The 72,089-nt window shown below is 37.2% G+C and overlaps 2 protein-coding genes across 2 annotated transcripts; both read left to right on the forward strand.

Annotated features, from left to right (window-relative positions):
- The first annotated feature begins 7,648 nt into the window (after positions 1-7,648).
- GTPBP10 (GTP binding protein 10) lies at positions 7,649-42,821 on the forward strand. Its single transcript, XM_057504490.1, has 11 exons — positions 7,649-7,771; positions 10,343-10,536; positions 14,517-14,608; positions 15,012-15,156; positions 18,300-18,373; positions 19,906-19,958; positions 22,020-22,127; positions 22,690-22,767; positions 38,736-38,859; positions 40,337-40,952; positions 41,022-42,821. Exons 1-10 carry the CDS (start codon positions 7,739-7,741, stop codon positions 40,585-40,587), a joined length of 1,152 nt encoding a protein of 383 aa, XP_057360473.1. The 5' UTR covers positions 7,649-7,738; the 3' UTR covers positions 40,588-40,952; positions 41,022-42,821.
- A 6,321-nt stretch (positions 42,822-49,142) lies between these two features.
- Positions 49,143-59,911, forward strand: CLDN12 (claudin 12). The gene is made up of 3 exons (XM_036911784.2): positions 49,143-49,296; positions 51,073-51,158; positions 56,646-59,911. Exon 3 carries the CDS (start codon positions 56,679-56,681, stop codon positions 57,411-57,413), a length of 735 nt encoding a protein of 244 aa, XP_036767679.1. The 5' UTR covers positions 49,143-49,296; positions 51,073-51,158; positions 56,646-56,678; the 3' UTR covers positions 57,414-59,911.
- The last annotated feature ends 12,178 nt before the right edge of the window (positions 59,912-72,089 follow it).

Below are 72,089 nucleotides of genomic sequence, written 5' to 3' on the forward strand. Positions count from 1 at the left end.
GATGTTCTCTAGTTCGTTGAAGAATGCTGTTGGTATTTTGATAGGAATTGCATTGAATCTATAGATTGCTTTAGGCAGGATGGCCATTTTGACAATATTAATTCTTGCTATCCATGAGCATGGGATGTGTTTCCATTTATTGGTATCTTCTTTAATTTCTCTCATGAGTGTCTTGTAGTTTCAGAGTATAGGTCTTTCACTTCCTTGGTTAGGTTTATTCCTAGGTATTTTATTCTTTTTGATGCAAATGTGAATGGAATTGTTTTTCTGATTTCTCTCTCTGTTAGTTCATTGTTAGTGTATAGGAAAGCCACAGATTTCTGTGTATTAATTTTGTATCTTGCAACTTTGCTGAATTCAGGTATTAGATATAGTAGTTTTGGAGTGGATTATTTAGGGTTTCTTATGTACAATATCATGTCATCTGCAAACAGGGACAGTTTACCTTCTTCCTTACCAATCTGGGTGCCTTTTATTTCTTTGTGTTGTCTGAATGATATGGTTAGGACCTCCAGTACTATGTTGAATAGAAGTGGGGAGAGTGGGCACCCTTGTCTTGTTCCCAATCTTAAAGAAAAAGCTTTCAGCTTCTCACTGTTAAATACAATGTTGACTGTGTGTTTATCATATATGGTCTTTATAATGTTCAGGTACTTGCCCTCTATACCCATTTTGTTGAGAGTTTTTATCATGAATGGATGTTGAATTTTGTCGAATGCTTTTTCAGCATCTATGGAGATGATTATGTGGTTGTTGTCCTTCTTTTTGTTGATGTGGTGGATGATGTTGATGGATTTTCGAATGTTGTATCATCCTTGCATCCCTGGCATAAATCCAACTTGGTCACAATGAATGATCTTTTTGATGTATTTTTGAATTTTGTTCACTAATATTTTGTTGAGTATTTTGCATCTATCTTCATCAGGGATATTGGTCTGTAATTATCTTTTTTCATGGGGTCTTTGCCTGGTTTTGGTATTAGAGTAATGCTGGCCTCATAGAATGAGTTTGGAAGTATTCCCTCCTCTTCTATTTTTTGGAAAACTTAAAGGAGTATGGGTGTTAGGTCTTCACTAAATGTTTGATAAAATTCAGCGGTGAAGCCATCTGGTCCAGGTGTTTTGTTCTTAGGTAGGTTTTTATTACCAGTTCAATTTCGTTGCTGGTAATTAGTTTGTTCAGATTTTCTGTTTCTTCCTTGGTCAGCCTTGGAAGGTTGTATTTTTCTAGAAAGTTGTCCATTTCTTCTAGGTTATCTAGTTTGTTAGCATATAATTTTTCATAGTATTCTATAATAGTTCTTTGTATTTCTGTGGTGTTGGTAGTGACTTTTCTTTTCTCATTTCTGATTCTGTTTATGTGTATAGACTCTCTTTTTTTCTTGATTAGTCTGACTAGGGGGGTATCTATTTTGTTTATTTTCTCAAAGAACCAGCTCTTGCTTTCATTGATTCTTTCTATGGTTTTATTTTTCTCAATTTTATTTATTTCTGCTCTAATCTTTATTATGTCCCTCCTTCTACTGACTTTGGGCCTCATTTGTTGTTCTTTTTCTAGTTTCATTAATTGTGAGTTTAGACTGCTTATATGGGATTGTTCTTCTTTCTTGAGGTAGGCCCATATTGCAATATACTTCCCTCTTAGCACAGCCTTGGCTGCGTCCTACAGATTTTGCAGAATTGAATTATTGTTGTCATTTGTCTCCATATATTGCTTGATCTCTGTTTTTATTTGGTCATTGATCCATTGGTTATTTAGGAGCATCTTGTGAAGCCTTCATGTGTTTGTGTGGTTTTTCATTTTATTTGCATAATTTATTTCTAGTTTCATACCTTTGTGGTCTGAGAAAGTGGTTGGTACAATTTCAATATTTTTGTATTTACTGAAGCTCTTTTTGTGGCCTAGTATATGATCTATTCTTGAAAATATTCCATGTGCACTTGAGAAGAATGTGTATTTTGTTGTTTTTGGGTGTAGAGTTCTGTAGATGTCTTTTAGGTCCGTCTGTTCTATTGTGTTGTCCATTGCCTCTGTCTCCTTACTTATCTTCTGTCTGGTTGATCTGTCCTTCAGAGTGAGTGGAGTGTTGAAGTCTCCAAGAATGAATGCATTGCATTCTATTTCCCCTTTTAATTCTGGTAGTATTTGTTTCACATATGTGGGTGCTCCTGTGTTGAGAGCATAGATATTTATAATGGTTATATCTTCTTGTTGGATTGACACCTTTATCATTATGTAATGTCCTTCTTTGTCTCTTGTTACTTTCTGTGTTTTGAAGTCTATTTTGTCTGATACAAGTATTGCAACTCCTGCTTTTTTCTCTCTTTTAGTTGCATGAAATATCTTTTTCCATCCCTTCACTTTTAGTCTGTGTATGTCTTTGGGTTAAATGTGAATCTTTTGCAGGCAGCATATAGATAGGTCTTGTTTTTTTATCCATTCAGTGACTCTATGTCTTTTGATTGGTGCTTTCAGTCCATTTACATTTAGGGTGATCATCGATAGGTATGTACGTATTACCATTGCAGGATTTAGATTCATGGTTACCAAAGGTTCGAGCTTAATTTCTTTACTATCTAAGAGTCTAACTTAACTCACTTAATATGCTGTTACAAATGCAATCTAAAGGTTCTTTTCTTTTTCTCCTCCTTTTTCCTCCTCCTCCATTCTTTATATATTAGGTATGATATTCTGTATTATTTGTCTATCCCTTGATTGACTTTGGGGATAGTTAATTTAATTTTGCATTTGCTTAGTAATTAGCTGTTCTAGTTTCTTTACTGTGGTTTTTTTCCCTCTCATGACAGCTATTAAACCTTAGGAACACTTCCATCTATAGCAGTCCCTCCAAAATAGACTGTAGAGATGATTTGTGGGAGGTAAATTCTCTCAGCTTTTGCTTATCTGGAAATTGTTTAATCCCTCCTTCAAATTTAAAAGATAATCTTGCCAGATAAAGTAATCTTGGTTCCAGGCCCTTCTGCTTCACTGCATTAAACAGGTCATGCCACTCCCTTCTGGCCTGTAAGGTTTCTGCTGAGAAGTCTGATGTTAGCCTGATGGACTTTTCTTTGTATGTGATCTTGTTTCTTTCTCTGGCTGCTTTTAATAATCTGTCCTTGTCCTTGTTCTTTGCCAATTTTATTACTATATGTCTTGGTGTTGTCTTCCTTGGGTCCTTTTTTTTGGGAGATCTGTGGATCTCCATGGCCTGAGAGACTATCTCCTTCCCCAGACTAGGGAAGTTTTCAGCAACTACCTCCACAAAGACACTTTCTATCCCTTTCTCTTTCTCTTCTTCTGGTATCCCTATAATGTGAATATTGTTCCACCTGGATTGGTCACACAGTTCTCTCAAAATTCTTTCATTCTTAGAGATCCTTTTTTCTCTCTGTGCCTCAGCTTCTTTGTATTCCGCTTCTCTCGTTTCTATTTCACTTATCGTCTCCTCCACTGTATCCAACCTGCTTTTAATACCCTCCATCGTGCACTTCAGCGATTGGTTCTCCAACCTGAATTCATTCCTGAGTTCTTGGATATCTTTCTGTATCTCCATTAGCATTTGATGATTTTTATTTTGAAATCCCTTTCAGGAAGAGTTATAAGGTCCATGTCATTTAAATCTTTCTCCAGAGTTATATTAATTTTACTCTGGTCCAGGTTCCTTTGGCATTTCATATTTGTATATGGCTCCCTCTAGTGCCCAGAAGCTCTACTCTGGAGCTTCTCAGCACCTGAAGCAATGTTGGCGTTCTCAGGGGAGTGGTATCGGTGCCTCGGTGGATGAAAGAGCTGTTCCCGGCTTTCCGGCTGCTGTGCCTGTCTCCACTGCCTGAACCAGTGGGCCAAGCACACAGGTATAAGCTTTTGTCCCTGAGCAGCTGGATATGGATACCTGCTTTCCACAAGTGGCTGGAATCTCAGTCTCTCCAGGAATTCTCCCTGTATTAACTTTCCAACCCAGTAGTCATGTGAGTATCATGCAAGCATCATGAAATGTATGTTTGTGCTCCCAGAGCAGATCTCTGAATCTAATTATTCAGCAGTCCTGGGCCTTCCACTCCCTCCCTCCTCTGTTTCTCTTTCTCCTGCCAGTAAGCTGGGGTGGGGGAAGGGCTTGGGTCCTGCCTGGCCACAGCTTGGTACATTACCCTGTTCCATGAGGTCTGCTCTTTTCTCCAGGTATATGCAGTCTGGCACCGTCCTCTTTCCTGTTGCTCTCTCAGGATTAGTTGCGCCAACTGTATTTTCTAATTGTATCCAGTTTTAGAAGGAAACCTCTGTCTCTCCTCTCATGCCACCATCTTTAATCCAATCAAGGTAATAAATGTAACTTTTATATGCATTGGGAAACCAAAAAATTGTTTGACCCACTTGATGTTAATATTCACATTACTGCAGCCTGGCACTGTACCTATAACATCACTGAGATATGCCTATAAATACCCTAAGAAAACTAACACACTGACTTAAAATCATGTCAGGTTTTTAAAATGACGGTATCATATCCCTGCCTGAGATCCAGTTCTGATGGTCATTGTGAGAATAAAGCAGAAAAGTACTTAGTACCTGTAGCAAGAATTAATTAAAAGGCATGGAGTGGAGGATACAGAAAAAGGAGGGTTGCAAACATTACAAAATATTATTTTAATGTTTTGTCTTTGGGCTGGCTCTGGAAGAGGAAATGTAGAGAGAAGCATTTTTTTAATAAGTACTACTAATCCAATTTAATAACTACTTCTTGCTAACCTACAATATTTGTAACAAAAATTGTAGGTGCTAAAGAGTATTGGAATGTTAATCTCATAACAAATACTGAGGTAAACTACATTAACTGTATTAATAGAAGTGGGATGCATAATATAAAACAAAACCATGTTTATGGTTCTAATTGTAGGGCTGTACTTAAACATTATATATGAATCTTCATGGGAATTTGAGTACAGTTTTTATCTCGAACACTCTTGTATACAGGCTTATTTATACACACTCTTAATCTCCTTCTAAACACCTGGTTCCAGCTCTATCTTGGTTTAGGCCTATGGTTGATATTACAGGAAAAATCTGCCCTAAGTGGATCCGAAAGTCCTGCCTGTCCACAAAATAACTCTTCCACTAACTTGCAATGGCACCTGAAAATTTCAGCAATAAAGTTATTTCTCCTCAATGAAGTAATCAGAAGCTATTTAGTAGGCATTTTTACTGGGAGTATCTTTATGCCAATTTCATCTAGAAATATCTTGACACAATTTATTTGTCACAATGGTTGGCCAATCCTTGGTAAGGCACTCAGGAAATAAGATATGGGCTGGATACATTTTGATATGAGAGAAAAGAAGAGGGAAGGAAAGATGCCTACTAAGGAAGAAAAGGCCACATTAGGACTACCCTTATGGGCCCTGGGAAATTAGTCTTGGTGTGGAGAATGGGAAGGCATTTCCAGGACATTAATGAATCCTAGAGCAAGTGATGTGAAATTGATGACAGATTCTACCTTTGCATTTTCACATACAGACCCTCTAACCTGGTTATGCTGACTTTTCTTGGACAGTAGAACCAAATATGTAATAGACAAAAGGTAGAAATCTAATTAAAAGAAGGTGAGAAGACAAAAGATCAATTGAGATAATCTACAGAGAATCAAGTTAAAGAATTTTCATTTTAATCTGTTGACAGAATTAAATAGTACATTATTAAATATTAGATTCTTGAATTACATATGTTTGTTTTGCCCTTAAAATAATAGCTACACTAATATATCTATTAGATTAAATGTAATGTGGTGTCCAGGATTGGACCTTGGAACAGGAAAAGGTTGTAGTTGAAAAAGTAGTGAGATAAGTAAAGTCTGTGGTTTAGTTAACAATATTGTACCAATATTAACTTCCTAGTTTTGATAAATAGTTATGTAAGATGTTAACAGTAAGGCAAGCTGAGAAAAAGGTATATGGGACCACCTGGGTCTATCTGTAATTTTTCTGTAAATTTAAAGTTATTCCAAGATAAAATGGTTATTAAATTTTTTTATTAGAAAAACTCTACATGAGAAATTTTTTGAAACCAAATTGTGAATGATGCCAATTACTCCTTTGGGAATATCATGCCTATTTTGCAAAATTCTCTAGAGCCACTGAGTTCAATGGTTTGCCCATATTTTAATATTCTGAGCAACCATGGGAAGTCACTCTGGCTTCTCAATGACAAAAGTGGTGATATTTTCTTCCAATAATGACTTCTGCATTAGGTCTGGATAATGCCTTGGGTCATTTACCTCATGTTCATATTAGCTGCACATCTTAATTAAGGTGGACAATTTCCAGTTCCATGTTTCTTTCACTATCTGGAAGCCAGAGCTGTAATAACTATCTTAAGCTCTGACCATGTTTTGTTGAATGAAACTACGCTTTCTCCTTCTTTTATAGTACATAATGTTCCTTAATATTTTAAGATGTTTTTATATCATTTTCTTGTTTATTTTTTATTTGCTATTATTTTCCCATGTGTATATTACGGGAAAGAAAAAAATTTGGGCTTGTGTTCACTAATAAGAAGTAAACCTTAGAAAATAAATTGGCTCAACACTATTATGACACAACAGACTTAGTAAAGATAGTAATCCAAATGACGGCACATATTAACAAGATTAAACATCTATGCAGTAGCAGCCTAATGTCCTGATTAATCATCACAGGTTAAATGATAATTACAGCTTTACCGACCCGTAGCAAAGAGGAAGGTTCAGTAGCAGCAAAAGAGTCAAGGCAGAGAGGGACAATTTTCACATCTTGTACTTCATTGTAATCACTGTCATAAGTAAAGGGTAGAAATGTGAAAGGGATTCCAGCAATTAAGTCTCGGTGGTTAAGAAATATTTTAATACTGGTAGTGTAAGTGCAGAGCCGCCTCGTACGGCTGTGAAAGGTTTTCACGGGGCGGAGGAGGCGGGTGGGCTGAGATCCAGTCACTTTGCTGGTCCTGCCCATGCGAAACATCTTTTTTCTACTTCTCACAAAGGCGCTTCAAACGAAGTGAATGAAGACCCTGGTCTACCCGACGCCAAGAAGCTACAGACTGACTGAGTTTCCTTCTCCACTGAATACAATGAAATTCTTACAGACCACGGGTCCAGGCATTTCTGTCACAAGTTTTAAATTCATTGTCTCCTGGACGCTTCTGCTAGAGATTACTCAACTTGTCACGGAACCAACACCTTTTCGGGCATTTCTTCCCGAGTTGAATTTCCGGGTCTTTCACCTGTTTGTTTTTATTGTCTGTTGGGGGTTTTTCGTTTGTTTTTGTTTTTTCACTCTGCTTCACCAAAAGGTCTCAAGACTCTGGTACCTTTGGTTTCCTCAGTTAAGGTTAAAAAATCCTACAAGGCAGCTCAGTCTCCAGGGCCATCCCACTCAAAATGTTACATCCTGAGGTACCCACTCTGCACCCGCTTGTCCTTTACCACAGCGTCTCTCAACACTTCCTCAGTATTTCTTGCTGTTTTATCCCCAGGTTGAGAGAGCCCACTTTCTTCCAGCGCACGAAGGGCGCTTCGCACAGCGCCTGCGCTGGTCCCCGGGGCGGAAGGGTGGAGGGCGGAGAGGGTAACGCACCGTACGGCGCAAGCGGCAGTCCCCGACGGAGCTTGCGGAAGAAAAAGAACGTTGGCGGCCGGCGGTGACGTAAAAATACTGCGCGGTACTTCAGCACGTACACCTTCCGCGGGAGTGAAGGCTGGCCTGTCATGGTGCATTGCAGTTGCGTGTTTTTCAGAAAGGTCCGTTACTGATCCCCTCAGTCTGATGCCGAAGAGCCTGGACTTTCTAGACCCACTTGAAGGCTCTGGTTTTCCTTCCCTTTCCTCCGCGTCTTTATCTTCTGGGGTCCTCTTTCCTGTCTGGTTTTGCTATAGTCCTCTCATCTCCGCACCTCCAGGAGTCGGTCTTGGCCCGTGGGGCGTGAAAAGAGTGTGTCTTCCTGGCGCGGTTAGGACTGAGTTGGGGGCCCAGGGCTGGAGGTTCTTCATGGGAATTGTGTGCACCTGAGATGAGCTAGGGAAATCTGCCTGCTGATTAGACGTGCACTATGTGGTATACGTAGTAGGGTTGACTTTTTCTTTCGGCTCAAATAGTGTATCCATAGCCTGTTCTTAGCATATGTTTTCCTCGAGTGCATTGCTTTTAAGAGCTTTCTAAAGAAGTCTTTTTGTCAATAAACGAAAATACGTAACTGGCTTGACTCCTTGCAAGAAATTTAGGTCGGTTTTTGTACGGTGTCGGTTTCTGAGTCGTTTATGTAAAAATAAACAGTTGCTTCAAATTCAGAACCTCTTCAAGAGCCTTACTAGTGATGTTTTTTAAAACTTGGCAGCATCATTAAAAATGATGAGAGTGAGATACTCAATTTGGGTTTCTAAACCTCTGCACCTGATGCATCTAGAGCAACAAAAAAAAAGTGTCAAACATTGAATGGAACTTTAAACAGGAGTTTTCTTTTTATTGGAGAGAGAGGCATGCCTAGTAATATATCTGAATGAAATTATAGTTTGTTCCATCCTCTATTTTCTAGAAAATATATAGTCAAAAGAAAAGAGATTTGTGAAAGATGGTAGTACTTGGGCATAGGAGTAATTCTTCAACAAAAAAAGAAAATACGGTGTGTGTGTGTGTGTGTGTGTTAAAGGCACTTATGTAGCCTTACTGCTATGAACAGTCACTTCCATTCATGTCTTTTTCGAAGGGAATCACTCACTTATATGTGATGCATTTCTGACCCAGCCTTGCAGAATCATAGTATAAACTCTTCATGCACAGAAAAATAATCAGGCTAGCCCTCAAGTACATCTTTTACATATTCCTTCCACCCTATTTCCTTACAACATTCCATTTCATAACTATATTTGCATACTCAAATGAAAACCTACGCTTTGAATCTTTGCTATGTTTCTATCCACTGCAGCCTCAGATCTAAACTGCATCAGACTCACAAAGGGAGCTTGTGCTAAATGTGCTGCTTTGACCTATCCTCATCCCCTCTTCTAGAGTATATCAGAATGTTCAGTGGTCTTCATGTGTTTTGAAAGAAGTTCCCAGGTATTTTCCCAGACCATCGTAAATAACTAAAAAACTAAAAACAGAGAATTAAAAAAATTACTCTGCAAGTAATTTTGATAGTCTAGGAGGTTAATGCATAGGATCTTTATCTGTAAGAAGTTCATACCTTAATGAGGGAAACAAGTAAACACTAAATGCAGTATAAGATTTCAAAAAGTGTAATAATAGAGATAGAATTCATTTGCTAAGAGAACCCAGCAAAGTCAGTGTTAAATGAAAATAAATCAGAAAATAAGTCATTCAGGTGGGTTTGTGATAGAAAAGAACAAATGACATTGTAAGTAGAGGAAGAGCATGTGCAGAGTTACATGGAGATGTGACAGTATATCATGTACTACAGAGCAGAGAGAAATGAATGAATATGAAACTGAAAGGGTAGGTCGACAGCGTTGGTACTGAGAATTTTAGACTTACTTCATAATCAAAACAACCACATGTGATTTTTTGAGAAGGGATAAACATGATTAGAGATCAGATCCATTTTCAGAAAAATAGCTCAGGCAGCAAGATGAAGTATGTGTGTAAGAGGGATGGACTAGACACTAAAAGACCAGTTAGGAGCTAATGTAATGGTCAAAGTACTAAAGCAATTGTAACAGAAACAAGAGATAGATAGTAGGTCTTTGGGAAAAGAAGCAGGTACAGTCAAAGATTCCCTTATTAAATGAATAGGTAAACTATGGTTTCATTATTTGAGAGAACACTGGAGGAACACAGTTTACCTGGGGAGAGTTTGGGCTTGTCATGTTAAAACGATTGTATTTGAGTTGGCTATTATACTTTCAACTAATATTGAAGAACAGGTTGCATATGTGAGGGGTTGCAAATATAAGTTAAATACACAACTTGCTCTTAGTTGCTTTAGACTATTAAGCTACATTCTGGTGGAGATGTTCAACAGACTGGACATAGAGAGTATCTCAGGTGGTAGTTACTGGTAGAGGCCAAGGTCACCCAAGGGAGAAAATATGTATTGAAAAATGGACCAGTGTCAGAAACCTTGAGACAAAAAGTAGAACAACAATTAATAATTGGCAAAAAGGGTCTTCAGAGAATTAATCAAATGGGAAAGCGAGATGAGACAGGAGGCAAACTAAGAAAAAAGTATATAGATTTGACATACAGCCAATAATGATTTTTTCAAAGGAATTTTAGTGGTAACAAAGGACTAGAAAAGAGTTCTGAATTGATAAGCACATTTGGTATACAAATATTCTCTTTTTCTCTTTTTTAAGTATGGAAACTTCATTGATAACCTAAGACTCTTCACCAGGGGAGGAAGTGGTGGAATGGGTTACCCTCGTTTAGGTGGAGAAGGTGGAAAAGGTGGTGATGTCTGGGTTGTAGCCCATAACAGAATGACTTTAAAACAACTTAAAGACAAATATCCTCAGAAAAGGTTTGTGGCTGGAGAAGGAGCAAACAGTCAGTAAGTATTTACCAAATGACTTTGCTTTTTAGACAATTTTGATTTTAGACTTTGATTTTTAATTATTTAAAAAAGAAAGATAAAAGTTTAATTTGAAGTAAATTATATCCTGTATTTGCAACTGAGCAGAAGCCTACAGTATTTGTCTCAACTCTAGTGAAGATAAAAGGTAGGTGCTAAGGAATGTTTTGGACCTTATAAACTTCTTATTATTTTCTTCTCTCAGTGTCTGTTTATATTCCTTTGTACTTCTCTGTAGAAATATAAAATGATCTGAATCCCCCCTGTTTTCTTTTAAAATTATCTTGGACAATTTTAAGGAAACCTCTCTCAAATCTCAACTGTGCTATTCCACCCCATCCCTCCCAGTAGTTTCAGGATCTGTAGGCAGTACTTAAAATTTAGAGCCTGTTTCACTGATGCATCCATTGTATGTTTTCCTTTGACTTCTATTTTGCTTTTCTTTGTTTGACAACAAAACACCCTTTATTATTTGTTAATAGTTACTTTCTATGGAACATATAATGTTGGCCTCAAAATATGAGAACTGTTTTTCATTATGAAGAAAATGAAGAAAAATCTTACTCAGTTAACCTGTATTTTGGAAATAGAATAGCACTTTGCCGGATAACCAAGGTAGAAAAGCGTGTGCTGGCAAGTGAACATCATATATAAAGGCACTGGATTAGGAGGGAACAAGCTGTTTGGTGAAATAATAGTTATTTCTTCCGTAATCATGGTACACAGGTAGTGGCTTGTTTTAAAATAAAGATACTGTAGTTCAGATCATGAAGAGCCCAATATGCTGTTAAAGAGTTTGAATATTATCTTAGAGTGATGAGGAGCCATTGAAGGATTTTAAATAGGCAAGTGACATTAATAAATTTGTGTTTTAGGAAAAATCACCTTGTGGGTAATTGGATGAAGAATGGATTTGAGGTGATGATCCTGACTAGAGACAGACCAGTTTGGAGAACATTGTGGTATTTCAGAAATGATGGCGGTCTGAGTTAAAAGTCCTGTACCTGTCTGTCTAGTCTCATCTCCCTCTACATTCTGTGTTTTCTGCATTCCAGCCACACTGGTCTTCTTTTATCTCTTAAACTGGTATTTGTCTTCCGTTACTGGGACTTTGTTCACATTATCTTTCCTATAATAATGCTTTTTCTTCCATTCACCCAGCAGGCTCCTATCAATCCTTTAGATTTAAGTTTAAGTCTTTCCTAATCTCCATGATTAGGTCGCAATTCCCATACCCACCCACCTCGGTAGCCTGCCCTTCATAAGACTTGTCACAGTCATAATTTTCCATTTTTCCTGTATTTGATGAATGTCAGCTATCCTACCAGAGTACTGTAAGGTCCATGAGAGCAGAGAACAGACCAGTTGAGATCATCATTTTGTACCAGACAGCTAGTACAGTGATTGGCACGTAATAGATGCACAATTGACATTAGTTCAATGAATGAATTTAATTGACAAAAAATGGATGGATTAAAAATATGTTAAAGAAATAGAATAAATTAGTGATTGATGGAGTATTGAAGAAGAATGGAAAATCAAGAATGGCTTCCTGGCTTTGTGGTATTTCAGAAATGATGATGATCTGAGTTAAAAGTCCTGTACCTATCTGTCTAGTCTCATCTCCCTCTACATTCTGTGTTTTCTGCATTCCAGCCACACTGGTCTTCTTTTAATGTCTTAAACTGGTATTGGTCTTCCGTTACTGGGACTTTGTTCACATTATCTTTCCTATAATAATGCTTTTTCTTCCATTCACCCAGCTTTGACTTGAGTAGTGGGTAGATGATAGCACTATTCTTGAAGGACTGTAGTTGAAACCTGCAATTGGGATGTGAAGGAAAGAAGTTTGAGGGTCCTATGGAGATGTCCAGCAGAGCATTTGAAATACAGGTTTGTGATTGAAGAGTATGGTCTGGTCTAGAGATAAATTTGTTGATCATAAGCATAGACCAGGAAAGGTGGATTACAGAAGAGAAAAGGGTTGAAGTTCAAATTTTGTTACTTACAAATATTTAAGGGAAGGGAACAGAAGGTGTCCAAAATGTAGAGCCGGGGGAGACTTAGTGTCATGGAGGTTGGAGGAGGAAGAATTTGAAAGAGTAGGAGGTCTCTTATCTTTGTATTATACAGTCTCACTTATCTTTGTATTATACAGTTTTATGAATAACATCTTCCTGTGTGTTCATTTGGGTCCTACAAGAATGGGATTAGATGAATGAGAGATTTATTGGGGGAAAAACACCTGTAAAGGCAAATGGAGAGGGAGCTGAGGCAGGTAGGGAAAGCTGTCTGACTGCTGTGCATGTCTAAGTGTTATGAAGGAGAGAGGGAAGGGGAAAGTTGTAGGCTGTTGTGTGTGTCTAAGAGAGTTCAGGCTGATGGGGACTCTCTAAGCAAATGTTGCCCATCAGAGAAATCCTTGTCTTCTATAAAGGGGCCTGCCTGAGTAACCCTGCTGTACCCAGTTACTGGCTGGAAGTAGGATGTGGAAAGCATCACCTCCTCAAGATTTCAGAGCTCAGCAGCTGAGACCAAGCTTAGTTATGAATAAAAAATAGAATAGGAAACATTAGCATGTATCACATAATATTACTTTATAAAACTTTAAATTTGTATATATATATCTATGGGAATGTACTAGGTCCAGATGTATTATTTCTTAGTGAGTTGCCATTGAAAATTGAAAACTACTGCTCTGAAGAAACCAATGCCTTCAACATGTAAATTCCTTGAAAGTGCTCAGGATCTGTATAAAAGTGTCTCTGTTTCCTCACTGTAAAATAGGGATAATAATAGTACCTGTTTCACAGTATTGTCATGAGTCTTTAAAGCTTTTAACAGTGCCTGGTACATAGTATAAGTGAATAAGTAGTATATGATTATACAATAGCCTTAATAATGTGGTTGTTACTGTTTAATTATATAGTCTAATCTCTTTTTCGTTTGCATATTTTTCTCTATATAAAAGTAATTTTTATCTCCATATAAAAGTTGTATCTCTATATAAAAGTAATTCAAGTTCATTATAAAAATATTAGATAAAATAAAAAGATTTGGAGAAAAAGTCAATTACTTGTATTTCTTCTACCGTGAGATAACCACTATTAATCTTTTCTTGACTTTTCTAAGACTTTTCTGTGTGTTTAAGTAAATGTAATTATGTGGATGTATACACAATTTGGGGTACAAAGTGAGAGCACAGAATTTTGCAACCTCCTCTTTTCACTTTACATTTCTTTCAATGCCAGAAAGTTGTTCAGAATGGCTGCACAGTATTATACTATTGTTCATAACATGACTTTTTTTTGTCATTCATCTATTTAGGTACTTACTGATTTTTTTTTACTGTTGAAGTCACAATGCAGCATATACATCTTTGTGTATATAGTAGTTTACATGGCTGTTCAGGTTTTTTTTTTTTTGGATAAATTTCCAGAAGTGAAATTACTAGTTAGAAGTTTGTATCAATTTATTCTCTCATGAGCAGTTTGAGAGTAGCCAGATGAGCTTCCTATAATCAAAGTACTCTCACTTGAGGTTAGTTTTTTAAAAAGCTTTGTGAATCAATGGATTTTCCAATTTTTTTCTAGCTTATTTGTATTGTAGCAATGATCTCTTCATTTCAGGTGTACAATATTTTACTTCCTTATGGGTTAAAATAACTTTTGGTGGTTAGCTTGGTAACTTAAATCATTACTCAACATTATTTTTATTGGGATATGATAGTCTAAGCATAGTTTAAATTAAGATAGTCTAAAATATTTTACTTTATTTAAATTTTATCTATTTAGATAATTAGGTATAATTTTATTTTCCATTATCATTTGACTATATAACATCTGCCTTAGGAAAGAGTCAGTTGCTGGTCTTCTTTGTAAACCACTATATTTTCTTGAAGCATAAACTGTTTAACCTAGTGGGTTTCCTTATTTTAATTTAGCTTTATTTTTCTGTAGAGTTAGTGCACTGAAAGGCTTCAAAGGAAAAGACTGTGAAATTCCTGTACCTGTCGGTATTTCAATAACTGATGAAAATGGTAAAATTATAGGTAAGTGTACTATAGCTCTAAGGTTGTGAAATGTGCACATTTTCCAAAATTGGGAGCTGTGCAGAATAGCTCCTTTGACTTTCAGAACTTTTTTTAACATTAACTAATACAGCTGCTAATTTATAAAAAGCTTTTTAAAACTATATAAAAGTTGTTCAAAATTAACTGCTAGATTTAAGATTATTTTAAAGATATTTACTTGGTTTTAAAACATATAACTAGTCTCCTCAAATGCTTACAAAGTATTTTTCAGGATCATACTTTTAATAGAAACTTCATCCTATTGTTTAGCCCTTTAGATTTTTAAGTTGGAATTTCTGGCATCTATTTCTAAAGGAAAAATGTCATTAGTGGTTAGCTCCATTTAATCTTTGTTCTAAGTATCTTTCTTTCTCTTTTTAAGGAGAACTCAATAAAGAGAAAGACAGAATTTTGGTAGCCGAGGGAGGTCTTGGAGGTAAACTACTGACAAATTTCTTACCACTGAAAGGCCAGAAGCGAATCATTCACCTCGATCTAAAACTTATAGCTGATGTAGGACTAGTGGGGTAAGTATCACTCATATTTTTGTTTTTACAGTTTCAGAGACATAGGTAGGAAATAGCCAGCATTTTTTATGGAATACTTTTATGGAATTTGTGCATTGTCTATATACTTTGATAAAATGCTGCTAAATACAGTTATTTTCTTATTGCCAACATAATTATTGGAATTATTATTCCTTTGTTAAAAAAAGATCAAGATCATAACAATTGAGTAGGCTACTGGGAATGTTAGAGAATGACTAAAGGGAGAAAAATCAATCAAATGTAGTAGTATAAGAAAGTAAAAGGATGTTACCAGATACTAAGGAATAAAACTAAAAATCTAAACAAACCATATTTTTAATAGTGCATGGAAGGAAATGAAAAGAGGGGGAAAATAATTGAAGTATTCTTACAAGTCTTAACAGAGGTATTGAGGTATTAATCAGATGGCTAACAGCCAATACAGACAATCTTAATCATCACACTTACGCACTGTTGAACTCTTAAGTTGTTCTTTGCTATGACTGTTTCCCTGTCCTTCATGGTCTGCTCAGTATCTGTCTGTTCTCAGTACTGCAGACCTCACAATGTTGTCCTCTTCTACCAGCCTCCATTCTTTCATCAAACAATGCTGTTTAGCTGTAAGGTTTGCAGTTCTGGCCTGACTGGAGGGAGATAGGTAGCAAGATAGAGAGTAGAGAAAGGAAGGAAACTTCAACTTTGCATTTCTCTTCTCTTGCTTTCTCTCCCTGGCCTCACTTACAGCACTACATAGTCAGAGATGGAAGGCCTCAGGAAAAGATAGGGAAAACTGCCAGTTCCATCTCTTGCTTTGCATAGTTTCTTTCTAAGCTTTTTTTCCTCTTCCTTGCCAGCCATCTCACTGCTTATTTACCAGACTCTTCAGTCGGAGTCCCTCACCTCTTAACCATGCCTGTCTTACCAGTAGGTCTTACCAGCAATGGTTTAGAGTTCACAGAGGCCCCATTCCTGCTGATGTAACAGGGAAAGGTGGGATCCTGGTGTTCAAGCTTGCTATTCGCATTCTGTTATAACCATAGTTATAAGGGTTATAAAGCGTAAGTTCTGTAATACTCTGTATTCTTTAGGAACATTATGGGTTCAATAGGGTTTTGAAGACGAGGCTGAGAATCTAGCCGTTTCCAATCTCATTTGGTACAAAATGTGTTTCAAGTTCCATAGAGACACCTTTACAGAATATGAAGAGCCTACAAGGTTGAATAGTAAAGGCTAGGTGAGGATAGGGGACTCAAGTGAGACTATTTAGATTAGAAGCTCAAATCTTCTGGAGTCTGCCTAGATGATCTTGAATAAGTTATACAGTCTAAGCCATGTTTTCCTCATTTTTAATAGCAGATGGAGATAGTTCTTACCTTAAAATATTGGTGAGTAAGGTAACGCATTTGCTGCACAGCACATGCCTTGGATTTGTGAGTGCTCTGTAAATGAATGGTAGCTGTTGTCCTCATCATCCTTTGTAGTGCCAACCTACTGGAGACTACATAGAGTGAAATACCAAGCTTTTCAGAAGTGGATTGGGGATTACAGTCAATAATTAAAGCATCAGTGTTCTAAAGCACAATGCTTAATGAATGTATTCTTGGGCTAATTTAAAGCAACTATTCTTAAAAAACTACTACTGTAAATATGAGAATAAGCAGATACCCATTTAGCTGGTTTCAGGAATGAACTGAACCTTGGAAGAAAGGTGTCATATAACTAATACACTAATACTGATGTTGTCAAGGCTGATCTTTGCATAGGTTGGATTTTAGCCTCTGAAATTTTCATTAGGTATTTTTCAAGAAAAATCTCAAGATCTTTAGCCATTAGCATCCTTTTTCTTCTCCTACTTTCATCTCTTTGGAAAAAGTAGTTGCATTTTTCTGGGCTTAATCACTATTATGGAAATACAAGGATATTGGAAAGAAATAAATCCAACTAGTGATAATCATGGATAAAAATGATTGTAACTTCATGGGGGGAATTTAGCAGTAAAATCAAAGCTTTTAAAACAAGCATATATTTTAATCTAGTATTTCCTCATCTAGAAATTGATCTCAAGAAAGAGATTAAAGGTGTGTGGAAAGGTCCAAGGAGAGTTACTGCAGTGTTTAAAGGTTTTGAAAAAAGTTAGACAAATAACTCATTTGCAGAAAGAAAAAAATAGTTGTCAATTAATCCTACCACACAGAGGTGACTGTTAACATTGGCGCATCTCTCTAGCTATATGTATATTTTTTGCAATGTTATTTATAATAGTAAAAAATTGGGAACAACCTAAATGCCTAACAATAGGAAATCAGTTAAATTAATTAAAGTGTACCCTTGAAAGGCATTCACCTTAATAACGAAGCAGGGTAACCAACTATGAAATAGTTTTTTAGGGAAAAAAAAAAATCAAAACTGAATCTGATGAAAGCATTATGTTTAACTACCAATTTACAGAAAATCCAGGGCAAAGGACCATGTTAAATGACATCATGGGGGTGTCAACAAAAAAAATACAGATTATGGAAAATAAATCGTACAGGACAAATAACCCAGTTTCCTCAAAAATGAAATCGCAAAGGGAAAACAAGATGGAGGGAAAGCCTTTATCAAAAGTAATTTAAGAGACACATAAAGCAGTGGTAATACATGGACCTTATTTGCTTTCCTATTCAAACAAACCAACTTTCAAAAAAAAAGTATTGGGAATTCATTAATATTTTTTGAAGCCAGGTGATGGCTAAATGGGATTCATTACTTCTTTCTATTTTGTGTTCATATAAAGTAATTGTTTCTTTAAAATCCACAAAACAGTGTAAGTAATATTTTGTCAGTGTTTGGCTAAAGACAGTAGATTGCAGGCATTTTTATTAGTTTCTTTCTGTTCTTCTGTAATTTACAAATTGTTGGGTATTTTTCAACATGAATTATTTGCTCTCAATACTGAAACATCTTCAGTGTCCAGCATTAATTTGTCTTTACTTTTTCATAAGTATATTTTCTTCCTCAAGTCTTTCAGGATTATTTTATATTTATATTCCACTTTTAATCCCCAAAATTACCAAGAAGTCTAATTCCTGAAATACTAGGAATTCAAAGATAAATATTAATATTACTAATATTTGTTGTATTACTTAATTTTCTTATTTCAGATTCCCAAATGCTGGAAAGTCCTCTTTGTTAAGTCAGGTTTCTCATGCAAAACCTATAATTGCAGATTATGCATGTAAGTATAATTTACTGTATATTTTAATGCATGGGGGTAAATTTTTAAGAACTAATCCTTGAGTATAAATAAAATAACAACTCTGAGGGTAGCCTTAGTTTGAAAACTCTTGGCAATTAGAATACATGCATTTCCCATTTTCCTTTGACACCTTTATAGTCCTCAGCAAAGTTCCAGGTACTTGTTAGACACTTGCTTTGTTGTATTTATTTCTCTGTTGCATAATGATTTATTTGGTTTAGCTTTGATTTTATGAGGATCTACCCTTTATCAAGTATTGTGGTAAATACTAGGAAGGCAGAAATGAATTCTTTAATGTAGCAAGTATTTATCTGGGAACTGCAGTAGATTCTGGGGTTACAAAGACTTAAGTAAGCAGAAATGGATACTGTTTTGAATTTTACTGAGCTTACAGACTAGTGGGAGAAAGCACATGTATCACTAATAAATATGAAGGAATATAATATGATTCAGTGAAAGTGAGGGGACTCCTTTAGACTTCTTTGGGAAAGTGTGATGCTGGGGCCAAGGCATGAAGAATAAATATAAGTTAATTGGTGACATACAGTGGAGGTGAAGCATCTTTCAGAGGAAAGAGCAATACATAAAGGCTTTGTGGTGGTATGGAGTATATGTGTGTCTAGAGGACATGCAGTTAGGGAAAGAGATAATTGAGGTGAGGCTGTAGATGTAAGTAGAGATCATATATAGACCATTTAGGCTGTACTTGATCTTTATATCTTAACAACAGTTGATAGCCTTTTAAGTAAGGGATAAAAATTATTAGATTTGCTTTTCAAAAAGATCTGTATATGTACAATATAGAAAATGGATTGGTGTAGGACACAAATGGATCTGGAAAAGGCTGTTGCAGTAGTAGCTCAATGAGATATAATGGAAGCTTAGACTAAGGGTATTTGAATGAACATGCTAGGATTACTGCTGTCACTAAACAAAACACTAGGAATGATGTTAACTTGGAGAATAAAATTCAGCCATCCTAAAATAGATTCTGATGAAATAGAGTTAATTTTGGATTAACTGCTATACATTACATGGTCAGTATTTTTTCTTTTAATAATACAGGGGGGGAACTCTTGAGAAGGAAAGAAGAAGAAAAGCAAAAAGTCATAGGAAGAAGGCTAATGCAGGATTGCTGAGGCTTGAGGATAACTGAGTGAGAAAGGACTAGACAAATTTCAGTCACAGAACCAGTGATAGAAACCTGAATTCTGCCCCCCACCACTGCCAATCCCAGCACCTTTACCATGCTACTTAAAATGCAGTAGAAGAACTCTGAGGCCTACTGATAGATTTGAGCTATACCCCTGCAGATTATAAAAATCTATTTGTCCTTTTCCAGGTATGTTATTAATAGCAAAGTTAATTGTACCTTCTATTTCAACAAATGAGAACATAATCTGATGTAAATTATTCACAGAAAATAAATATTTTTTATTTTATACATAATGCTAAGACAGTTTTAAGAGTACCAGCCTTTATTTTATCCTTAGTTGTTATTTTTCTTTCAGTTACCACATTAAAGCCTGAACTTGGGATGATTATGTATAATGACTTCAAACAGGTGGGTATTTTTCAAGTAAGACATTTGGTTAGAAGTGAAAGTACTTACTTTGGTACTTGGACTTTAAAACATTTGACTGTTTCTCTTGTGTTTAGAGGAAAAATAAGCACCAAGACTTTTTCTGTGTGATAAGTGAAACCATAAATTCTGCTGAACCACAAGTATAGTAAAATACTGAATAAGAATATAACATCTTGTTCTCCCAAAGATTAGGTCTAGTTTGTCACTACAATATTGTATTTACTTTATCTCCGTTTGTTCTCATTACAAGGCCATATTTTACTGCCATATTTGATTATTGATTTTTGTTCCCTAAAAACATTTTTTAAAGTTCATGGGAGTCATTTTATTCCAATTTTATCTTTAAAAAACAATGTTTTTAAATTGAATAGGATTCTGGTCTTATCTAGCTACTAGCACAATTTTTCTCTGATGCAGAAGAACTATAGATCTTTTAAATAATTAGAATAAAAAAAGGAGAGTAACAAAATGTTTTAAAAATATATATGATCAGCAGTCATGCTCCTTGGTGTTTACCCAAATGAATTGAAAACTTCCACACAAAAACCTGCACACAGATGTTTATAGCAGTTTTGTTCATAATTGCTGAAACCTGGAAGCAACCAAGATAACCTTTAGTAAGTGAATGAATAAATACACTGTGGTACTTACAGACAGTGGAATATTATTCAGCACTAAAAAGAAACATCAAGCCATGAAAGACATGGAGGAACCTTAAATACATATTACTAAGTGCAGGAAGGTAATCTGAAAAGGTTACATACTGTATGATTCTAGCTATATGACATTCTGGAATGGAGAAATCATGGAGATAACAGAACAACTAGTGGTTGCCAAAGATTATGGGGACAGAAAGGGTGAATAAGTGGAGTACAGAGGATTTTTAGGGCAGTGAGACTCTTCAGTGTGGTACTATAATTATGGATACATGTCATACATTTGACAAAAACCATGGAATACGCAACACCCAAGAGTGAGCCCTAATGTAAAGTATGAACTTAAGGTGATGATGTATCGATGTAGTTTTCATATGATCCATTGTTGTTATTCAAAAGACATAAAGGATTGATATTTATTTATAATAGTAGTATAACTGTAAAAGATAAATTTCAACAGTTATGTTAAATATTAATAAGTAAAATTACAAATAAAGGATATTATGAATTTAGAGAACAATATATAAAAGAAAAGAGAACATTGTAATTTTTAAGGGAAATCAGTAGAGAGCCCCTGGAGAAAATTTTAGCACATGAGACCTCTATTTGTGTACACTGTTTAGTCACATAGACACAACTTCCTTTAAAACTGTGAAATCCATGTTCACACAGGCAGTGTGCGTGCAGCAGTGCTTCTCATCCCTTACCTGAGTGCTCAGAAAAACTGATAAATGAAGCCTTTGCCCCAGAGATTTGAAACCAAATCCCTTGGTGGGGGTAGGGCCTGTGTATTTATAGTTTATAAAATTTCCCTAAGTGATTACAATGTACAGTGGTGTTTAAGAACCACAAGTGTAGATAGAATAATGGTTGATAACTTGCCATTTCCAAAAGAGTATAGAAACACTATATCCTTACTTTTTAAGAATAATCAGTAGTCCTGGTAGAACATGATAGAAAAGGAACGATGGTGTCAAATAATCAATTATAAAACTTAAAACTACAGAACTACACTAACTGTCTGCTTAATTAATATCCTTGTACTCTTAAGAATTCAGAAAGTTGAAATTCTGTGAAATGTTCATATTGGACAATTTGTGGAGTCCTAAAGATAATTTCTCTGATTGATAAATGTTAAACTAATCCCTAAAATTCCTAGATTGTTAGATTAACAAGTAAAAATGGGAGTCTAATTTCTGATAACAAAAGATTTTGATTGTTAATACATTTATTTTGTTACAAAGTTATCTGGTTTTATAAAGATACAGTGATAATCACAAATGAGGAACTGTTCATATTTAAAATGTCATGAAAATTTATGATGTAATTGTATTTGAAGTTCTCATATATTTTTCTTTTTTATCAAACCATTTAACTTTACTAGATATCAGTAGCTGATCTTCCTGGTTTAATAGAAGGAGCACATATGAACAAAGGAATGGGCCACAAATTCCTCAAGCATGTAGAAAGGACTAAGCAACTACTTTTTGTTGTAAGTCATATGCATAAATGTAGTGTCCAAATGAATGTGAAAATCAATCAGCTTAGTTTCCCTAGAGATGATTTGTAATAATAAGATTTAAAGATAAAGTGGTAAGAGGTTACTCCACTGAGTCTGTTTAGACGGGGATCAAATATAGTAAGTAATCCTGGTTTATAAGATGGGGATGGAAATGATGTTCTTTGCTTATCAGGTATAATTTTGCCATACTTGTAAAAGTTTAATTCCTTAAGATTTTCAGCATACTACTATATCATGTCATATGCCTTAATGACTTCATTGATGGTGCTTGAGTGTGTCTATCTTGGTATAAATTGTCTTATCTAGTTTCTCATTTTGTTAATGATTATGAGTTTATCAAAATAATTTAGCTATCTTGACACCTCGGTTTCCTCATTTTGAATTACTAAGTTATGAATAGAAAAGTAAAATAGATTGAGGAATTATTTTTGCAAAATTATTTTTAGCTTGAGTAAAACATTTAAAAACAGAGAAGTATGCAACTGTTGTTCTTGTGTTAAAGTTATCTCTTTACCTTTTTTTTTTTTCTTAGGTGGATATTTCTGGGTTTCAGCTTTCTTCCCAAACTCAGTACAGAACTGCTTTTGAAACCATAATACTGCTTACAAAAGTAGGTGTTTTGTTTTACTGTGGTGTTCTTTATCTGGTCTGATACATAGGTGCATAGGATTGTATGAAATAACATTTAACTATTAGAATAAATATATGTTCCACCTCTACTTTTTTTTGTTGTTGTTATCATTAATCTACAATTACATGAAGAGCATTATGTTTACTAGGGTTCCCCCTTCACCAAGTCCCCCGCACAAACCCCATTACAGTCACTGTCCATCAGTGTAGTAAGATGTTGTAGAATCACTACTTGTCTTCTCTGTGTTGCACAGCCATCCCCATTCCCACCCCACACATTATACATGCTAATCGTAATACCCCCTTTCTTCTTCTCCGCCCTTGTCCCTCTCTTCCCTCCCATTCTCCCCTTTGGTAACTGTTAGTCCATTCTTGGGTTCTGTGATTCTACTGCTGTTTTGTTCCTTTAGTTTTTCTTTGTTCTTATACTCCACATATGAGTGAAATCATTTGGTATTTGTCTTTCTCCACTTGTCTTATAACACTGAGCATAATACCCTCTAGCTCCATCCATGTTGTTGCAAATGGTAGGATTTGTTTTCTTCTTATGGCTGAATAATATTCCATTGTGTATATGTACCACTTCTTCTTTATCCATTCATCTACTGATGGACACTTAGGTTGCTTCCATATCTTGGCTATAGTAAAAAGTGCAGCGATAAACATAGGGGTGCATCTGTCTTTTTCAAACTGGAGTGCTGCATTCTTAGGGTAAATTCCTATAAGTGGAATTCCTGGGTCAAATGGTATGTCTATTTTGATCATTTTGAGGAACCTCCACACTGCTTTCCACAATGGTTGAACTAATTTACATTCCCACCAGCAGTGTAGGAGGGTTCCCCTTTCTCTGCAACCTCGCCAACATTTGTTGTTCTTTGTCTTTTAGATGGTAGCCATCCTTACTGGTGTGAGATGATATCTCATTGTGGTTTTAGTTTGCATTTCTCTGATAACCAGTGATGTGGAGCATCTTTTCATGTGTCTGTTGGCCATCTGAAGTTCTTCTTTGGAGAACAGTCTCCTCAGTTCCTCTCCCCATTTTTTAATTGGATTATTTGCTTTTTGTTTGTTGAGGTGCATGAGCTCTTTATATATTTTGGATGTCAACCCTTTATCAGATCTGTCTTTTATGAATATATTCTCCCATAGTGTAGGGTAACTTTTTGTTCTATTGATGGTGTCCTTTGCTGTACAGAAGCTTTTCAGCATGATGTAGTCCCATTTGTTCATTTTTGCTTTTGTTTCCCTTTCCCGGGGAAATATGTTCACGAAGAAGTCACTCATGTTTATGTCCAAGAGATTTTTGCCTATGTTTTTTTCTAAGAGTTTGATGGCTTCATGACTTACATTCAGGTCTTTGATCCATTTCAAATTTACTTTTGTATATGGGGTTAGACAATGATCCAGTTTCATTCTCTTACATGTAGCTGTCCAGTTTTGCCAGCACCATCTGTTGAAGAGACTGTCCTTTCCTCATTGTATGTACATGGCTCCTTTATCGTATATTAATTGGCCATATATGTTTCGGTTAATGTCTGGAGTCTCTATTCTGTTCCACTGGTCTGTGGCTCTGTTCTTGTGCCAGTACCAAATTGTCTTGATTACTATGGCTTTGTAGTAGAGCTTGAAGTTGGGGAGTGAGATCCCCCCCACTTTTTTCTTCCTTCTCAGGATTGCTTTGGCTATTCGGGGTCTTTGGTGTCTCCATATGAATTTTTGAACAATTTGTTCCAGTACGTTGAAGAATGTTGTTGGTAAGTTGATAGGGATTGCATCAAATCTTTATATTTTGATGCTTTGGGCAGGATGGCCATTTTGATGATATTAATTCTTCCTAGCCAAGAGCATGTGATGAGTTTCCATTTGTTAGTGATCTCTTTAATTTCTCTTAAGAGTGTCTTAGAGTTTTCAGGGTATAGGTCTTTCACTTCTTTGGTTAGGTTTATTCCTAGGTATTTTATTCTTTTTGATGCAATTGTGAATGGAATTGTTTTCCCGATTTCTCTTTCTATTGGTTCGTTGTTAGTGTATAGGAAAGCCACAGATTTCTGTGTGTTAATTTTGTATCCTGCAACTTTGCTGTATTCCGATATCAGTTCTAGTAGTTTTAGAGTGGAGTCTTTAGGGTTTTTTATGTACAATATCATGTCATCTGCAAATAGTGATAGTTTAACTTCTTCTTTACCGATCTGGATTCCTTGTATTTCTTTGTTTTGTCTGATTGCCATGGCTAGGACCTCCAGTACTATGTTAAATAACAGTGGTGAGGGTGGGCATCCCTGTCTTGTTCCCAATCTCAGAGGAAAAGCTTTCAGCTTCTCACTGTTCAGTATGATGTTAGCTGTGAGTTTATCATATATGGCCTTTATTATGTAGAGGTACTTGCCCTCTATACCCATTTTGCTGAGAGTTTTTATCATGAATGGATGTTGAATTTTGTCGAATGCTTTTCAGCATCTATGGAGATGATCATGTGGTTTTTGTCCTTCTTTTTGTTGATGTGGTGGATGATGTTGATGGATTTTCGAGTGTTGTACCATCCTTGCATCCCTACAATGAATCCCACTTGGTCATGGTGTATGATCCTTTTGATGTATTTTTAAATTTGGTTTGCTAATATTTTGCTGAGTATTTTTGCATATATATTCATCAGGGATATTGGTCTGTAATTTTCTTTTTTGGTGGGATCTTTGCCTGGTTTTGGTATTAGGGTGATGTTGGCTGCATAGAATGAGTTTGGGAGTATTCCCTCCTCTTCTATTTTTTGAAAAACTTTAAGGAGAATGGGTATTATGTCTTCTCTGTATGTCTGATAAAATTCCGAGGTAAATCCATCTGGCCCGGGGTTTTTTTCTTTGGTAGTTTTTTGATTACCACTTCAATTTCTTTGCTTGTAATTGGTTTGTTTAAATTTTGTGTTTCTTCCTTGGTCAGTCTTGGAAGGCTGTATTTTTCTAGGAAGTTGTCCATTTCTTCTAGGTTTTCCAGCTTGTTGGCATATAGGTTTTCATAGTAGTCTTCAATAATTCTTTGTATTTCTGTGGGGTCTGTCATGATTTTTCCTTTTTCATTTCTGATTCTGTTAAAGTGTGTTGATTCTCTTTTTCTCTTAATAAGTTTGGCTAGAGACTTATCTATTTTGTTTATTTTCTCAAAGAACCAGCTCTTGGTTTCATTTATTTTTTTCTATTGTTTTATTCTCAACTTTGTTTATTTCTTCTCTGATCTTTATTATGTCCCTTCTCCTGCTGACTTTAGGCCTCATTTGTTCTTCTTTTTCCAATTTCAATAATTGTGACTTTAGACTCTTCATTTGGGATTGTTCTTCCTTCTTTAAGTGTGCCTGGATCGCTATATACTTTCCTCTTAAGACTGCTTTCACTATGTCCCACAGAAGTTGGGGATTTGTGTTGTTGTTGTCATTTGTTTCCATATATTCCTTGATCTCTATTTTAATTTGTTCGTTGATCCATTAATTATTTAGGAGCTTGTTGTTAAGCCTCCATGTGTTAGTGGGCCTTTTTGCTTTCTTTGTACAGTTTATTTCTAGTTTTATACCTTTGTGGTCTGAAAAGTTGGTTGGTAGAATTTCAATCTTTTGGAATTTACTAAAGCTCTTTTTGTGGCCTAGTATGTGGTCTATTCTGGAGAATGTTCCATGTGCACTTGAGAAGAATGTGTATCCTGTTGCTTTTGGATGTAGAGTTCTATAGATGTCTATTAGGTCCATCTGTTCTAGTGTGTTGTTCAGTGCCTCCGTGTCCTTACTTAATTTATGTCTGGTGGATCTGTCCTTCGGAGTGAATGGTGTGTCCTTTGGAGTGAATGGCTTCTATTTCCTCCATTAGTTTTGTTAGTATTTGTTTCACATATGCTGGTGGTCCTGTGTTGGGTGCATATATGTTTATAATGGTTATATCCTCTCGTTGGACTGAGCCCTTTATCATTATGTAATGTCCTTCTTTATCTCTTGTTACTTTCTTTGTTTTGAAGTCTATTTTGTCTGATACTCGTACTGCAACTCCTGCTTTTTTCTCCCTGTTGTTTGCATGGAATATCTTTTTCCATCCCGTGACTTTTGGTCTGTGCATGTCTTTAGGTTTGACATGGGTCTCTTGTAAGCAGCATATAGATTGGTCTTGCTCTTTTATCCATTCTATTACTCTGTGTCTTTTGATTGGTACATTCAGTCCATTTACATTTAGGGTGATTATTAAAAGATATGTACTGGAGAGGAGTGGGAAGATGGCGGCGTGAGTAGAGCAGCGGAAATCTCCTCCCAAAACAGCATATATCTATGAAAATATAACAAAGACAACCCTTCCTAGAATAAAGACCAGAGGACACAGGACAATATCCAGACCACATCCGCACCTGAGAGAACCCAGTGTCTCGCGAAGGGGGTAAGATACAAGCCCCGGCCCCGCGGGAGCCGAGCGCCCCTCCCCCCAGCTCCCGGCGGGAGAGGAGCAGGCAGAGCGGGAGGGAGACGGAGCCCAGGGCTGCCGAACACCCAGCCCCAGCCATCCGGGCCAGAGTGCAGGGCCCTCGATACTGGGAAAACAGGGCAGCAAGAACAGTGAGCAGGCACTGGAGGCTGGGCGACAGAGGACATAAGAAAAGCGCGCGACCATTTTTTTTTTTTTGCTTTTTTGCTGCTTTGTTTTGGCGAGCGCTTTTTGGAAGTCTTAAAGGGACAGGGACCCCAATATTAGGGAAACAGGGCAGAAAGACCGGTGAGCAGAGGCCTGAGGCTGGCACCGGAGAATAAAGAAAAACGAACGACCACCTTTTTTTTTTTTAATTAAAAAAAATTTTTCTTTTTTTTTTAATTAAAAAAATTTTTTTTTCTTGTTTTTTTTGTGGTCGTTGTTTTGTTTTGGCGGGTGCTTTTTGGAAGTCTTAAAGGGGCAGGGCGGGCCACTTAATCCAGAGGTAGGGAATCCGGGATCTCTGGGCACCCTAACCCCTGGGCTGCAGGGAGCAGGGAGGCCCCTTACGGAGATAAATAGCCTCCCAGCAGCTCCTGCTCCAACGCGACTCCACCATTTTGGAGTAGCTGCCCGAGCCAGGCCACGCCCACAGCAACAGCGGAGATTAACTCCATAGCAGCCGGGCAGGAAGCAGAAACCCTGTCTGCGCGCAGCTGCGCAGCACAAGCCACTAGAGGCCGCTGTTCTCCCAGGAGAGGAGGGCCACAAACCAACAAGAAAGGAAGTCCTTCCAGCCGTCACTCGTCCCAGTTCTGCAGACTATTCCTATCACCATGAAAAGGCAAAGCTACAGGCAGACAAAGATCACAGAGACAACACCAGAGAAGGAGACAGACCTAACCAGTCTTCCTGACAAAGAATTCAAAATAAGAATCATAAACATGCTGACAGAGATGCAGAGAAATACACAAGAAAAATGGGATGAAGTCCGGAAAGAGATCACAGATGCCAGAAAGGAGATCGCAGAAATGAACCAAACTCTGGAAGGGTTTATAAGCAGAATGGATAGAACGCAAGAGGCCATTGATGGAATTGAAATCAGAGAACAGGAACGCATAGAAGCTGACATAGAGAGAGACAAAAGGATCTCCAGGAATGAAACAATATTAAGAGAACTGTGTGACCAATCTAAAAGGAGCAATATCCGTATTATAGGGGTCCCAGAAGAAGAAGAGAGAGGCAAAGAAATGGAAAGTATCTTAGAAGAAATAATTGCTGAAAACTTCCCCACACTGGGGGAGGAAGTAATCCAACAGACCACGGAAATACACAGAACCCCCAACAGAAAGGATCCAAGAAGGGCAACACCAAGACACATAATAATTAAAATGGCAAAGATCAAGGACAAGGAAAGAGTGTTAAAGGCAGCTAGAGAGAAAAAGGTCACCTATAAAGGGAAACCCATCAGGCTAACGTCAGATTTCTCAACAGAAACCCTACAGGCCAGAAGAGAATGGCATGATATATTCAATACAATGAAACAGAAGGGCCTTGAACCAAGGATACTGTATCCAGCACGACTATCATTCAAATATGACGGTGGGATTAAACAATTTCCAGACAAACAAAAGCTGAGGGAATTTGCTTTCCACAAACAACCTCTACAGAACATCTTACAGGGACTGCTCTAGATGGGAGCACTCCTAGAAAGAGCACAGCACAAAACACCCAACATATGAAGAATCGAGGAGGAGGAACAAGAAGGGAGAGAAGAAAAGAATCTCCAGACAGTGTATATAACAGCTCAATAAGCGAGCTAAGTTAGGCAGTAAGATACTAAAGAGGCTAACCTTGAACCTTTGGTAACCACGAATTTAAAGCCTGCAATGGCAATAAGTACATATCTTTCAATAGTCACCCTAAATGTTAATGGGTTGAATGCACCAATCAAAAGACACAGAGTAACAGAATGGATAAAAAAGCAAGACCCATCTATATGCTGCTTACAAGAAACTCACCTCAAACCCAAAGACATGTACAGACTAAAAGTCAAGGGATGGAAAAACATATTTCAAGCAAACAACAGTGAGAAGAAAGCAGGGGTTGCAGTACTAATATCAGACAAAATAGACTTCAAAACAAAGAAAGTAACAAGAGATAAAGAAGGACACTACATAATGATAAAGGGCTCAGTCAAACAAGAGGATATAACCATTCTAAATATATATGCACCCAACACAGGAGCACCAGCATATGTGAAACAAATACTAACAGAACTAAAGGGGGATATAGACTGCAATGCATTCATTCTAGGAGACTTCAACACACCACTCACCCCAAAGGATAGATCCACTGGGCAGAAAATAAGTAAGGACACGAAGCACTGAACAACACAGTAGAGCAGATGGACCTAATAGACATCTATAGAACTTTACATCCAAAAGCAGCGGGATATACATTCTTCTCAAGTGCACATGGAACATTCTCCAGAATAGACCACATACTAGGCCACAAAAAGAGCCTCAGAAAATTCCAAAAGATTGAAATCCTACCAACCAACTTTTCAGACCACAAAGGCATAAAACTAGAAATAAACTGTACAAAGAAAGCAAAGAGGCTCACGAACACATGGAGGCTTAAGAACACGCTCCTAAATAATCAATGGATCAATGACCAAATCAAAATGGAGATCCAGCAATATATGGAAACAAATGACAACAACAACACTAAGCCCCAACTTCTGTGGGACACAGCAAAAGCAGTCTTAAGAGGAAAGTATATAGCAATCCAAGCATATTTAAAAAAGGAAGAGCAATCCCAAATGAATGGTCTAATGTCACAATTATCGAAATTGGAAAAAGAAGAACAGATGAGGCCTAAGGTCAGCAGAAGGAGGGACATAATAAAGATCAGAGAAGAAATAAATAAAATTGAGAAGAATAAAACAATAGCAAAAATCAATGAAACCAAGAGCTGGTTCTTCGAGAAAATAAACAAAATAGATAAGCCTCTAGCCAGACTTATTAAGAAGAAAAGAGAGTCAACACAAATCAACAGTATCAGAAACGAGAAAGGAAAAATCACGACGGACCCCACGGAAATGCAAAGAATTATTGGAGATTACTATGAAAACCTATATGCTAACAAGCTGGGAAACCTAGGAGAAATGGACAACTTCCTAGAAAAATATAACCTTCCAAGATTGACCCAGGAAGAAACAGAAAATCTAAACAGACCAATTACCAGCAACGAAATTGAAGAGGTAATCAAAAAACTACCAAAGAACAAAACCCCCGGGCCAGATGGATTTACCTCGGAATTTTATCAGACATACAGGGAAGACATAATACCCATTCTCCTTAAAGTTTTCCAAAAAATAGAGGAGGAGGGGATACTCCCAAACTCATTCTATGAAGCTAACATCACCCTAATACCAAAACCAGGCAAAGACCCCACCAAAAAAGAAAACTACAGACCAATATCCCTGATGAACGTAGATGCAAAAATACTCAACAAAATATTAGCAAACCGAATTCAAAAATACATCAAAAGGATCATACACCATGACCAAGTGGGATTCATTCCAGGGATGCAAGGATGGTACAACATTCAAAAGTCCATCAACATCATCCACCACATCAACAAAAAGAAAGACAAAAACCACATGATCATCTCCATAGATGCTGAAAAAGCATTTGACAAAGTTCAACATCCATTCATGTTAAAAACTCTCAGCAAAATGGGAATAGAGGGCAAGTACCTCAACATAATAAAGGCCATCTATGATAAACCCACAGCCAACATTATATTGAACAGCGAGAAGCTGAAAGCATTTCCTCTGAGATCGGGAACTAGACAGGGATGCCCACTCTCTCCACTGTTATTTAACATAGTACTGGAGGTCCTAGCCACGGCAATCAGACAAAATAAAGAAATACAAGGAATCCAGATTGGTAAAGAAGAAGTTAAACTGTCACTATTTGCAGATGACATGATACTGTACATAAAAAACCCTAAAGACTCCACCCCAAAACTACTAGAACTGATATCGGAATACAGCAAAGTTGCAGGATACAAAATCAACACACAGAAATCTGTGGCTTTCCTATATACTAACAATGAACCAACAGAGAGAGAAATCAGGAAAACAACTCCATTCACAATTGCATCAAAAAAAATAAAATACCTAGGAATAAACCTAACCAAAGAAGTGAAAGACTTATACTCTGAAAACTACAAGTCACTCTTAAGAGAAATTAAAGGGGACACTAACAGATGGAAACTCATCCCATGCTCGTGGCTAGGAAGAATTAATATCGTTAAAATGGCCATCCTGCCCAAAGCAATATACAGATTTGATGCAATCCCTATGAAACTACCAGCAACATTCTTCAATGAACTGGAACAAATAATTCAAAAATTCATATGGAAACACCAAAGACCCCGAATAGCCAAAGCAATCCTGAGAAAGAAGAATAAAGTAGGGGGGATCTCACTCCCCAACTTCAAGCTCTACTATAAAGCCATAGTAATCAAGACAATTTGGTACTGGCACAAGAGCAGAGCCACAGACCAATGGAACAGACTAGAGAATCCAGACATTAACCCAGACATATATGGTCAATTAATATTTGATAAAGGAGCCATGGACATACAATGGCGAAATGACAGTCTCTTCAACAGGTGGTGCTGGCAAAACTGGACAGCTACATGTAGGAGAATGAAACTGGACCATTGTCTAACCCCATATACAAAAGTAAACTCAAAATGGATCAAAGACCTGAATGTAAGCCATGAAACCATTAAACTCTTGGAAGAAAACATAGGCGAAAACCTCTTAGACATAAACATGAGTGACCTCTTCTTGAACATATCTCCCCGGGCAAGGAAAACAACAGCAAAAATGAGTAAGTGGGACTATATTAAGCTGAAAAGCTTCTGTACAGCAAAAGACACCATCAATAGAACAAGAAGGATCCCTACAGTATGGGAGAATATATTTGAAAATGACACATCCGATAAAGGCTTGACGTCCAGAATATATAAGGAGCTCTCACGCCTCAACAAACAAAAAACAAATAACCCAATTAAAAAATGGGCAGAGGAACTGAACAGACAGTTCTCCAAAAAAGAAATACAGATGGCCAACAGACACATGAAAAGATGCTCCATATCGCTAATTATCAGAGAAATGCAAATTAAAACTACAATGAGGTATCACCTCACACCAGTAAGGATGGCTGCCATCCAAAAGACAAACAACAACAAATGTTGGCGAGGCTGTGGAGAAAGGGGAACCCTCCTACACTGCTGGTGGGAATGTAAGTTAGTTCAACCATTGTGGAAAGCAGTATGGAGGTACATCAAAATGCTCAAAACAGACTTACCATTTGACCCAGGAATTCCACTCCTAGGAATTTACCCTAAGAATGCAGCAATCAAGTTTGAGAAAGACAGATGCACCCCTATGTTTATTGCAGCACTATTTAGAATAGCCAAGAATTGGAAGCAACCTAAATGTCCATCAATAGATGAATGGATAAAGAAGATGTGGTACATATACACAATGGAATACTACTCAGCCATAAGAAAAGGGCAAATCCAATCATTTGCAGCAACATGGATGGAGCTGGAGGGTATTATGCTCAGTGAAACAAGCCAAGCGGAGAAAGAGAAATACCAAATGATTTCACTTATCTGTGGAATATAACAACAAAGGAAAAACTGAAGGAACAAAACAGCAGCAGAATCACAGAACTCAAGAATGGACTAACAGGTACCAAAGGGAAAGGGACTGGGGAGGATGGGTGGGTAGGGAGGGATAAGGGGGGGAGAAGTAGGGGGGTATTAAGATTAACATGCATGGGGGGGTAGGAGAAAAGGGAGGGCTGTACAACACAGAGAAGGCAAGTAGTGATTCTACAACATTTTGCTATGCTGATGGACAGTGACTGTAAAGGGGTTTATAGGGGAGACCTGGTATAGGGGAGAGCCTAGTAAACATAATATTCGTCATGTAAGTATAGATTAGTGATAGCAAAAAAAAAAAAAAAAAAAAGGGCAGTTCCTGTGTGGTAACCTCCAACGAGTTCTACACAAGAGTATAAAGGGCATATAAAAGTGTAGGCAAAGGGTCTGTTTGTGTTTATACAGAGGATCAAAGCCTAATTGGGCTACCCCGAAAATGAACTAACATACGATGTGAAAAAGAACTTCCAACATCTGCACTCTCTGGAAGACTCATGCCAGAAGATGATCGTCAAAAAACCCCAACAAAGATCCACGCACTGCTACAGCTGTAGATGCACTCATCCCACCAGTTCCTGGACTTGCCATGGGAATGAGGAAGGAGATATCTAAGCTGGCCTGTGCATACAGTAAAACAACAAAATTGGACTAGATCTATACTGTTGGAACTCAACCAAGAATTTGGAGAAGTGCAAATTGTAGCGCTCCAAAGTCTTACAACTACAAACTATTTATTGTTAAAAGAACATATGGCATGTGAACAGTCCCCAGGAATGGGTTGTTTTAATTTGTCTGATTTCTCTCTGACTGTTCAAGTTCATTTGGACAATATCCACCATATCATAGATAAGTTTTCACAAATGCCTAAGGTGCCTAACTGGTTTTCTTGGTTTCACTGCAGATGGCTGGTAATTACAGATATGCTTTGGTTATGTAACTATACTCCTATTATGTTAATGTGTGTGTGCAATTTAAGTAGTAGCTTAAAACCTATACATGCTGAAGTTACTCTACAAGAAGATATATCAAAGAAATAATCAATCTTCCCATGTTTTCTTCTGCCTGCTACTTCTATAGCTTTTCTTCTTCCTTCCTAATTACAACCTTAAATAGAATTCGTGCCTCATATCAAATTTACCGAGTATCATAATTCTTCCAAGTGGTAAAGATACCTCAAGACAAATGCTGGGCATAGAAGCCACAGGGCATAAATATGCAAAGAAGTAAAAAGCTAACTTTTTCAAACAATAAGTCTTCTCTCTCACTTGCCAACTTCACATTTCCCTGTATGGCCCCGGAAGATGACTGGTTAGCCAGAGACGGGTAAGATTCCTCACAGGAGGAACAACCTAAGACAGGCACAGTCGCAGGGGGGCCATCAGGTGAGAAATTGGGGATCAACAGAGGTGAGGCTTAGAACCTAACCCCCCCGTTCTGAGAGAAATCTTCTGCATATGTGGATGTTTTATTGCCCTGGTCTAGCTTGGATTAACACATAGTCTACAGGCACACACCTGATCATCTACATGTGCTCTCTTACAACACTAAACTATGTTTTCTACCTTTATCTTGTATCTACCTACCACTTCAGCATTTTATTAAAAATAATAATAATAAAGAGAGAAATGTGGTATCCACATATAAATCAAGTATAAAAACCAAATGAGTATTCATATTTGAACTGACTGTTTATAGTTCATAATGCATGAGCAAAACCGAAAGTTTCTGTGATGACTGCCCTTGTACTGTTCACTATGTAACTTATTCATTATGTAAGAATTTGTTCTACATGTAAAAACTTGTTTGTTATGCCTCAGAAGATTGGAGAGTGACAAAAATTAGGCTTGGGGTGGAATAATGATTGTGCATTGAGCATTGACTCCCCTATACAGAATTTTATTGTCGTTAACAACCATTTGATCAATAAATATGAGAGATGCCCTCACAAAAAATAAAAAAAATAAAAAAATAAAAAGATATGTACTTATTGCCATTGCAGGCTTTAGATTCGTGGTTACCAAAGGTTCAAGGTTAGCTTTTTTTAGTATCTTACTGTCTAACTTAACTTGCTTATTGAGTTGTTATAAACACTGTCTGGTGATTCTTTATTTCTCTCCCTTCTTATTCCGCCTCCTCCATTCTTTATATGTTGGTTGTTTTATTCTGTGCTCTTTTGTGTTTCCTTTAACTGCTTTTTTGGGTAGTTGATTTTATTTTTTGCCTTTAGTTAGTATTTGGTTGGTCTGCTTTCTTTGCTGTGATTTTATTTTCTGTGGTGACATCTATTTAGTCTTAGGAGTGCTCCCGTCTAGAGCAGTCCCTCTAAAATACCCTGTAGAGGTGGTTTGTGGGAGGCAAATTCCCTCAACTTTTGCTTGTCTGGGAATTGTTTAATCCCTCCTTCATATTTAAATGATAATCGTGCTGGATACAATATTCTTGGTTCAAGGCCGTTCTGTTTCATTGCATTAAATATATCATGCAATTCTCTTCTGGCCTGTAAGGTTTCTGTTGAGAAGTCTGATGATAGCCTGATGGGTTTTCCTTTGTAGGTGACCTTTTTCCTCTCTCTAGCTGCCTTTAAAACTCTGTCCTTGTCCTTGATCTTTGCCATTTTAATTATTATGTGTCTTGGTGTTGTCCTCCTTGGGTCCCCTCTGTTGGGAGTTCTGTGTACTTCTGTGGTCTGAACGATTATTTCCTCCCCCAGTTTGGGGAAGTTTTCAGCAATTATTTATTCAAAGACGCTTTCTGTCCCTTTTTCTCTCTTTTCTTCTTCTGGTACCCCTGTAATGCGGATATTGTTCCTTTTTTTATTGGTCACACAGTTCTCTTAATATTGTTTCATTCCTTGAGATCCTTTTATGTCTCTCTGCGTCAGCTTCTATGCATTCCTGTTCTCTGTTTTCTATTCCATCAATGGCCTCTTGCATCTTATCCATTCTGCTTATAAATCCTTCCAGAGATTGTTTCATTTCTATAATCTGCATCTGGTCGTTATACCGCAGCTCTTGCATATTTCTCTGCAGCTCCATCAGCATGGTTATGACCTTTATTTTGAATTTTTTTCAGGAAGATTGGTTAGGTCTGTCTCCTTCTCAGGGGTTGACTCTGTAATTTTGGTCTATATCAAGTTCTTCTGCCTTTTCATGGCGATAGAGGTAGTTGTGCAGAGCTGACGTGAGTGTCGGCTGGGAGAATGTCCCTTGCTGCTTTGTGGCCTTCCTCTCTTCGGAGAACAGCGACCTCTAGCGGCTTGTGCTGGGCAGCTGCGTGCAGACGGGGCCTCTGATTCTTGACCGGCAGCTGTGGAGTTAAGCTCCGCGGTTGCTGTGGGCGCAGCCGGCCTCAGGCTGCTTCTGCAAAATGGCGGAGCTGCATCAGAGGGGAAACAGGCGGGAGGCTGTCTGTCGCCATTAGGGGCCTCCGAGCTGTGCTGCCTCCCAGGGGGTTAGGGCACCTGGAGTTTCCTTTGATTCCCAGCTGCTGGGCTAAGTGTCCCAGGACACTTCCACCCAGCCATGGGGTCCCTGTCCCTTTAAGACTTTTAAAAAGCACTCGCTTTTCTTTGTCCCCGGGGCGCTGGCTGCAGGGACCCACTCACAGGTCTTACTGTCCTGTTTCCCTAGTATCCAGCACACCATACACTGTGTGTCTGTGCTCTGGTGGGGCTGGCTAGGGCTGGCTATTTAGCAGTCCTGGACTCCCTCTCCCTCCCCGGCTCCAACTCCTCTCCCTCTGCCGGGATCTGGGGTGAGGGGTGCTTGGGTCCCTCTGGGCTGCGGCTTGTATCTTACCTCCTTTGTGAGGCACTGGGTTCTCACAGGTGTAGATGTAGTCTGGCTGTTGTCCTGTGTCTTCTGGTCTCTCTTTCAGGAAGAGTTGTATTTGTTGTATTTTCGAAAATATATATGGTTTTGGGAGGAGATTTCCGCTGCTCTACTCATGCCACCATCTTGGCTCCGCTCCCACCTCTACTTTTTAAAGCTTTGATGTCAGTTTAAAATTATCTAAACTTGCAATCTGTAGGTCTTCTGTATTAATCCATGCCTGAAAATTATAAAACCAATAAAACCCTCAGTTTCAAATCACTGTTTTCTTTTCTGTTAATTCTTTCAGTACAGTTAATATACTGATAACTGCCAGATCTGCAGCTGATACTCAGATCTTCTGGTTGTGCTTTAGACCAAGTTCTTGCTGGATGTCTTTGGTTGTCCCTTTAGCTTCTCAAATTTAATATGTATAAAACTAAACTCTTCTTTTTTTTTCTAAACTCTCCAACCTCCTCAAGAACTTCATTGTGTGTATAAGCCAGAAACTATGTGGTGTTCTTGATTCAATCTTTCTCACCACCTACATCACACCCTGTTGGTTTTATATCCTAAATCTCTCTGAAATTCATCTACTTGTCTTCACACTGTTAGAATCATCGACCCCTCTTACTGGAATGTTTAAGTCCCTCTTATTTGGTCTCCTTGCTCCCAGCCCCACTTCTCTTCTGTCCATTTTTTATATGGCAGCCATAGTGATCTTTGAAAAGAACCAAGCTGATGTTTGTTCCCTGCTTAAAACACTCCTGTGGTCCACTATTGCTGTTAGGTTAAAGTCTAACCTGAACATGGCTTATGAGGTCTGGCAAGATGGGCTTTTTATACCTAGTATTCCATCTCTGCCCACCCTTCCCCTCTTTATGTTCCATATCCAGCCATGTAATTTCTACCTAACACAACATGATGATACTTACCTTCGGGACTTTGTATATATATCCTATATCCTTTGCTACTTTTTGCCTAGTTTGAATAATGCTGCTATGAACATGTGTATACAGGTTTTTGGATGGACATATTTTCTTTTCTCTTGGGTATATACCTAGGAGTGCAATTGTTAAATAATGTGACTCTTATGTTCAACATTTTGAGGAACTGTCTAACCTTCCCAAAGTGGCTGCACCATTGTACCATATTATAGTCCCACGAGCAATGTATAAGAGTTCAAATTGGCCACATTAATGTCAGCACTTGTTATTGTCTATCTAGTAGGGGTAAAGTGATATTTCGTTATGGTTTTGATTTGCATTTCTCTAATGATTAATGATACTGAGCATCTTTTCATGTGTTTATTCACCATTTGTATGTCTTTGGAGAAGTGTCTATTCAGATTCTTTGCCCAGTTTTTAAGTGGGTTGTCTTTTTATTATTGTGTTGTGAGGAGTTCTCTGTATTTTGAATACAGATCCCTTATTAGATAGATATGATTTGCAGATATTTTCCCCCATCCTGTCAATTGTCTCTTCATTTTCTTTAACTTTTCAGGTACAGAAATTGAAATTTTAATGAAGTTCCATTTGTCTGTTTTTTCTTTTGCTTGTGCTTTTGATGTCATGGCGGAGAAACCATTGCCCTGACCCATGGTCATAAAGGTTTATTGCTAAGCACACTTACTTTTTCAAAAATAATGCATTAAATTGACTTTACTTTTGAATTTTTCCTGTGTGCTCAATAGAAGTCCAAATATCTGCATTTGGATTTAGGCACAAAACTGTCTGGGATGTCACATGAACTGAAACAAACATATTAATGTGTGACCTAAACACTTAGCATTTTCTGAATTTCCTTTGTTAATTAGTTTTGTGGTTGTTGGGATTTACTGCATTTCAGAGATGTGAATGGGCTCTAGATTACCCAAGCTAACTAACAATGCAAAGACATTACCAAATAGGTAGTTTGTGTAGGTATTTTAATAAAATTATTTCTCTTTTGATTTAAAGGAGTTAGAGTTGTACAAAGAGGAACTTCAGACAAAACCTGCACTCCTGGCAGTTAATAAAATGGATTTGCCAAATGCCCAAGATAAATTCCATGTACTGATGAAACAACTCCAGAATCCTAAAGGTAAACTCATTCATTCATTTAATGCCAATTTAGTGTGTAGCTACCATGTGCAGAGACTGCTACATGGTATAACCAGTGAAAAAGAGAAACAGAGCTAATAGTTCTAAAGAGATATGTATCTTCACAATGCCAGCTCTATAGTCTCCGAAGTGTATAATCTTCCAAAAAGAACTTAAGTACCTATGTATATGTGATACAGAGTAATAGATGCTTACTCCAAAAGGATTTGTTTAAATTTGTTCCTAAATGAACGACTTTGTGTAAAAGAATTTGAAAGGACTTTCCAGTTTTGAATATTGACCTTTGCAGAGCACTTCCTATCTTACAGTGATGATGCTTCTAATTTTCTGAGTCTAGGAAAGGATCTTCACAAATGAGGAAAAGGAGGGTGGATAAGTGGCTAACATGTTTTTAAATAGTACTAATTTCTCTGTTTTTATCCTTGGGATAAAAATTGGGGAAAATTATAGGATACTAGGACTAGCAGCACCAGAGGATCCTTTCTCCTCTAAAAAATCTTTCCTCTGTGAAATTTAAATATTGGAGCTATCCTTCAGTTAATAAGTTACTTTTGGGGTGTAAGTATTCCAATTAGTAAACAATTAGTCTTTATTCCTTAATGTCATTTGCTTTATGAGGCCATGAGACCTGTTTGCTAGTTGGTCTTGCAGAAGAGGAAATTTTCAGAGACACAGAAAGGAGGGTAACTCAAGAATTTGTGGCTATTTTGGACCATCATAAAACAAAATACAGGCTGCTTTATGGTAATTCCTGAGTTAGCTCCTTCGGACTTCTTTGGAGGCATATGAATCTCAGAAACTACACTCCATAGTGGCTTGTCCAATCTCTCTCAGTCTGGCCATCAGGTCCCATCAGTGCTAACCCATTCCATTAGTATGCCATCCCCCTCCTGTTGCCTTTGTGTCATTCCAGGAAAAAGTAATGCAACAGCGGTCAGCCCCTGTGGGTGGTAGATTGGACTCATCTAAAATGATCTCCCCTTGGGCCCTTTTCAGTTTTAGTATGGTTCCTAAGACCAGTGATGATAAACCTGTACTTTCAGGCTTTAAAGTATACTGTGTGCTGAGGCAAGCTAGAATATCCCAGATCATAAATGATGTTATTTTTATAGATAAGTCTTTCAGAGAGTCTATGTTGTCTCACTTGATTGAACCCACAACCCCCAAAAATAGCAAAATATACTGCTTCTGTAAGTAAATCATCTTCTGTAATTCACCTTTTATTTATACTTAATTTGGTTTAAAATATATCCATCCAACAAACATTTACTAAGCACCAAGAAATTTACCATTGTCACCAGGAAAAACCAAAGGTTCTGAGAACTTACTAGGGAGAGAAGGAAAAAAATAACAATACGAAATTTTCTGTTCCTTGATTCATAGATCAAACCTCTACATAGTTTCGACTTACTTTCAAAGACAGTGAAACTCATCTTAGTGTTATGTTCTTTGTTTAGATTTCCTGCATTTATTTGAAAAAAACATGATTCCAGAGAGGACTGTGGAGTTCCAACATATCATCCCCATCTCTGCAATTACTGGAGAAGGAATTGATGAATTAAAAAACTGTATAAGAAAATCTCTGGATGAACATGCTGACCAGGAAAATGATGCATATCATAAGAAACAGTTGCTTAATTTACAGATTTCCAATACAATGTCTTATAGCAAGCCACCATCAAAGAATGCTATTACTAGTCCCAGATAGATATAATTTAAATCTAGATACTGAAATTGTTTTCATTTGAAAGCTTTTTCTCAGACAAGTATTTTTTAGAAAGGTAGTTATTACTAACTTCTGATATATATGCCATCATTCAAGAACCATACCTCTTTAAGTTACTATTTGCAGTTAAGTATAGCAATATTAAAAGTGTAAGTGAAGCTAAAAATGAGTGTTTATAATTTATGGCCAATCCACCTATATGAAAGTCCTCTGATATTCTTGTACTTACAATGTCTCTAGTGAGATTATATAGATAGATAGATTCCCTGGAATATTATTAGAATGAGCAACTAGGTTTTGTTTATTTTTGAGTCTGTCATATTCCTGGTTCTACTAAATATATAATAGTTCCTTTTTTTGTAAATAAATAAATATTTTGTAAATAAATAAAAAAAAAAAAAAAAGGGAATAAATAGTTCCCTTTTTTGATAAAACCTCAAAACCCTGAATCTGAACATATGTTCAGTGATAATAAAGATCACTGATAATATTTAACAGAAGCCAGCAGATAGATGTTGGCAATTTCATCTTTTGGAAATTTTTCTTTCTTTAGTATAAGTGTTTTTCCTGCTTTGGAGCAGACTGATGTATATCTCATTTTCTTGCCTCCTAATCTGTGTCATTGTTTATTTTTGTATTTTAGTATAGAGAAAATAAATAGGAAGTACAAACTTTAGACAGTATTATCAAATCATTAGTATATTCCTAAGAGATTATAATTTCTTAATTTCTGCCCAAGTTTCAATAGTACTTACAAATTGGACATTTTCTCTTTGTGAGTTTTATTATAAAATATACACATTTGTTGTAAAAAAAAATTTTAACAGCTCAAAAGCATATAAATTTTTAAAAAGCTCCTGTCTTTCTGCATTAGGCCCTCAAGTCCTTCCCAGGGAAAACGACTGTCAATAGTTTCTTATGTTCCTACAGAATTCTTTTATTTCATGTACCTTTTTACCCAAATGAGTTCATTATATGGTTCAAAAAGGTTCAAAACTTTTCCCAAGTTTTTTTTTAACAGAATAGTAGCACGTTAATGAGCTTTTTAAAATTATTCTTCAATGCTTCTTTTAAATTATTAGGTATTGTTTTGGAATTTAAGGTTCAGAGAAATCTTTACATAAATGGCTCTAAGTATTAAAGTGATGCCAGTATTCTACTTAAATTTCTTCTGATATGATCATGTGACTTTTTTCAAGCATCACTTCACTTTTATTCTGTTTTCTGTTTCCCACTCCCATCTCACATCCCAGGTCCCCAGGTCACTGGCTTTTCTTACATGTTTTTTCTTCATTACACAGGTATTTATTGAGTGTCTCCCCTGAGCCAGGCACCATTCAGAGTGCTGCATGTAGTGTTGAAGAGGGGAGACAGGACCTGCTGCCCTGATAAATCTCACATTGAATAGCAGAAACTGCAGGGCATTAGAATAGTCTGGTTCCACTTTATAGCACAGGAGCAAGAGTGTTTGGAATTTGAACACCTGTACTTATCATAGTGACTATGTTTCATATTGATGTGTTTTGCATTTATGACTTCAGTATCATTTTTCTCATTTTTACTTATATTATTTCCTAAATATAAAAAAGTAGCAACATGAGGATAGTTTCATCAGGTGAATTTCTGAAGTTCTGACACCATAGTCTTTATATTCTGCTGTGGCAAAAGATAGTAGTGTGTATGGATAATTAAAAGGAATTGTATCTCATTTGTTCTATAATGTCCAGGTTACTACTCTACAGCTAACTGCAGCATTTGTTAACATAACTCACTATAATGTTCCATTATTTGTATTTTCTAGTTACTGAAAATGTACTTCTATGTACCCTTTTCTATTGATTGCTTTTTATTTTAAAAGGAGTAAATCTGGATTTCTTTTTTATTTTATAAAAATTTTTTTTTATTTTAAAGATTGATTCTGAAATAACTATTTTAACATCATCTCAGATGCCATTTATTTTGTTCTTAAGCAAGACTTTTTCATTTTTACCTGTCAGAACATATACTTTTTAGAATACTTCACTGTCATATTTCTGAATAGCCAGGGTATCAATACACTATGTGTAACAAATTTTTACTAAGTCCAGTAGCTAGCTCACTTACTATCATGAATTACAAGTTTATACTACCAGGCACTGTCAAGTATTAAATATGTTATACCGTGAGGCTAGGTCTGTGCTCGGAAAAAAAAAAAGAGAATACAAAAATTCTAGAAATCTGTTGTTCTTTTTGTAATATATATCTATGTTGCTTTTATCACAGCAATATGAACTTTATGTAAAATCAATGGTTTAAGTGTTAAACATGTATTAGTTATATAATCAGAAGAAAGTCTGCTTTCATAATGGGAAAAATTAGGTCAAGGGCATTTTATTTCAGGTTTTATCCAGTTAGTTTCCTTGTAAAATTTGTTCCTGTTAGCTCAATGTTCATTTGCTTTGGGAGGATGGAGTATAGAGATTCCTTGGAAAAAGTTAATGAAAACTACAGGGTTTTTTTTTTCTTGCCAAAAATGTATATAAAACCTTGGAGTATTTTCCAAGCAGTTCTACAGGTCGTGCAACATTCAGATAAAAAACTCAGTTAACAAAGGTAAGTTCCATCTAGAAAAGTTTAATATCATTTAAGGTACATTATAAATAACCTTTCAAAGCAGCTGAGGTAAGTATACTTACAAACTGTAGTTTAAAAACAATGAAAATTAGCAATAATATACATTGTAAGACTTACACTGAAGACACCTTATCTCAAAAATATGGCAACATTTTGTCTGAAGACCAGATTGAATTGAATATAGTGCACATTTTGAAACCCTTAAGAGCACCTTAAATTTGGTTTAAATCTGTTCCTCCTCTTTATGGAATAGACAAGTGAAACAACTACAGAAATTTTGTTTGAGTATTTGAGTACATGGTCTGTAGTGGTAATCATAATATCTAACATGATAATGTTTCTATATGCTGAGCACTGTGCTGAATATTTCACATATATTTTCTCTCTTAAACACTATATTGCCTCCTGGTCATTTATTTTTTAAGTTGCATGATGGATACATGAGTGTTTTGGGTTTGTTTTTTTTTTTACCTTTTGGGAGTCTGAAATATTTTATAATAAAAACAAGTCTGCCTTCAAAACTTTATACCTTAGGAATTAAGCCATTTAGATAAACATAGTTGACAGTTGCAGACAACATGCTATGATTTTTACTGCAAATTAGGCAAAAATGAAAAACATCTTTTTTTCTTAGAGATTTCAGATAATTGTTTTTCTGTTTTGTGATTAGAGCTTGGCAAGTAGAAGGTAAGTAAAGGCTAGTGGGTGTCACAAGCCTCCTGAAGGAAAAGCAAAATCAAATAGGTAATAGAATGAGAAAAGGGGTGAGCGAGAGAGAGAAAAGTATGTAAGTTTGAAAGTTGTAGTATTTCCCTGGGGATAGCTCAGGAGTAGCAGGTGGGTTTATTGCCTCAGTTGACTTTCAAAAGGATGAAAAAATACAGGGATATTTTCAACTACCATTTCTGACTGACTGTAACCTATCACTAATTTTAGGCAGTTCTAATTTAAAATTTTGATATCTCATTATACAACTGTTGCTTGATTAATAGTTTTTGGATATTGGAAGACTTCAGGGGAAGTAATCACCTTTGACTATATTACTAATATGTTCATAATAGAAATTAACCCCTCGGGGATCCCCAGAAATCAAGCTATGTGAAGCATAGCTATTATCTGAATCATGTCCTTTGAAATATTTGCAGTTTGAAGAACACCATATGCAGTTTATATTGTAACTAATGTTGGAGCAATCTATGGCAAGGTAGGGTCGTTTTTTTTTTTTTTCTATTTTGTGAACTCTTAAGTGCATTGAAAGTTAAAAGCAAAGGACAAAAACTTCGTTCGCATGGCACAATATATTTTTCTGAAATTGCCAATATCTTCTGACCAGTGCCTTCATTTTCTGTTTGTTATAAAACATTATTGTTGGTATTATTTCTATATAAGAGGTTTTGAGAAGATTATAGTGTAATCTTAATAAAAAGGATATGACTCTAAAGCTAAAATATACCTTCTGTTTTATTTTTATATGGTCTACTACAAATTGAGGGAGGCCGAAAATACTTTAAATCAAGAGCAGAGATTGAGTAAAAGCTTATGGCTTTGGATAGATTTGAAACATGATTAAATGACTGAGTAAATAAAAGCCTCTGGTCAACTAATTCTAGTGGGGGGAAATAGAGTACTGTATAATAACTGAACCTCAATTTCAAAAACCTTTCCATAAATGTGTTACTCCAGGGTCAATAAAAATTGTAAAAACAATATATAATGAGCCCACATTATAAATACGAGCACACATTATAAATTTCCAATAAAAAATACGAGCCAGAAAAACTCACCTGCTTTAGAACTATTGATATCATAATGCCACATTTGTAACACAGTCATCAAAAGTTTAACATGAGTGCTTCCTCTTTAAAAACATTTAAAAAGGAACTTGTGGGACTGGTGGGTAATAAGCATGATAAAAGACAAAGATTTAAAATGCCTGAATGGAATAACAAGAAAAAGCCTCCAAAATCCTACTGTAAGCCAATTCTTTTGTACAATCTCCTTCACTTCCTCCCTGTCCTCCTTCCTAGTAACTTTATAAAAGATTAGAAATGTGCTGTCATCCACCTATTTTATAGTAACTACAAATTTGTAACAGTTTTTAAAGGGATTATCTAACTGCTTAATTTTTTCAGAACCTTCTTTCCTTATTCCTGTATTAGTTTGCTAAGGCTACTGCAACAGAGTACCACAAACTGAGTGACTTAAACAGAAATTGATTGTCTCACAGTTCTGGAAGCTAGATATCAGAGACCAAGGTGCCAACAGGGTTAATTACTTCTGAAGGTTGTGAGAGAATCTGTTCCATGTCACTCACCTGCTTCTTGTGGTTTGCTGGCAATCTTTGGCATTCTTTGGCTTATAGAAGCATCATCCCAATTTCTGCCTTCATCTTCACATGGCATTCTCTCTGTGTGGTTGTCTCCAAATTTCCCTTTTTTTTAAGGAAACCAGTCATATTGGATTAAGGTTCACCCTAATGATCTCTTTTTAATTTGATTACCTCTGTAATCACTATCTCCAAATAAGTTTTTATCCTAAGGTATATTGAGGGGATTAGAACTTCAACATACAAATTTTTGAGGGACAAATTCAACCCATAACACTTCCTGACTGTTCTTCTCTACCAATTAATAATAATATACTGCCTAACTTTAGAATTAGTAAATAATGTTATCAATTATTTTTTATTTGACAGGCTCCTGTAAAAAATAGTATATGGGGAGTTCTTTTTTTTTAAATTTATCCATATTTGTTGAGTTTCAGTCATAGACTTGGAAATACTATGTTGACATATGACTAACATACAAAAAGGGAATATGTACAAGTTAGTTTACAATTTGGGGTTGATGTATGTAGTTTAGAGAAGATAAAAATATTCAGAGAAGGGAGGAGGCAAGTAGGATAGCAGGAGGCCACTCCCAGTTCAGGAACAGTTTCAATGAAACTCACATTGACATTAGTGTATATATAAGGAAATGGTTGCATGTATCTTATTGCGAAGAGGTGAAGACAAGCAGGATTGTGATAATTCTTTGTAGTGAATAAGGGGCAAATGGTATTTCAAAGGAAGAATCAGAAGGTGTGGTTCCTAATTTGTGTAAGGAGTATGAGGGAAATATCAAAAAAGATAAACAATTATAGAAGATGTAAGGGCTACAATTATTGATTTGTATTTGGAAAAATCTGAAATTGAAGTAATAGCAGTTAACCATATGATCTGGTAATTGAAACAGTTCCAGTTATTGGAAGTCTTGACCAGAGATGGGGATTAGGGAAAAGAGAAAAGAAGTTTTCCTCTTGATAGAAGGGCACTGGGATAGAGCCTTTTGGGGGGTGGAGAAGAAGAAGTGAAAGCAACAGGTGCACAGGTAACCAATCAGAAGTAGAAAGCAGAAATGTTGGTGTTTCCAAATCCAAGAAAGAGGAGTTCAGGGAGAAAAAAAAGACTGTCAGAATTGTGCAGTGTGGACCTGAAGGGGGTGGAAGGGGATTCGGGCCCAAAGAGGCCTTTTGATTCAACCAGAAAGAGGTGATTAGTGACAGTGGTAGGCAGAATGATTCCCTAATGCTGTACTCATCCTCATCCCCAGAATCTGTGAATATGCCCTGTTACATGGTAAAGGGGAATTAAAGTTGCTAATCAGATGACCATAAAATAGAGAAATTATGGTGGTCCTGGTGGGTCAAATGTAATCACAAAGGCTCTTAAAAGATGGAAGAGGGAGGCAGAAGAATGTCAGAGTAATGTGATTTTGATGTTGAAAGAATCAACCAGCTATTGTTGGGTTTGAAGAAGGAAGGGCCCACAAGCCATGGAATGCAGGTGTCCTCATGAAGATGGGGAAGGCAAGGAAATAAAGCCTCCAAAAAAATGTAGCCTCACTGACACCTTGATTTTAGCCCAGTGAGACCCATATCAGATATCTGACCTCCAGACATGTAATATAATGCATCTGTGGTGGTTTAAGCCACTGCATTTATAGTAACTTGTTACAGTAGCTAATAGAAAACAAATATAGTAACCAAATGGGAATCTTTGTAGAATTTTGGGGCTGGTATATTGCAGTGAATTTGTTTTAAGATTTGATTTACTCCTTAAGGAGTCTGTGGAGAAAAACTGGAGAGCCAAGATTAATTGCTGATCTAAAGTCTCATCTAAAGTACTTCTGAGAATGATGTTCCAATATTCTAGTCCCACTAGGACACATAAGTATTTCATTCCATCTCTGCTATGCCATAGATAAAAACTTGATCAGTAAGTCTAGATACAGGGTTGGTCTTCCCTTCCTTTTGGAGCTGTTATTTTTTATTATTATTATAATCACTACATGTATATTCCAGCTAAAGTCTTCTAACCAGGTACTATTCATCAGCGATTGGGAAACAAATTATCAAATGATTTTGTACACAGCTACTTTAGTTTTATGAAATAACTGAAGTTCAGAGCAAAGAAATGAGTTATGCTGTGTGATATCGCCATCATCCATCTGCTGTTGTGATTTGGCCTTGAGTCCAGAGATCCTTTTACTACCCAATGCTCTCTCTTTTCTGGCTTTGGGATCGGATTGCTTCTCGTCTTACTTAGATAACTTATCCATCCTCTGAGGCAGTATGGCAGATGAGAAGGTGGTAGTAGTGGACAGAAGGTAACCTCTTCCCCTTTTTCCATCACTAACAAATAGTGCCATTGTTACTAGCACAACACGAAAATGGAAAATGGTAATAGCAAACATGTATAGCCCTTACTGTGTGTCAGATACTGTTGTAAACTTCTCTATAGTTACTCATTTAATCCTCACTATACTTTTTTGATGTAGGTATATTATTTATACAAATGAGATCCTGAGGCACAAAGAGGTTTTGCAGGTGCCCAAGTTCATGCAGAGGCAGAGCGGACAGGGATAGATGTGATCTTTTACTTTTGTTTAAAACTATGATGCTTTTTCTCAAACTTTTGATTTTGAAGATTTTCAGAAGTACAGAGAATTTGAATAGTACAATGTACACCCATATACTTATTCTCCAGATTAAAAGGATTAACAACAATTGCCACATTTATCTTATCTTTGTGTGTGTGTGTGATCATTTGAAAGTAGTAGGCATCATGACACTTCATCTTTATTAAAAAAAAAATCACATCAGTTTTACATAAGACTTCTGAATCCTTTAACTCAGATATTCACTAATACAAGATTTCAAATTTAGGAAAAGCCACGAAGAAAGGGACAGGGCAGTTGATATGCAGGAGAGTAAAGTTAGTTCAAGTACCTATGTGTTTGGCACTTGACCTATATTAAGTCCCTTGATTTTCAAGACAATCCTGTGATGTAGGTAATCTTATTATTCTCATTTTAGATAACCTCAGGCAGGTGACTTGCCCAAGGCCACTCAAGTAAAATGCAGCAGAGCTCCATACAAACTTAGATATATTTTAAATTTTTAAATAAAGGACGCTTAAATGTCAGGACGCCTACTGCTTTAAAATGATCACACGCATAAATGGGAGATAAGCGTGGTAAACGTTGATAACTGTTGTATCTAGAGAGTAAGTACATGGGTGTTCATTATACTACTTTAATTCTCTGTACCTTTGAAAATTTAAATACAAGAGTTTGAACTCTTCCACTTTGTGCCTCGCTAAATACTTGGTGAGAAAAATAAGGATTTTTAGTTACAAACCTTTCCGGCAAATCTCATTTTCTAGTAAATACTTACTTGGTACCCAACTCAAACTCTTTTTGGTTCTGTTTAGTTTAACTTTTTTTTTTTTAAGAACTACAACGCGCACCTGGACGGAAGTGACGGTACAGAACAGGAACGGGGAATTGGGCGCCTGGGGAAAAAGGCGGGAGGGAGTCGCAGGATGTCGCCTGCGGCCGGAGGCTCAGGGGACTCTGGGAATTGTAGTCTCCCAGTCACCCAAGGGCGGCTTCCTTTGGGCCTCGGGGGAACCTGATTACGCTCCCAGAAGCCTCCGGGGCGGCTCGCTGGGGACGCGCTTCCTTGGACGCGGAGAGGGAGACGCTCTCAGAGGCTCCTCAGTGTGGGCGACTGAAATAACCTCGATGTGAGAAACAGGTAGGTGTGGTCAGGAATGTTCCGATTTCTGGGTCTTTTGCATAAATCGTTGAGGATTTTTTTTGTGTAAAGTAGTTAAGTCGAAGGGAATCAGGGGCCTTGAAAAATGCTGACCACATTTGTGAACGTGAACACTGAGTGACAAGGGATTTGGTAAAGCCATAAAACGTTTGTGTACAGAGTATGGAAATGTGGAGGCGTTCTTGTCGGAGCAGCCAAGGGCTTGGGATTTGGCTGCCAGTGTGCGGTGTGGAGCTGCAAGTTGCTATTTTCGAATCACCAGCTGCTGCTGGTTGTGTAATGATGACCTGCTCGCGGTTCAAACCACTCAGTGTTGCAGAGATGGGCTTGTTCTGAGAGTGGTAATAGTTACTGTTGCGGAAGCTTTCCACTGGCTCTGAGCAGGAGAGCTGTTCTTTCTGCCAGCCCTGGTGCTCCCAAGGACACAGCTGGAAGGGACGGGGAAGAGTGGAGGGGGAGTGCGGGTTGCTCTGGAAGCTTGATTTGCTCCTTCTGAAACCCAGATCCTGGGTTACAGGCTTTGGGAGCTGCCCTCACCCGCTAGAGGAGCACCACAATCGGTGCCCCACTTAAAATGATTGCTCAGGGATCGTTGTGTGTGTTTTTAACTATAAAACGATTTCCCTTGACTTTGGAGCGAGTACATGTGCTTGATACCAACTCAAGAAAAATACTTTGATTAAAATCCCTAATGTACAGACTGTTGTGCACAACATTCTGCATAATGATTGTAATAGGGCAAGTGATAACGCCTTAATCCAGGAAGTTCTCAAGCCTTTATAAGTTTTCTTTCTCATCCTACCTATTGAGATAAATAGTATTTGAAGTGGAAGTTGTGCAGACAAGTTAAAGAACCTCAAGTGTAGAATAATGGTTAATAACTTCCCATTTCCAATAGAGTATAGTAACACTATATCCTTTGCTTAAAAGAAGTAAATGAAAACATTTAAATGTCAGGTTGAGCCATTGGTGGAACTGTAAACTCAACAAGCATCCTAGTTACAAATTTTAGGATGCACAATACCCATTGATTTTGTCTAGTTCTGTTGTCAGTATCCTTTTAAAAGATATAAAAGAAACAATTTTTTTTCCGCCCAAGACAACTAATTTTTCAGTATTTCTTTGGCCTTCCTTATTCTTTTCTCTATAATCATGAAAAGGGTCTTAAAAATTCATTAAATATTGATAATTTATTCCCAAGACAATAAAGTGATTCTTTTAAGTATAGTTGATATACAGTCTTATATTCTTATATTGGTTTCAAGTATACAACACAGTGGTTCAACAGTTACCCGTATTATTAAAACCTCACCCCCACTATTCCAGTTCTGTTACAGAATCATTGGCTATATTCTTTATGCAGTGACAGAAAAGTGATTTTTATCCTTTTCTCCTGTCTTCTTAAATCACAAAATGAGAGTCAGTTTTTTCTTCTGTATCTTGCATATAGATAATGTGTGAATTTGAGGATAAACTGCCTTTGATTCTACAACATCTTACTACGCTGATGGACAGTGACTGTAAAGGGGTTTGTGGGAGGGACTTGGTGAAGGGGAGAGCCTAGTAAACGTAATGTTCTTCATGTAAAAAAAAATATAAAAATAATAATAAAAAAAAAGAAAGCTTCCCACCTTTTTTGGTATAACATTTCATTCATTTTTAGATGATTTATAGTTCTTTTTCAAAATTCCATGTGAATTCAAATTAAGCTTTTAAAGATGTATTAATTTGGGAAATTTTTTCCTATTTCTTTAGCTCCAGATCATCTCTACTGTCTGTTCAGATGTGCGTGTATTTCTTCTAAGTTGATTAAGTTTTAGAACTATCAAATGCTTCAAAAAGTAAGTACATTCTTTGATTATATCTTATTTCTCCTCCTTTTGCAACCCTACATCAGATGATACATTTTCTCTTGTTCAACAAAGGACAGACCTCCCTCGTGAGTGCAGTGATTGATGACCTACAGTTTCTAAGAAAACCCAAATTACAGAGAGAAGAGACTGTTAGTATTACCATCAAGAATTAGTGTAGGTGCTGCTACACATGTACTCTCATAGGCTATGCTTTGGAACTGTCCCTGAAAAAGTACATAGTAATGGGTCTGTGAATTCCTAAAGCTCTTAACCACTATTCCTGCTGCAGACATCTTTCAACTCTACTCAAAACCACAGAACAGATACCCGTTATAAACATTTTTATTTGAAGTGATGTCTTTGATCACATTTAATTGTATACCAAACTTTATTCATCTACTTCTCTGAAAGTTACTGTGGAACAGATAGTCAAATAACAAATGTCAAGCGGTTTTGAAACAGAGTACTTATTTCATTTGCTCAATAACTACTCCAAACAGAATGCCCTGTCATTACTGATACATGGCTGTAATCATCTGTGGTTGTTTGCTAAGAGTCCAAAGAAAAGCATGTTCCCCTAAAGAAAATAAATAAGCCTACTAATATTCATCACAAACTTAAATTTCTGACCATATTCAGTTTTACACAGGGCTTTACTATTCATGATCTCACAGCTATTTTACAGATGAGATATTTGAGATTCAGAGGACATAGGTGACTTGTCCAGTTTGCAGATGGTAGGTTATAACTGGCATTTGTATGTTTGGTCACCTGGGCTGCAATACCAAGATGCCTCTCAGATGGAAACAGCAAGCCCACACATCTGTGTATAAGACCCAGTGCAGAGCTGTCACTCAGCTAGTGTTCATGAGTGCTCCTCAGATATATTAAAGGGTGTTCTTAGGCTTATGCATTTCTACAGTTCTTAATAAGGGGTTTTCACATGGCAAAAATTTTTTTTTCCTCCACTGCTGTTTTAAAAAGAAAATATTAGTACAAAGTAAATTATGTAGTTTTCATAAGCAAACATTTGATTTATTAACCACTCTGAAAAGAGGGGTATACCCAGTACATAACATACCTATTAAGTTGAAAACACAAGAATCAGTAGTTATAATTGATTGACACCCTGATCGCTGTGAAAGTTAACCAGTGTTGTCAAACTTAGGTTTGTATTTTTGGAAGCCTAGTCTGTATGTAAATACCTGGGAATGGCTTTTTCTTTCTTGGGAAGTTTCTAGAAAAGGAGGTGAACTTTATTTTTTTGAAATGGGAGAGACTTTGGCCAAAAAAGAATGGAAAGCAAGGTCAAGAAGCAGCTTGGAGGCTTCAGAACATAGAATATGAATAAAAGAAATGAGTAGGACTGATAATAGAGCAGATTTATAACTTTGTTTCCTGACCATACACATATGGAACTTCCATTTGTTTGTTCATTCATTGAATAAATAATTGAGTGCCTTCAGTGTGCTAGTGTTGGAAACAGTGAGTAAAACAGAAGGCTCTCTGTCCTGGAATTCACAGTCTGGTGGCAAAGATAAATACTGAACAAGGATTATAAGCATAATTACTGCTACTGAAGAAAAAGTACAAAGGTGCTACCAGAGCACATAATCAAGGGCAGGGGGAAGGTTCAGGGCAGCAGAGGAGAGGGCAGGTTTAGGGCCAGCCTCCCTGGAAACTAGAAAGATGAGTACTTGTTAGCTAAGCAAGCAATAGGATGGGAATAAGAAAGTTCTAGGAGGAAGAATAACATGAGTAAAAGCTCTAGGCCAAATTAAAAATAAAATTTGAGAAGTTAAAAGAAAAGCAGATACAGACTATAGTGTGTAAGTTGGGTGAGAATTTGGCAGGAACCAGATGGTGGGATTTGGAACTTAGAAACTTTATTCTGAGGGAAATAGGAAGCCACTGAATGGTAAATGTAGTGGAAATGGTTAGATTTGCATATGAAACAAATTATTCTGGATTCAAAATTGGAATAGCACAAGAGTAGAGGTCTTTTTACCTTCTGAATATGAACAGATCTAACCTGAGAGTCAGCATTATCTTTCAGCTTTAAAGCACTAAACACAGTCCTTCTCCCAAATACTGCTAGAAAATGTAACTTGATCCCTCTAATGGGATATATGACTTTACGAATCATACATGTGTGCAGTTAAGAACAGGGATAAAAAGTATCCAAAGGAAGTTACAAAGAGCAGGGACCTTATTTACATCTCTGAGGTTACAGAACTGAGGTTGAAATTCAGCTAAAGGATTGAGGTTAATAGTGTTTCCCTTCTGAAAAATGCTGTGGTATCCTTGCTGGCTCTGTAAAGAGGACTTTTAGTCAGTCTTTGGGATCTGAGCTAAGAATGTTTCAGCAAAAGCAAGTTCAGGGGGCTGATAAAACACTTGTATTGATTTAATGCAGGATAAATTTGAACACACTTGATACTACAGTAAATATTGAGCTACTTCTGTTCATTAATGTCATTTGATGTCTATAGGCTGTGAACTACAAGAATTTACTTATTAATAATAAAATCATTCATCCCGATCTTGTTTCTCATTCCTTGTGCATTGTAGAAACCAGTGGTTACAGGGCAGCCTGGTCAGAGAAATTTCAATTACATTGATAATATGTGTATGTCCCCTACCTCTGAAAGCAAGAAGGAATTGTAGTTGGATTATGACACCCACAGGGTTACCAAAAGGAGTTATGGAGCTTTGAAAGAGAGGGAACCTTTTTCTTGTCTTCACAACTTTGATCGAGTCATCATTCCCTTTCATTGCTTAGTCTTTCTTTAACCCAAGATGAAACATTTTTATGAACAGGTACCTTACTGGTTCACTTTGCATAATATCTAACAAAAATCACTGCATATGTGGTAACACACAACTGATTTACTATCAGCATTGTGATTTCTCATAAAACAGCATATTCTTTCCCTCAGTCTGACTGTTAACACACTAAGTCCAGGTCTTAGTGGCCTCAGTGTTCCTCAAGGGCCTACCAGAGTACTTTGCATGTGCTAATAACTAAGTTTATACCTATTGAATGAATGATTGCTTAGTAATGGCTACTTCCTTGTCCAATTCTACATTATCAGTAACCAGCCTTTGTGAGTTACTGTGATCTTGGAATAAGGCACAGTACTAATTTATTCAAATATTCCTAGAATGATTTGCATGCCAGGCATTATGCAGGTTGCTCACAGTGTATGGAGGAGCAGATAGGTGAATGAGCAAAAACCAACAAGAAGCTAAACTTTGGAGTCTGACATCCAAAATTTGAAATTGAGTAGCCTTTACCAGTGTAAACATCCTCAAACCTGGTTGCTAAAATTAAGCAAGACAGCTTTTTTCCCCCAATTTGCAAGGAAAAAAAATTAGGGTTATAATTCCTTTGTATTGTTTTCATCTATAACTTTTTCTTAAATAATTGCTACTTCTGGTAATAACTGACAGAAGACGTCATGATAAGCAAGTAGTAAATTAATATTCATGGTATTGATGGAGAAACTTAGAACTAATTATACTTAAGGACTTCAAAAAGTGGTTACTGTGCTTAAACTCTGATTTTATATTGTACACTTAAATATTTGTATGTGTATATATGTTTGTACACATACCTGTATATTTTCTGCTAGTAAAATTAGTCCCAGTTTATATGATTAGTTAAATATACCAGATACATTGTTTTCTGAAGAACGTTGTGCCCTCCCATTCAAACACATTTAAAACCCAGTTTCCTAGCTTTTTGGTCTTCTTTCTGACCCCTGTACTCCTGGGAATGCTACCACACCATCTCAGCAGATGATACTTGACCCTGCAAATGTATAATGGATTCTCTAAATGTGTACTATATCCAGAAGGAAGAATATTTTCAACTTTGCCCGTGTCATGTTCTGACTAATGAAATGGCTATACTACCTTATTGAAGTAGTCTACGCTATTGCCTTATGAGGGACATGATAGAAGACAGAGAAAATATATTTGAGTGGTGTTTGGAGAGTGAGTTTCAAACTCATGAAGAAATTAAAGCTGAATAAGAAACTGGTGTTTATAGTTTCTTTGCAGAAAAAGGACACAACTTTTTAATTTGGGATGAGAGAAAGGCCTGGCTACTTTTTTTCCTTTTCCTTATAATAGCATTAATAGAGATAGGTTGTCATTACTTCAGAAGTCTTTGCATTCGTTTTATATGAGCAGTAGTAGTATGACAACCAGTAACTAATAATAGCATAATAACCTGGAAAGCATACAAGTTACCAGGAAGTTGTAGAGCAGAGTAATTTCAGGGACCTTTGTTTTCTTCTTTTTATTTGACTAACTCAAAGGACAGTAGCCATTTACATTTTGTAATTTCCCAGTGAGCCTTTATATAGGAAGGAGGTGTTTACTTTCTCTTTACATTTATTCAACAAATTTCTCTTTTTTTTTTTCTAAGTGTAGTTGATATACAGTATTATATTGGTTTCAGGTGTACAACATAGTGACTCAGCAGTTACATACATCATGAAATGCTCACCACGATAAGTATAGTTACCAGCTACCACCATACAAAGATATAGTATTATTGACTTTGTTCCTTATGCTATACTTTCCATCCACCTGGCTTATTTACTTTATAATTGGAGGTTTTGCTCTAGTGTGCCAAGCACTGATCTGGGCACTGAGTGCTAAGAAGTAGTTAATACTTTCATTGCACCTGCAATGCACCAGATGTGTTTTAAGCACTTGACATCGTATTAGCTCATTTAATACTTAAAACAACCTGTGGGATAGGCACTTTTAGTTTTCCCACTTTACAGGTGAGGAAAATTAGGCACAGAGAAGTTCTGTAGCTGACTCAAGCCACTTGGCTAGTAATTGAGGAAGCAGGAATTGGACTCAAAGCAGTGTGGCTCAGAGTCTGCCCTCAACCACTTGCTGTCCTGAGGTGCTTGTTCCCCTATGCTTCTTGTCCATTATGAGCTGCCTTTGTTTCAGCTGCATGCTAGTCGCATTTTACATTTGTACAAACACTTGAGGCTGAATTTGTGCTGTATGTTGTTCATAGTTGTGTTGTTTATAGTTCAGGTTGGTGAGTGCTCTGTTCCTCTGTATTTGAGTGCATGAGACAGGAAAGTGCTTGATGTATGTGTGTTGAATGAGTGGTTATTGACAACTGAGAGGCTTTGAAATATGATAAGAGAATTTAAAATTATTTTGGTTGTTCCTCTGTTTTGCTCCAAAGAAAAATACTCATGTCTAAAGACTTTGGCTGCTGCATGACCCAGTCAGTGGTAACCAAGAATACGTATGTGTACCTGTGCTTGGAGGTCATATGTGCATGTGTTCATATACATTTATATTATACATAGGAAACAAGAGACAGAATTTCCCTCTTGGCATTGGCATTAGTTGTGTTGCCAGTTTGCACCCCCCTTCTTGGTCTGCTCTACTACGGACCCCTCATGATTTGTCCTCTTGTGTGTCACCCCCTAGTCTGACTGACAGTACTGTACAAGCCTGCCTGCCATGGGCTGTCGGGATGTCCACGCAGCCACAGTCCTCTCCTTCCTGTGTGGAATCGCCTCAGTAGCAGGCCTCTTTGCGGGGACTCTGCTTCCCAACTGGAGAAAATTACGGCTGATCACGTTCAACAGAAATGAGAAAAACCTGACTGTTTACACAGGCCTGTGGGTGAAGTGTGCCCGGTATGATGGGAGCAGTGACTGCCTGATGTACGACACTACTTGGTACTCCTCTGTTGACCAGCTGGATTTGCGGGTCCTCCAGTTTGCCCTGCCTCTCAGCATCCTGATTGCAGTGAGCGCCCTGCTGCTCTGCCTGATTGGAATGTGCAACACTGCCTTCAGGTCCTCCGTGCCCAACATCAAATTGGCCAAGTGTCTGGTCAATAGTGCAGGCTGCCACCTTGTGGCTGGGCTGCTGTTTTTCCTGGCTGGTACTGTGAGCCTCTCTCCATCCATCTGGGTCATATTTTATAACATTTATCTGAACAAGAAGTTTGAGCCAGTCTTTACCTTTGACTATGCAGTGTATGTCACTATGGCTAGTGCTGGGGGCCTGTTTATGACTTCCCTTCTGCTGTTTATTTGGTACTGTGCATGCAAATCTTTGCCTTCTCCTTTCTGGCAACCACTATACTGCCATCCTCCCAGTATGCATACTTACGCACAGCCCTATTCAGCACGCTCCCGCCTCTCTGCCATTGAAATTGACATTCCAGTAGTTTCACACACCACCTAATAGGGAACTAGTTGTTAAAGAAAACTTGTAGCCTCACATATCCCTTATAAAAGGAGTTGTTTTGGACCTGTGTACATTTTCCTTAGTTTCTGACCAGTTAAGCCAAACTTGTATGTCCTGGTAGAATGAAGTGCTGCTAGTTTTTATGAAAAATACATTATTTAAAAACTTTTCCTTTAATGTTGCTTCTTATGCTAGAAGGATTTTTAACTTCCATATTGATATCTGATCAGTATTCAAGTAGAAAGAACCTGTGTCTTGACTGAAATGATTTAGAACAACATGGTAAAGTGAAAAATGATGGCTCAAAGAAACTGTTGTATATGCCATCTTTATGAATATCTCAGAATGTGTATTGTCCTTTTTCTATAATACCTTAAACTGGGGGACAAAAAGGGCAATTTCAAATATAAGAAATTTCTTTCAGGTAAGAGCAATATTTTAACAGTAGTCAGTCCACCAGCTGAAGGCTGTAACTTTTCTTCTTGCTTGGGGCTAATTATATCGTGTAGAGTTAGTTATTTTGAAGGTTACTCTCTTTTGTGAGTCCTTATCTTCTACCTCATGCCAGTGTTTAAAAGTACAATGCATTTTAAGTGAAGTCAGAGAGAATAAGCCTAACATTTTCAGTATCTACTAGTATGGATAACATTTAACATAATTAGAAACTAATGATTCCATAAATTGTATAATTGGAATTAAAATGTGCCATGTGATGGATTGGTGCTTCCTCTGAGGCAGAAAAAATGTTTTTCCAGATACTATCTACTAAGTGGTACTCGTGTCCATGTATAATCTCTTCGTGACTAAAAGAAAGAGGCCCAAGTTCTCTTTTAGAGAGTGGTAGGGGCAAGCATCTGTTCTTCAGTGACAACATCAGAAATTAACTCTTGAGTGATGAGTGAAGTAAGTATGGCTTCACCATGACCACAGTCACTGCTGATTGAGTTCCTACCCCCATCACTGATTATTTCCTTGAGCTTGTATCTTTGCGCAACACGAGTAGGTGTTATAGGAGATACATAAGAAGTGTGAGATCTGACCCCATCCACTAAGAAATTTTAATTTAATATAGAAGTGCAAACTTAGGAAACAGACTTAACTTCATTGGCACTGGTCTTCCCTTCTCAATCCTTGATCCAGGAATATATTTCAACTGGAGACATGGTATCTGACAGACAGGCTTATTGTACAATACCAGCAATATTCTGCAACTTAGAAATTCAATTTGTTGGCTCCTTTAGAGCACCTACCTTAGCCTGGGCACTGTAGTAGCACCATGTCAGATTCATGAGAATGGGCAAAAGTAGTGGAGAAGTTAAATTGTTCACTTTTCACCTCTGAAAGTATGATGATGTATTGAAGGGAGAAGAATAGTTAAAATCTTCTCTTCTAATGGGGTAGCATTTACATGAAACCATGTTAACACAGATGAATGTTTAGAAATTCAGGAATATTGGACCTTTACCCTTAGGAATTTGAGTCGCTGACTTACTTGATTTAATTTGCTGCACATGAGTACTATGTTCCTAAGGATTTTGTTCTATTAACCAATAAAGATTTCACAAACAGCTAGTTGCATGGTTAACAGGTTATGTCTCTTTGTAGATCAGTATGATTTTGGTACTTCTGTGGATGTAAGTGGTACAGTTTTGTTTTTCTAACTCCAAGACTAGGTTATGTATATAGCAATCCAGTTGTATACTTTTGAGTGTCATCAGTAGAAAGCATGCAAGACTATGGTTTTTTAATTATAGTGATTTCCTTCAGTTCCATTCCTTTTAACTCTTCTTAGACATAGCTAAGTCTTGATCATTCCAAGGTAATGGCAGGTAGAATTTTGAGATTAATATTAATTTCCCCCTTTGCTAATTAATTTTAGTCCCCTCTCTCAATAAATTTGTCCAGAAATGTCAGAATTCCACCATTGTCATTCTTTGTATAAACCATGTTAAAGAAAAGTAGATTCAGCTATTAATATAATAGATAGTTTTTAATCCATGGGATCATAAATATTAATGTTTAAGCTTTTTCCACAAGAATCTTTTGGATTCTTTTCAAAATCTTTCGCCTCAAATTAGTATTTATTATGGATTCACTGGGCAAAAGAAACAGCTGTTTCTCTTATTTTCTTTAATATTTCATATTTGCTATCAGTAGCTATTCTTCAAAACCATCCAAGGAAAGCAAATATTTATAATTCTTTTTAGAAACTTTTGAGCACTCATCAGGCTATCATTGTGATGGGGTTTATCTTTTTTTGTCGTTACAAGCCATTAATGTTAAGGGCCTTTTAAAGAAGCCAGCTTGGAAACAACCTTAAATGTGGTAGGATGCACCAGATTTGGTTTATCCAGCCATGGGAGAAAAAAAAGAAACCTAAGTTTACTTGTAATTATACACTACAATAGATAATGTTTGCTGTAAACTGCAATGTAAAACCTCAGTAAAACTGCACTGTACTTCTTGATGTTTATTAAAAGATGTATTTTTACAAGTTTTTGTTTCTGTTCTCATTTTCTTCAATGCTTTAAGGTGAAATATTTTGAGAAGTGTTTCTCAAATATATGTAAACTGAAAAAGAGCCCCATTTAAAGCACTATAGAATAGCAATTGGAAAGGAATGGGAAAACATAGATTTATTATTCCAGAAACATCAAGACTCTTCATCCATTTCAAAGAATGGTTCTAGTTAACTGGGCTGCTTACATTCCACAAAAAAAACACTGAATGAAGTCAGCATGCCAGATTTACCTCATCAGTGGGATTTTCTAATGGTCTATGATTTTGGAGAGTGGGAGTTCTCAAATAGTTAATTAGAAAGACCTTTCCTTACTCTTCAGAACTTGAGGTTGTCAGGAGACATGGTCCTGACAGGTAAGTCACCTTGTAATTGTCGAATCCTGGGATGAGCATTTAACTTTGTGGATCACATGTGGATCACAGCCTCCTGGGGCTGGTCACATGCTCTCCTGACAACCCATGGCTCTGTGACAGCACCTTAGATGCAGAGCTATGTGTTGCATTGGAAGTTGATTTGAGCTGAGCATCCCGAGCTGATTATGTGAATGCTCCACAACTCGGAGTCTGCCCCTCAGTTGGGCACGTTCACTGAAGGTGACTAAATGCTGGAGTCCCTTCATGCTATCCAAATTCACAAGAAACTGATTTACCAACCAGAAATTAGAAATACATATTACTTACAACCACTATCCAAGAACCAGTTTTTAAAAATACAGCCTACATGGAGCTCTATGGAGAAAAAACTGATTCCATTCCTGGAATAGGGAAAGTATAAGATAAGCCCAGCAAGCACATCTTGTTCTTTCAGAAAGAAAGAAAATGCTCGGAGAATGATGGAAGCTTATCATATTACACAGGAGCCAGTTTAAGGTTTCCACTGACCAAATTTGTGACAATCTGAGCATCAAAATAAATATTAAAGGATAACCCATTGAATAAAGCAAAAATCCATACTGATATAATTTGGTAGAAAGAAAAGCTATTTCTTACAGTAAAATACCAAATATAGAAAAAGAAGATGAAGTTGTGACAACATCGTTAGAATTAAAACTAGTTGGTAAAAGTGTGATGAAAAACAGGATATTTACTTAGTCTCAGAATACTGCTCCACAAATTATTTGTTAATTTCAGAGGGAAAATAGGTAACTCTGTAGTGTATAAAGATGGCAGACAGATGCTTAACTGAGTGATCAAATTTATCACCAATAATAAGACAAGCCAACACCACGCATCTCCGGATATGACCTAATGATAAGGTCACACCATTGCTTTTGTGGTGTTTCCATTGAAAATACACAGCTTGGCCATAATCTTGAGAAAACGTGCAGTGATACAATAACTGTCTTAGGCATTTTGAAGAGCTTGCATCTGGTCTTCTGTCCTGAAAAACTAAAAAGGAAAGCTCCCTGCAGAAGAGATGTGAAACAAAGTCACAGAACCACAGGACTCAGGATCTTAATTTTGCCGACCCATCTCCATTGATTACCAGTCTCTTCAGTCCTAAAGCATGCGCACAGGTTAGCCTAAGGACTCCCTCCCACGCTTGCCTCTCCTCCCTCACATTGGATGAACCTTTCCAGGAGGTCATTCTCTGTATCTGCTGGTATCTACCACCCTCCCGCCCAGGAAGAGTCTGTGTCTGTGCCCTAGGGTGCTAGAGACTGTTAAACCTCCCTGTGGGGCTGTGGAACTTGGGGAGGGAAGTACAACTATAGTCTGCCTAGTATTCATATCCAAATCTGCTGTTAATGGGGACTTGGGGGTGGTTTGTTGTATTTTGTTTGGAAATATACCAACTTCCCAGACTGACCTATAAAACAAATTCTTCAGCTAATTTTGAGGAAGAAAGTGACATAGTGGATGTAGACAGAAAATTTTCCTTATTTTATATGAAAAATTCATCGTGACTGGGTCCTGTTAGCAGGAGTCTAGAATGATTTTTAGCGGTCTGTGTTCACTAAAGTACTCTGTATAAAGATAATATATATTCACTGGGTTTTGCTTTATACAAAAAAGTAACAGCTTCTTGTTAAAAGGCACTTTACATTATATCTAGTGGCCTCACTCCAAGATTGACTTGTTTGAAAGGATGCTTCTAGTAAATAACTCAAATTGATTCACGTAGAAGATAATTTTTGCCCCTCTCCCCATGTCCTATTTCTTGCCCTCATTCTCAGAGGCCAATACTGTCATCTGGAAGACCCAGTTAGGGATTTTAGCACCACAAGCCTGCTGCAGGTAATGAGAACCCCCAGGTCCTGGCAGCCCTGTGCTGGAATGAACAGGTGCCTAGGAATAGGAAGTTTGTCTTCCCCCTTGCTGGCCATGTGGATGAGGGTTTTAGCTCTACTGACCCCTCATGTTCATGACTTGGTAGCCTGCTCCTGATTGCTCTGCTTTAAGAGTTGAACGTAGCAGTGGATGTCAGAGACAGGTAGTACTGGCCAGCTGTATATATCTCTTCCCAGTTCCCCATCCAGTAACATCATGTTAGTAGCTTGAAATTAGCCATGGTGGAAGTATTTATGCCACAAATGGGCAAAATGCAGTTAGGCTTTTTCTTTTCTTTTTTTTAGAGCTGGTTAAACATTTACCAGTACACATCACTGCTTAGGCAAGATTGCTTTGCTGAGCTTTGACTCAGTTCATGAGGAATCACAGCAAGTGCTGAGAGATATAAAACTTTGTGACAAAGGGACTCTGAAATGACTCTTAGCAGGTCTCTTTATCTCCGGTATTGCTCTTTTTGCCTCCCTACAACAAATCCACCCTGTGCACGCACAACAGAATGAACCTAATACAAATATGACTTAGTTTCTCCCCTACTTAAAATAATTCAGCAGCTACCCTTCAGAATAGTCTAACCTCTTGCTTTAAGTCTGAATGGGAGGTCTTGTGCAGTAGTGCACACAGGACTAAATCAAGAATAGAGAGCCAGGAAAATCAAACAGCCTGGCATAGCACAGTGGCACAGAGTTATCTAGAAGGAAATTTATTCACTGTTTCCATTGGTGAGCAGACTTACTGATTATTGATACCAGTGATATCTCACAAGTCTTATATGTAACAAGGAAAGCAATTCAGTAATTTATAGGGAACATATCTTTTCAGTGACTAGATTGGTCTCATTCCTTATTCAAGGAATTTCTATTTCTTGTATGATAGAAAGAGTGACGTGATGGAATGTAATAGCCTTTAAGATGGTCCCTAATTATCCTTGCCACCTGGTATTATTCCCCTGTGTGGTCCCATCTCACACTGAGCAAGACTGACCTGTGTTACCAGTAAGATTTTACAGAAATAATAGTGTAGGACTTCTGAGGTTATAGGTCATAAAAAACACTGTAGCAATGACAGATCCGATAAAGGGTTGACATCCAAAATATAAAGAGCTCACACACCTCAACAAACAAAAAGCAAATAATCCAATTAAAAAATGGGCAGAGGAGCTGAATAGACAGTTCTCTAAAGAAGAAATTCAGATGGCCAACAGACACATGAAAAGATGCTCCACATCGCTTGTCATCAGAGAAATGGAAATTAAAACCACAATGAGGTATCATCTCACACCAGTAAGGATGGCTACCATCCAAAAGACAAACAACAACAAATGTTGGCGAGGTTGTGGAGAAAGGGGAACCCTCCTACACTGCTGGTGGGAATGTAAATTAGTTCAACCATTGTGGAAAGCAGTATGGAGGTTCCTAAAAATAGAAATACCATTTGACCCAGGAATTCCACTTCTAGGAATTTACCCTAAGAATGCAGCACTCCAGTTTGAAAAAGACAGATGCACCCCTATGTTTATCGCTGCACTATTTACAATAGCCAAGATATGGAAGCAACCTAAATGTCCATCAGTAGATGAATGGATAAAGAAGATATGGTACATATACACAATGGAATATTACTCAGCTATAAGAAAAAAACAGATCCTACCATTTGCAACAACATGGATGGAGTTAGAGGGTGTTATGCTCAGTGAAATAAGCCAGGCGGAGAAAGACAAGTACCAAATGATTTCACTCATATGTGGAGTATAAGAACAAAAGAAAACTGAAGGAACAAAACAGCAGCAGATGCACAGAACCCAAGAATGGACTAACAGTTACCAAAGGGAAAGGGACTGGGGAGGACAGGTGGGAAGGGAGGGATAAGGATGGGAAAAAAGAAAGGGGGCATTACGATTAACATGTATAGTGTGTGTGGGGCACGGGGAGGGCTGTGCAACACACAGAAGACAAGTAGTGATTTTACAGCCTCTTATTATGTTGATGGACAGTGACTGTGAACGGGTTTGTAGGGGGGACTTGGTGAAGGGGGGAACTTAGTAAACATAATGTCCTTCATGTAACTGTAGATTAATGATACCAAAATAAAATTTAAAAAAAAATTGTAGCATCCTTCAGATGACTGCAGCCTTTGCCAACACTTGATTGCAACCTGATTGTGAGACTCCCCTAGACAGAATCACCCAGTAAGCTGCCTGCAACTTCCTCCTGACCCACACAAATTGTGAAGTAATGCTTATTGTTTTAAGGTGATAAGTATTAGGGTGATTTGTTATATAACAATAGATGACTAATACAAGAGCATAGAGCAAATTCAGGAGACCAGTCTTGAGGAATATTTTTATGCTATGAAGTGAACTTTTCTTGCTCCATATCAGAAAAAATATCTCTCTTGACCCCAGATTCCCTTGGAAAGTGCTGAGTATTTATTGCCCAAATGTGGTAAAACAACTTTATCTGAATTGTGTACTTTTGGGGGCGGAAGGTGAGAAAGATTTATGCTTAGACTGAGAGCCAAGTTCTTTCTAATCTTGGTTAGGTTGTGAGTAGCTGTTTTTATTACCAGAGAAATAAACTGAAGAATAAACAAACATGGAGTTTGGAACAGAAGTTAAATTCATTGACAGTCAAGTTAATCTGATATACATAATGGTTATGTTACATGGTTATCAGGAATTAATAAACCATACCTATAAAAAAATGCATCATTTGTTTTTATCTAACCATCCAATTACTCCTGGAATCAGCACAGGAAGAAAATAATACTGATAGTTTCTCAGGTAGAAGAGGAAAAAGCTGATTCTAAGACACATTAGGCACTTGAGTTAACAAGCAATACTTCCCTCTAAAAAACAAGTAGCAAGATAAAAGTCTGTGGCAGCAGTTGTGAGATAAAGGTTGGGAGAGGGAAGCTGAACTGTATTGATATTTCAATACAGTGAATTCAGTCTGTTTGCTTTCCTACCACTTGGCCTGAAAAGAGGCCAAACTGGGTGACTTAGGACTTCCAGAGAGGAGCAGCCTAAGCACACTGAGCTCCTTAGTTGGAGAGTAAAAAAGATTCATTGAAGAAAATGTAACCCAAGTGGAGGGATAGCTCAGCAATGAAAGCACCAAAAGCCAGTTTTTCCTAATCTCTTTAGACTGCTTCTCTCACCAACTGGTTTGTACAACTTGTCAGACTCTAAAATAGAGAAAGCCATAAATGCTAAAGTGGAATAGGGAGAGACAAGTAAAATTTCCCCAGGAAGTACCACAATTCCTATGGAATTCAGCTAGCTTTGACAGGGAACAGAGCAAGAATTAAGGAAGTCCCATCACTTCGTGGTAAGAGAATTATCTCTAGTTCAGCTCAAATCAAGTGAAATTCTGTCCTTATTTAGAAGTGATACTGTGAAAGAATGGTGGACAAAAATTTAGTTTATTCAGAGAATAAAAATATATGACTGTTAAGGAAGTAAAGGGATCAAATTTTTAAGATATTCTTTTTTAAGAAAGATGGATTTTTTAGAGAAAGATGACTTTTAAGAGAAAAATGGCAAAGAAAGAAAAAAAATCTGATTCTTATGTTTTACTTAAAAACCTTGCTATTGTCAGTTGCATATCAAAAGACTGGCAGCCTGTCTTTCTGTGTTTATTTATTTTGTTTCTACAGATGCCTTGTAATTTTTTGTTAGAAGCAAAGTCAGACTGCCAAGAAAAATTAGCAATGCTTCCATAGAAGGCAGACATGAATCATACCAAGGACAGATAAGCATTCCCACTGAATCTGTGGTTTTGGAAGACAATGTGATATGAGGGCAGCCCTGACTTCATGGGCATGAGACCTGTGCAGTCACATAAGGCCCTGTGTTCAGAAGGGCCCTGTCCTTGGTTTTAATACTCTGTGGTTACTGTCTTGAAATTCTTAATTTTTGAAGAAGGGGCACTACATATTCATTTTGCACTGGGCCCCACAAGTTATCTAGATAGCTAGTTCTCTATGAGGTCACTCTGGGAGAGTCTGAAGGCAGGCAGCCTTGGGATTCTAATAAAACTGTCTCTTATTTGCTATGTAATAGAAAAATTACTTATCCTCTGAACCTCAGATTTCCATCTGCAACAAAGACAGTGCCATCTCCTCATTAGGGTTGTTAATGTGAAGATTAGACATCATTCAGAAGGAATGCAGTTAGAGCTCTTAGTACAGTATGCCTGGCTTCATTAACAATGATTATTCCTAAAAGCTAAGTCCAGATAACAGACCCAAATTGATGCTCATGCTGGTCATCAAAATAAGTATCTTTACAAAAAGAGATCTCTATTTTGGCTTTACATTTTACAGGTGATTATGGATTTATATTGCCACTGCTGTCCCTTTAGCCAGGATGCTTAGGCCTTCTTATTACTTGAGTTGGAGCCATTAGTAGACACTAAGAAAATTAACAATCCTCTTAAGTGTAAGCTACTTCATGTAGAGGAATTTTGTTTCTCATTATTCCACCCTGGAAACAAAGAAGTCAGTGAGTTTCTTTGATTCCCCAAGGAGATATAAAGGTGACTAAATATATAATTAAAAAATATATATTATGGTGCCCTTTCTGACAGCCTGGGACAAATAATTTTTCCACTGTTTTTACTATAAAACAGGCCTATTTTCTGGTTGGAGGGGATATAAATACGAAACCTTGTGAGGTAACCAAACAAATTGCCTCATCTTTCAAGCCATCCCCAAGATAGCTGCAATCAGGGAAACATACTTCCTTATTTACAACTTTGAAAGAAAGATTGGTAATGGAGCACCAGTTTACCAAACCCCAAACAGACCTTAAGTACTACTTTGAAGGCCTCAAGTGATCCCACTGTGGGGAGAAGACAGGGAGCCAAGACAGTTCCAGACATTACACAGGATTGAGGTGATGGACCTCAAGCCAGCCCATACTGAGATTGTGTCTAAATACAGTTGATTCTCATTACTCACAGTAATCATGTTCAATCAGGTCACTGTGAACACTGAATTAGTGAATAGTGGCCTATTGTTCCTGGGAGAAACGGAGAGTTAGTTTCCTGGAAACCTCTGATCACAATATTTTCATCAATAGGTGACTATATTACCTTGTGTTATGTGTGTTTCTGGTTAAAGACACCTTATTTAATACACATTGTTAATTCATTAACATTTGAACTCATGGCCAGCAGCATTGTAACTGGCACCTGAACAAAGCTTGTCTAATAACGTTTTCTCCCTAAAGTACATCACAGTTTTCTTATACTTAGGAACACTAGACAGCACTATGTTTGAGGGCCCTTTTAAACAGTGAAATCGCAAAAAAGAAAAGGTCAAAATGTGAAAATTGTAGCACTAAATAGATCATGAAAATTATATCTGTTTATATAGTATGAGAGTGAAAATAGGCAGACTGTTGCCTTGTTCAGCCTCAGAAGGAAACAAATTGGGCCATTCAGTATTTCCACTGCTCTGTACATGTCCACTTGTGACCAAGAACAGCCATGAGTATTGATTTTGAGGTTAAAAATAAATAAGTGAGTCGGTGAATTTACAAATATGGAGTCCACCAATAATGAGAATTAGTTGTATACAGAAGTTGAGAGAGAGTGAGTGCACTAACTTAACTGGATTTGAAAAGAAAACAAAGGGTTGCTTAAGAGATGAGAACAAATGTGAGATTTAACCATCTCTCTCATCTCCTTTTCCAGTAAGGTGCAAGAGAGCATACTGGATGTGGAGTCCGGAGGACCCACATCTCTATAGTTCCTCGTCTTTGTCTTACCAGCTGGACAACCTTGGGTAGGCATCTTAAACTTCCTGTTCCTGTTTCTCAGTTTCCACATGTGTATGTTGAGACCAGTAACATCCACCTTACTTCTTTCAAAGGGTAGTTGAGAGAAAACAATGGATTTTCCTTTAAGTTCTGGCTTTCTGTTACCTAATGTTGGGGCTGAGATTGAAGACAGTGAAGCAGGTGCCTTTGTGTATCAGAACCGTCTTCTATAGATGGTTTCTCTCTCCAGGAAAAGCAAAAGCCACATCCATGCTAAAGTTTAGATTTGGGTAATTAGTATGTTACCATTCAAAATGCATTATGAATCTGTGGGAACACAATATAACTATGAGCATTTTCTGGTTAAACTGGACTTCCTAAATAAGATTAATTAAGCCAATAGTTTTAAGAACTACCACCACTTCTACTAGGATTTCAGAGAGGAATATGGGAATGAGAAATGTAACACTTAACTTCTGATGTAACAGCCTTGGGGAAGGGGCCCAGTGAAAAGTTGTCTCCGCTCTGATGTAGGAGTTGGGAGCAGGTAGAGGAAACACTACAAAGGACTCAGCCCTTGGTGACTGTTGCACAACATTTAGGAATATATTCAAAACCACTTACACATTAATATAGTTAAGATGGTACATTTTATGTTTATAAAAAAATAGAAAAAAAAGAAAAGTGGTGGGCTGGACTTGGCTGGGCTGAAGTTTGCTGCCCCCTGCCCTAGTGGATCATCATAGGTGCATTCCACTTAAAAGACTCCTGATCTACAAGAGAAAAGGGTCTATATTTTGCACAGTTCTCCAATAATATGACACAGAAGAAAACTATTTTTTACAGAATCCAGCCCTTAGCCATTTTAAACCTGCATTGTTCCTCCATCATGTTGGAAAAAGATGCTGCTCTAACCCATTAGTTGTAGGGCAGGTAATACGGAACATGCTGTGGCCCAGGAAGAGGTCTTCTGATATCACTGAGCCTGCCCACCTGAAGGAGAGGCTTGCCAGAGCTAAGCGGGTTCTGCTGTGACACTAGCGTTGTGGGGATTAGGGACTGGACACTGATACTCTTTCTAGCTTTTAAAAATTTGTCCACAAACTTAATAGGTAGATTTATTTTCCTGTTTTTGAAGTGTCTAAGGTTCAAGATCTTTACTTTAGTTGAACCTGTAGGTTAGAGAAGATTAACAATAGGCTGTTAACATTTTTTATATCAATGCAAAAAAGGTAATTCTCCAGGAGAATAATCAAATAAAATAAGGAATATAAACCTGTTTTGAAAATTGTAAAATGCATGAGATGAGCAGAAGGTATTAGGAGTTGAATGGTATCTATAGTTAAATATACTTACAAATATCACCCTGTTAACATAATTCCTTTCAAGTGAAAGAATTTTTTCAATATTTGAAAATTCTCAGCCCTGTTCATTATGATTTTATTTTATACCTGACATAAAATTAAGTTAATGAGCAGCTATTTCTAAAATTATCATCTAACACAATTGACGAGCTTTTCTGTTTAATTTGCATCTCCTATTTCTCTCTACAATGAAGAAATTCTTATTTTAAAACCAAACATTTATTTAACCATATATCTACATGCAATTCTTATAGCTGGAACTCCTTAATCAGAAACTAAATGTGAATTTGGTTTCAATATTTGCCTTAGCAATTAGTTTAAGAGTATAAACTAGTGATACCTGTGTCTAATTATATTTATGCTTATTTTATTTTCCTTATTGATGTATAGTTGATATAGAATCTTATATTGGTTTCAAGTATAGAACATAATGGTTCAACAATTACCCACATTATTAAATCCTCATCCCAGCTAGTGCAGTTTCTGTCAACACAGAAAGATGTTACAGAGCCATTAACTATATTCTCCATGCTGCCCTACCATTCCTGTAACCAACTCATTTTATTATTGAGAGTTTGGTGCCCTTTTATCCCCCTCACATTCCCCACCCACCATAACGCCTCCCCCAAGGTAACCACCAGTTACTTCTCAATGTCTATGAGTCTACTGCTATTTTGCTCATTTTATTTTGTTGTGTTTTTAGATTCCACAAATAAGTGAAATCATACAGTATTTGTCTTTCTCTGCCTAGCTTATTTCACTTAGTCTAATACCCTCTGGGTCCATCCATACTGTCACAAATGGCAGGATTTCTTTCTTTTTTATGGCTGAATAATATTCCGTTGTACACATGAACCACCTCTTCTTTTATCCATTCATCTATTGATGGACACTTCAGTTGATTCCATATCTTGGCTATTGTAAATAATGTGGCAATAAACATAAGGGTGTGTAACTCCAGTGGGGGTAGAAATTCTGGGGCAATAATACCTTTGAAACCAAAATCAGTCAAAAGGAGAAATAAACCTAAGAAACCCATTTCTTTCTTACAAGCAGTCCTTCCATCTCTCTCTTGACCAGGCTGCAGCAGAAGAGAGCTCCACCCAACCTCTACAGTCCAGATAAACCCTCACATGCCCTTGTAATTACCTATTGATATGTAGATGGCTAATTCTCTCCACCCCTTGGAAACACCTATTGATATGCAGATGCACTAAAGCCAGGTGAGAGATTCTGGAAATATTGCAGTTTTACCCACAGGGTGCATATGTGTTTTTGAATTAGGTGTTTTGTTTTCCACAGGTAAATTCCTAGAAGTAGAATTACTGGGCAGATGATATTTCTGTGTTTAGTTGTTTAAAAACCCCTATACTGCTTTCCACAGTGGCTATACCAGTTTATATTCCCACCAACAGCCTAGGAGGGTTCCCATTTCTCCACATCCTTGCCAACATGTTATTTCTTGTCTTTTGGATAGTGGCCATTCTACCTGGTGTGAAGTGATAATCCATTGTGGTTTTGATTTGCATTTTTTGATCATTAGCAATGTGGGCCATCTTTTCACATGCCTGCTGGCCATCTGTATTTCTTTGGAAAAATGTTCAGTGTGCTTCTTTATTTTAGATCAACATAAAGTGTGAACCTTGGTATAAGAACTTAGGAAATATCTGTGAGAATATGGATTTTGATATAATGAATGTTGCCTAAGGTCTTAAGTTTCCCAATGTATTAACAGTTCACAATAGTAAGATCACACTGAATTGTGTTATATTTAGGTTCAAGGACAATAAAGTAGACATGTGGAGCCCAGGCTAAGAGCCACCTGTTTCTAGTGTGCTGTCACTCCACCCCATCTCTTTTCCTAGGGAAAAGCCAATGAGTCTTTAAAACTATTCAGCAATAAGTGCTTGAAGGGTCACTTCATCCAGAGATATTTTACAGTTAATATACCAGAATGGAAACTTAATTTCCTCAAAATTAATCTTCAGTGAAGCCTGAGTTCCTCCTGGAAACCCCCATATACAATATGAACCTGCTCACTTTCAGTGGATTTTAGGTTAAAACCTTGTAGAAGCATGTAAAAACTCAAGACTTCTTGGTGAAAAAAAAATTTAAGATAAATTAAACGTCATTCTGTGAAATGCTCTGTTCTGCAGAGTACTTTGTGATATGGAGAATTGTCCTTGTTTTAGAGTTGCACTGGGTGGCATGTATAAGTACCAATTATTTAAAGTGAAGGGGTATATATGGAAAATTCTTTCCAACCTTCATATTCCATTACCTGGCTATACTTTATTTTTGTGGAACAGTTCTGACATCTAGTGGTTAATCTTAAGTATTCCAAGGAATGGCTTCACATGCTATTTTCCTGTTAAATTCACTTAATTTGAGAACTTGCTATTCAAACAATACTATAACAAACATCCCTGTTATATGTCTCTCTATATATTTAATTATATGGGATAAAGACCAAGTATTGAAATCCTTGAGTGAAAAGATGTGTGTTTAGAATGTCAATATTGCCAATTCCCCCTTCAGAGACCTTTGCACCAATTTACATGTCCGTGATTGAGAATAAGCCTTCACATCATCCCAGCATCGAGCATTACCAAACACGTGCATTTTTGCTTTAACTTTCTCTTCTCAGTGGGGCAGTTTATCTTCTTATGGCTTTTTTCTTTTTCTTTCTTTTGTTTCTTATTTTGTTTATTTGGCCATTGAATTTCCTTGTCAGCG

The sequence above is a fragment of the Manis pentadactyla genome, chromosome 7 (genome assembly GCF_030020395.1).
Source record: "Manis pentadactyla isolate mManPen7 chromosome 7, mManPen7.hap1, whole genome shotgun sequence".
Lineage (NCBI taxonomy): Eukaryota > Metazoa > Chordata > Mammalia > Pholidota > Manidae > Manis > Manis pentadactyla.

Bases quoted from the DNA above. Each gene is read 5' to 3' on its own strand.
- GTPBP10 (XM_057504490.1), top strand. From the start codon at position 7,739: ATGGTGCATTGCAGTTGCGTGTTTTTCAGAAAG. The intron at 19,959-22,019 runs GTGGGTATTTTT...TAACTTTACTAG, and splicing joins TGTATAATGACTTCAAACAG to ATATCAGTAGCTGATCTTCC. The intron at 22,128-22,689 runs GTAAGTCATATG...TTTTTTTCTTAG, and splicing joins CTAAGCAACTACTTTTTGTT to GTGGATATTTCTGGGTTTCA.
- CLDN12 (XM_036911784.2), top strand. From the start codon at position 56,679: ATGGGCTGTCGGGATGTCCACGCAGCCACAGTCCTCTCCTTCCTGTGT.